Here is a 71,177-nt window from a genome sequence, read left to right as displayed (position 1 = left end):
TAATGAATACTATTAATAATGGTATTGACATGGATATGTGATTTTATTGGACTAATTTGCCGCTCTGGTCCCCATCACATGTCTGTGTTTCTGTGCTGTTCAGCTTCTCTTTCACTATCATTTCCATTCTGTGTTTGGAGAAAAAAGGAGGCCCACCTCTCCTTGCTCCTGATCTCTCTCTCTCTCTCTCTCTCTCTCTCTCTCTGTATCTCACTCTCTGTCTCACTCTCTGTCTCTCTTTCAAGCGCACCACACACACACACAAGCGCACATGTATCCATGATAACAACAGGATGTGGGTCTAGCCAAATGAGCATGCATGCTGTTCTCTGGGTTTCCTCCTTACCTTCTGTCTTTTCTAGTTGGGTCCTCTCCCACACTCAGACCTCACCATACAGCACTCAAATCAATAGGACAGTTTCAAAAATTCTGTGGTCCTCTGATTCCTACTGTAGTTTTACCTTCCTATTCATGTGCCAGCTAAGTTCAAATTCTCTGATGTGATCTGGCCTACTTACCTCTTTTCCTCCACCACATCCTCTGGCCTACTTGCTCTGATGAGAGTAACTATACATTCTACATATTCTGAACCAGAATTTTACTGTTCTTGTACATTATATAGAAAAAATACGTACTGCATGTTGTGTTTGTGTTAATGTATAATTTAATAGAACTGCTTATGATGCAAAACAAATTTCAAAGAAACCAGACAGCGATATTGTATTGTATCATATAGAATACTGTATGTGAATGTATGCAAATGCAAACGTCCTCATACTTTATGATAATGCCTGACATTAACATGGTCCTCATCTTCCATTGGTCCAGGTGAGAAGAAGAGGTCTTTAGGGCGGGACTACCATCCTCTGTGTCTGAAGTGTCAAAAGTGCAACAGACAGCTCACAGCTGGACAACATGCTGAGGTATATGATGAAAATGTATATATGACAAATCTATGAGAAAATGTGGAAAGAGTGACTGAGGAATGAATAGGACAAATAAATGATGAAGTAAATATCTTCTATTGTCTGTGTTTCAGTATGATGAGAAGCCATTTTGTTCAAACTGCTACCTGAAGATGTTTGGTCCAAGGGGTACTTCCTTCTCATTATAGTCTCACACACACACACACACACACACACACACACACACACACACACACACACACAACAAACACACACACACACACACATTTTCTGACTCTCCTTTTGTGTGAATTTCTCTTGACAGGTAACAGGTGACTGGTGTCACCATGGCACAGTGTAGTCTTGTCACAGAAACCAGTCTAAACCAAAACGGACAAACGCTGCCACACAAAAGAAACACAGGACCAGTTTTCAGTGGAACAACCCTAATCCAACCAAAGAAAAAACAACAGCTAAAGAGAATGACGAACATAAACCTAATGGGAACCACAACATACATTCACTCCAGTTTTGGTCAAAAAGACAGGCCTGTGATGACGACTCGATGCCATGTATACTATTTGTTCACTTTTGCAATGTAACTGAATTTTGCTTGTATAGTAAATTGTCAGTATTATTAAAAGATTTTGAACACTTAAATCTGGTGGTTGTCTCAATCTCTGTGTTGGACACTGCAAAGAACATGCAAACACGTATAGGTGCATGCAGAGAGGATGTATGCACCCACAAACCGACAAATACTCTGAACAGTGAACACACACACACACACACACACACACACAGACACACACACATGGTATGAGTTGAGCTGTGGGGTTCTCCCTCTCTCCCTCATCAACCAACCAGGGGAAAAAAGAAGGGAGGAAGGAGGGATGGATGGGGGTGGTTGCTGTTGGCAGGGTAAACCAGGTCTCATGCCAGCAGAATCTGCTGGAATGGGTGCTACAGTGAGGGAAAGACGGATCTCATGCACACACACACACACACACACACACACACACACACACACACACGCATTCATGCACAGTGTGTCTGCAGTGTGCCTTGAACTGCTGCAGGGGCTTGTCACCCTATGGTGGGCGAGGTACATGGATTTGACACACACACATACACACAGGAAGAGAGAGAGAGCGAGAGAGAGAGAGAGAGAGAGAGAGAGAGAGAGAGAGAGAACCTGTCACTGCTTTTGCTGATGTGCTCCCCTGTAAAGTGTCATGTGTCATACAAGTGACATTTCAGGTATTTGTCCTTGGAGGAGTGAGAGAGAGAGAGAGGGAGACAGAGAGGGGATGGAGGGATGCAGAAATGAAGAGTAAAGGGGGTTGAGCCAGAAACAGGATAGAGAAAGCAGAATTGATGGACAGAGGGAGAGAGGGAGAGAAGAATAGAGGATGATAGGATTATTCTAGCGAAGAGGTAGCGGAGGGATGCCCGTGCATCTCTGCTGCATGTCTTTGAACCTGTCCCTCTCCCTCTCATCCCTCAATCCCTCCTTCATCCTCCCCCCTCCCCTCTCCAGCACTCCCTCCCTCCCTCCCTCCCTCCCTCCCTCCCTGTCTCCTTCACCCTCTAACCCCCACCTTGACAGATCACATGACTGCTGTGATACCAGCTGGCTGACTGCTCATTTGCATGTGTTTTAGCTACAGTCCCTTATTAGAGAGACGGGTTGGGGGGGTGGGGGTTAAGGGAGAAAGAGGTGCTGCGGAGAGAGCTGGGAGATTGAGGTGAACGGTGGTGAGATAGAAGGAGGGTTGGAAGAATAGAGAGAGAGAGAGAGAGAGAGAGAGAGAGAGAGAGAGAGAGAGAGAAGGACTTCATGAATCCAGAGGAGAGACAGGAAAGGAGAAGGGAGAATAAAATGGAGGGTTGTAAAATTAACCATCCTAAGCCTCCTTAACGTCCAGTAAATTAAAACAAGCGTTCTTAAACCATTATTCATCCAGGGCCCAGACTGGAAAATGTAGCATCTTGCTCTTGGATGGGGCTTCATGTGAAACATATCATTCATCTTACCATGTGGCGGCTGCACCAGAAAGAGGCCCACAAACCCAGTTTTGGTCCCAACCTTAACTTCAAGCAACACTATCCATCGCAAGTAGGGGCAAGGGACAGGAGGGATTCCTATGCTGCCAGTTTAAAGCAAAAAGTTGGCCAAACTTGAGGCTGTCAAATCTTGACAAGTAACAAAAATATCAGCATTGACCTTTGGAGCATCCATATTTTCAGGGGAGAAAGAAAAAAGGAAAAAACGTAATTAAGCTAATATGATGTGAGAAGAAAAACAGCTTGGGTAGAAGTGGAATACAGTCTAGGCCTTCAGGCAGAGCAAATAAGTGGAAAGAAACCTTTTTTCGTAAGAAAAATGTCATTTTCTGTGGCATTCAGCTTTAGCCTTACTTTTTCATCTGTGAATCACTATCAGCATCTAGTGGCCATGAAGGCTACTGCCGCATCTCACAGGAAAGCCAGCAGCACTGGCATAAGTAATTAGGGCTATGGTCTCAGGGCTGTCACAGTCATACATAATGTCAACGTGTTCTGTATAAAATATCAAAATACCCGTGCAGTTTTGTAGAGGGGCATTTTGAAGGCATTGCAGAGAATGACAATTATTTGAAATGCTGCCTTTAAGTGCTGTCAGGAATATCGTACTTACGATTTGAATGTATGTGTGTGTGTGTGTGTGTGTGTGTGTGTGTGTGTGTGTGCGTGTGTGTGTGTGTGTGTGTGTGTGTGTGTGTGTGTGTGTGTGTGTATGTGTGTGTGTGTGTGTGTGTGTGTGTGTGTGTGTGTGTGTGTGTGTGTCTTGTCGCTCTCCAAGGTTCTAAACATTTTTCCACATCAGCCAAAGTGAATTCAAATGTCGACTACATCGGGAACGTCCGAGACTGAATGTTTTGATTATTAAAATAGGCTATGAATTTATGAAATCACTGTATGTTATATTTATTCTGCATAGATGAATACAAACATAGCCCACGTGACTAATACATAACTGATTAGTCCAAACGAGCAACTGAAATAGCCTACAGTTCCTAAATCCGAGGCTCAGTGCGTTGCAGTGGGAAATCGACCTCAGCCAAATGTTTATTCAACATAGTAAAATGTCACAATGTTTAGGCTATCAAAAGCTCAATGGAAACGTTAAATGCCTACATTTTTCAACATGAAATCAAAACGTTTGTAACGTTGTTTGTGAAAATGTTCGTCAGATAGATGCTTTATTAGCTAAACAGCAGCCAAACGAGCCAAAAAGTTTTGAATGATTATTTGTTGAACATTTATGGTTTGTTTTTTTTTGGTTTTCCTGTTAAGAAGTGAAGCTCCTCAGCAAAGGCAGTTTCACTGGAGTTGCCTCATTTTACGGTTCAAAACACTCCAGGCTGCTGGTATCATGTGGGAGGTGTCTCATCTTCATCACTCGGACCCGGCTGCGTGGGTTTATGAAATTAATAGGTCGATATCTAATGTTAAGAAAGGTTTCTAACTGTAGGCTACACAGCCTACACGCAAAGTGCTGTGAAAGGAATCCATCGCCCATGTGAATGTGGCGCGTAAAATGGAGTCGACCGTGCGTAAATGCGCACGGGCGCATATGAACTAAACCAGGAGTCCAGAGGCAATAAAATGGAGCCGCACTCCTACATCCAACGTCTACACTCACGATTGTGGAAAATGTCAATTTTATGGGTAAAATTCACTTCGTCATAATGTGGCTACGGCCATGGAAGTGATGTATTTTATTATTAGGCTATGTGTTTTTGTTTGCTGGTTTTGTTTCTATATTCACCCTTTTGTTTAACTTTTACTGGTCAGGCATGTTGTGTAGCCTATACAAGTTGCCCTGTTGGATATACAAATATACAACAACTTTTGGTTAATAAATTAATTAAAACGTCAACATGACTAATAGGCATTTTTCCTTATCATTCTGCCACGGCAACAAAAAGTAGGTCTGTGCCACTTGATTTCTTATATAAAACATCAGTTTTAATGAACTACTTTTACTATTATTTCCGACCGAAGGCATTTACATTTCCAACAAGTTCTATTTACGTCTTCCAATTTTCGAAGTAGAAGTTTACGAGGAGCACGCGAAGGCAGCATTAGCCAACAGTGCTCTTATCTTGAGCGCATGCGTGGTCATCCAGGAAGCAGACAAGCTTGACGGATTATGTGGACATTCAGTGGGCGAAAGCAGTCGCTTTCGAATAATTTATTTTGGGTTTATGTACCCGGGGAAAGGGTTAGGTCTTTGTAGAATGGAAGGCTGAAAGCTTCCAGATAAATATTTGTAATTTTATGTTATTCAAAACTAAGCGACAATGATGTCAGAATGCGACCCGAGCGAGACAGAGACCAGCGAGCCGGTGCTAGACACCGGAGCAACAGCGGTGTCTGCGTCGGAGTCCAACTTTCACTCGCCAGACCCCCCAACGGTTTTGTTTGACAGGAACCGGATCGGCCTGGGACTTGGGGCGAACCCCGGGGTCGCCGTTCGTATATCGGACTCTTGTGAAAGCGTCCTGACCGAGCTGGAGACGGACGGTTCCGGGGAAGAGGCGCTGTTGTTACCGTGCTTAGCAGGAAGCTCGTCGTCTCCGCGGGGCGGACGAGAGAAGCGGAGCAGGCGGAACAGACACAGCTCCTCCTCGGATAAAGACACCTTGGCCTCGCCAGGTAAATGTTGGATCACGGCCTTCCACACCTTTCTCATGCCAAGGATCCGCAAATAGATAGGTAATCAGGCCAGGGAACCCACACTGGATGAGATTTTGTCCAGATGAACCACATTTGAGAAGATGTTTGTTTTTGAATGTGGTTTAGTAAAGAAATATATTTAACATGTAGGCTACTGCAGGTGGAGAGGTAAAAGTAGAGTGAAACCTGTGGTCATACTCATCCTTACACATATTGCTATTGTACAAGCCTTCCAAGAGTGAAATAATAGTGAAATCAAACTGTTATTCATTTCACTATGGGGACCCATTGGAACCCCCTCAAAGACCCCTGGAGGTCCTTGGACCTCACGCCACTGTGTTGGACAAACCGCCTGCGATAGGAGTAGCCTAAATAAAAGAATACAATTAATAAAAGTAATACTACTACAATAACTAGTATTTGGCCGTTTACAACAGGAAATTCCCCTATTGGAAATAGACAGTTCTGTGGAAGTTTTAAAGGTGTGTGTGTGTTACAGTTAGGTGATGCAATAGCTCCATGTCATCCTCCATGTGGCTGACGTGAGCTGGGACTTTCACCTGGTGACCCAAGCACTGCATGTAGGGCAATTGGGTCCTACCACATGTGCAATCAACACTATTTGTACATGTTTGTACAGTGTTAATCACACCTTTGTTATGTGTAATTGTCCAGTATTTTCCTTAAGTTTCTTTTAATGTGGGAACTCAAGTGCCCATACAGTGTAAGCAGGTATCACATAAAACTTGGACTGCTACTCACATTAAACAGAATCTATTTTTGTCCATGTATTGCCCATCTGTTGTCACCCTTTGACATATTCATAACAATAGGTGTGTTTAGAGCTATAAAAAGATACAAGGTGGGGATGGAAAAAAAAAAGAAAAGATGATCTAGTCACCATGGAAACGGCACATGTTCTGATTTTACTGCTAATTGGATTTTACCACCACTCCTCCTCCTGCCGCCCACCTCATCCCCCGCAAGACCACTTTAACAGATTTGTGTTTTTCTTTCTGTATTCTGGTCTGTTTCTGTCCGTTGAGATCTAGCCTATTGTTCCAGCATATTCTATCAGGGCCAGTTATCTAGGCCACAGGTAGAGACGGGCTGAGGCTGAAATCACAGGTGTCAGTGTCCCATTTCCTCCATGGCTTTTTAGAATCACAGTGTCCTAGTGTAGCGTAGCAAGGCTGTTCTAGTTCAGTATATCATAAAGCCCTGATTAGCACTGTTGTCTCTGACTCTCTTTCTATGGGAGAATATCATGCCAATCTCCATTGCAGATTCTGCCAGTTAAATGTTACCTTGATTATCATGGGTTCACTGATAAAGTTGACATGCATCTCATCTACCAAGCAGCAGCATTTATTTCAGCAAAATGCCAGCTTTTATAACTGTCTCACCTGTTGTTCTTACATTCTCCTTCCACCAGAAAACACTGTGGCGGCGGGCGGCAGCGAGTAGTGTGAATCAATCTTATGTAAGGTTAAGCAAGCCAGGTAACATTAAACTGCCAGAATCCCCTATGGAGTTCCCTCCCATACAAAGACAATAAGAGACAATGTCATGTTTCAGGGCTAGGAGTCACCGTGCATTCATAGACTCAATGCTGTAGTACTTTAGTCAGTACATTAAAGCTTCAACAAGTAACTCTTCCTCAGGGTATCACTTACACTGATGATATAACTTGTCAAAACAACATTTTTTAAATGTATTGAATCAAGTACTACTGCATTAAAGCTATGAGCTTGCAGCAACTCCTTTTTTAATTTAGAGTTCTGCTTCACTGTGGCCAGGTGCCTTAGTAATAGAGGAGTACATTGTCTTTCTTCTTCCTAGTCCAGTGTTGCACCATCACACACACTATTTACACAGCAGGCATACATTTGCCTTTGTTTTTGTCTTTTTTAATGAGACCTGCAGGGAAATGTTCTTTTTGCTTGCCCGTCTTCCACAGGGAGGTCAAAGGTCAGGGTCTGCTACAGAACAGCACCCCTGGAGCTGGCAGGGATTCAGTGTCTTAAAGCAGCTCCAATTTGACTCAAATGTGGTTTTAACCCAAACTGTCTCTAGTTGATTCTTGTCCCCAGAATTTTATGATTTGATCAACACAGGCCTAGAGCTACATTACAATATAAGATGAACTCCTGCAGACTGATCAACAATATCCTACATGCTAGCTGGCTCTGAGTTCCAAAAAGATTTGTGTGTGTCAGGGCAGACCAGTCATGGTATATAATTTTATAGTAGATATTCATAATAATCTGATGGATAAAATGTAGTACAATGTGTTTATTCAGCTGTCTTTTCTGATAACGGGTGCATGCTTAGAGATTGGACTGTTGATGATCAAAGTCTATGATAATGCCATTGTGTAGTGTGACCGACAGGCAGGATCTCTGTCTGTCTCTCCCTCCCTCCCTCTCACCCTGCAAAAGGCCAGAATGTAAGTGAATACACATACTCTTCAACATCATTTGCACTATACAGGAGTATGGAGTGTGTGTGTGTGTGTGTGTGTGTGTGTGTGTGTGTGTGTGTGTGTGTGTGTGTGTGTCTGTGTGTGTGTGTGTGTGTGTGTGTGTGTGTGTTCGGTCGCATGGTGGCCTTTTGCATATTTAATGTCCATCTCTCAGAGCCGTTGGTCAGTTAATGGGCCCAGTAGAGCTCTCCCACAGTAGGAGGGCAGCTCACTCAGAGCACTAGACTGGCTGACTGCATAGGGGCCTAACACAGGGGAAAGGCATGCTGGGTAATGACTGGCCTTAAGTAAATGCTTGCTGTCCCATTGGGAAGATGTGCAAACTAGGAAATGGGGCAAAGATGGAGCGTCACGTGCGTGAAGCTGAGGGATCACACACTGCCCGGTTCTGTCTTTCAAGACATTTTCCCATTCGTCCAGAACAGTTCACTGTGAACAGTTACAATATAAGTATTCCATTGTTTCTTGTTTCATGGTAGAGAAGCTACAGTTTACATTACAAATGTATTTTGAAGTGACATTATTACAAGGAAAATAATGAGGAAGAATTTTGCATGAGATGTTAACTTTGTTATTGCAGACTTTTGTGTATTGATTGAGGCACATTGCCATTTTATACAAGGTTTATTTCTCCAAATAGAATTGTGTAACAATGTAAAAACAGTGGAGCAAGGGGAATTGGGAATGTCTACTGATGCAAACTATCTACTTGTATAGGAGTTGTTTAAACCAGCTTCTCTTCCGGTTCATTCTCTTTTTCTTCCTATTGGCTGTTGCCAGGATCGTTCTCTGATTTCAGTCTTGGCAAGTCTTGGACTGCTTCACACTACACAAACCCAACCAGACTGCACTACACAAAAAAAAACACATGCTAGAAAAAATATTTGTTGGGCTCCGACTGGTCTTGAGTCATTGGAAGGGCAAAAGTCTCCAGTCTTTGAGCGTGTTCACACTACAAGATAATCTGACCAACTGGGTAGGATGGTCCAGTTGGGCTTAGAATTGGCGTTAAAATCGTCTAGTGTGTCTAGCAGTCTTGTAGTGTGACCTAGGCTTATCAAGTACCAAATGGAGCACAAAGCACAAATGGAGCCTAGTCTAAAATGTCACTATTGTTCCTTGCCTCTAGCAGCAAAGCACGTAGAGTGTTTTCTTTAGCTTTTAGATAGTGGTTTCAGTGGTAACATTACCAGGGTGGTGGCTTTAGGTAAAGAGGATTGAACCATCCCTAAAGGCACACGTCAGCCGATTGGGAAACAAAAGCAATTCTATTGAAACTCCTTCAGAAGCCCTAAGCAAGTAAAGTGAGCACTTGAGCTTGTCCAAACACATTATGCTAGGAATAAATACAAAATATAGCTACTTCTCACATTTGCATGTATGTGGTCACAAGAAGCACATAGGTGGGCTATGGCTGGGAAAACCCTGACGAGTATCCACTGAAGTGCTCTCAAATAAACCGTAGCCTGGATCTAATTTCTAGATATCTCTCTTCCATTCTTCCATCCTCTTCTTCCTGCTTTCTTTTCATTTGCTTCTCTCTCCACCTCCCCTCGAGTGAATTAGTCTCAGAGCTGTCTCTGTTTCTCCTTATCTCTCTGTGACAAATGGCAAGTTGACTGTCCTTCCCTCCTTCTGTCCGTCCTCCCCTCCCTCGCCTCCCTCCTCCCAGCATCCATCCCTTCATCTCTCCCTCCATCCCTCTGTGACTTAGTGTGACTGATGATGAACATATGGAGCCATGCTGTCAGCTGACTGTTCTGCCCTCTGTGGGGAGGAGAAGGTAGAAGATGTGTCATGTCATATGATTGGGCCATACGCTCTGTGTGTTTGTGTGTGTGTGTGTCTTTATCAAAGCTGCAAGGAAGAGGTAGAATGCTTGTCTGTTACTGACTATTTCTCTGCTGCTTCTATTTCTGCTTCTTTCAAGTCTACCCTAAATAAAAAATCCTCTCTACTTCTCTCCTTAAATCTTACTTATTCTTATTTGTTTTTCTTGCATTTGTCTTTTATGTGATCATTGTTGATGATCTAGGAAGTGGAGCTTATTCTTCTGTGGCACACATTAAATGGTAGAGAAATGGCTTGCGACTCTCGTTGAATGCTCCCAACAATTTTATTTAGTTAAATTGACAACGTTTCGATCCCCAGTGCGATCTTTGTCTTCCCCTGATGAAGATCCCACTGGGGATCGAAACGTTGTCATTTTAACTAAATACAATTTTTGGGAGCATGTGCGCAAGGACTAGTAGAAACTTATATGTGCGTACATTAAATGGCCAAAATGTAAATATAAAAATGTCATCTCTTTTCTTCCTGTTCTCTCATCCCCTTCCCCTTCTAGGTACCAACAGTGGGGACTTCAACCATTTCCCTGAAGATCCCGAGTTTGCAGACATCATCCAAACGGCGGAACAGGCTATTGAGAACGGCGTCTTCCCAGAGAGGATTTCCCAGGGTTCCAGTGGGAGCTACTTTGTCAAAGACCCCAAAGGGGTGAGGAGAGGATAGAGGGATGGAGTGGAGCAAATGAAGGGTGGGAGAGGAGGAAGCAGCACAGAGTGAACTTGAGAGGAGACTATGATGACGGGATATTTTGAACCTTTTTTTACCAGGCTAGGTGACTAAGAATACATTCATATGTGTGGGAGTACTTGCAGGGGGAGGGGAGGGTATTACACATTCATATAGTCACATCTTGGAGCTGCCAATGACGACACCACTTCTAGACTGAGTGGCTTCGCTGTAGCAGTCGGGGGTTCAGTTCCTTGTTCAAAGAAACTCCCATAGTAGTTATGAGAGTGGCGAGAGCATTACTCATTCACTTCCCCCTTCCCAGGCAGTCCACGAATTCAAACCAGCGATTCAAGACACCAACGTTCCCGTCTCAAGCCTGCTCCTCTAATATTTAGGATACTCAAAGCCTACAAAGTGGTTCTGGAAGGAGTGAAGACAAGGTGGGGCGTTAGGTAGAGTACAGGAGGAAGGATCTGAGGTGGGAGGGCTGTCACTGAATAATGCAGCCAGTGATGCCCCCATTGATAACAGATAACCAGTGTATGCGATTAGCATCACATTAGCAAGCTCAGTGTACACTGCTGGGAAAGGACATTGATCTCTGTTTGGCTTGTTAGCAGCATGTCTCTCACTTGTCATTTCTTGCCTTATCTATCTATTCTAACTGTAAAATCTCTTCTCTTATCTTTCTTTTCTTCTTCTCACCCGTGGTTCTTTCATCATTCTCTTTTAATGCTTTCTTCATGCTATTCCATCTTTAATTCACTCATTCCATCCTTGCACCATCTTTTTTTCATCAGAAGCTGAATAGGTCTCGCTCCACTTGCTCATTGTAAGAGCTGGCACAGTTAAAACAGTTTCTACTTCCTTGTTCTCTAAATGGGTCATTTTTTTGTGTTAACTGGCCGTCTGTCCTTGTCCTCTCTCTCTATAGAAAATCATTGGCGTTTTCAAACCAAAGTCAGAGGAACCTTATGGTCACCTGAACCCCAAATGGACCAAATACTTTCACAAGGTACACTGCGTCACGTGTTGTATCCATCTGTAAACAGAATTAAGGAAACAGAGAAATATCACCAAGAATACAACCCAATGAAATAATTTAACTTTACCTGGTTTCCCTTTCTCTCTTCCCCTCTCTTTCTCCATTTCTCCATCTTGACTCATCTTAACACCCCCCCTCCCCCCCAAACTCCCTCCCTTCCCCGTTGTCTGTTCTCTCCCTCTGTATCCCCTCCATGTCCTTGCCTCCCTCATTAGCTGTGCTGTCCGTGTTGTTTTGGCCGAGGCTGCTTGTTGCCTAACCAGGGCTACCTCTCAGAGGCTGCTGCCTCACTGGTTGATACCAAGCTGGGCCTGGGAGTGGTGCCGAAAACCAAGGTGGGGCTCTGTGTGCGTGCACATGTCCTGTGTGTGTGGGTGTATGCGTGTGTGTGTATGTGGGTGTTGCAATATGAAGTATCTCAAATTACAACAGGCAATCAAACTGTGCTTGAAATCAAAGTGGTTTGAATTCTTTTAAATGTAATCAAATAGAATATTCATGTGATTCAGTGTGAAGGAATAAATTTATCTGGATCTAGATAATTCATTTTGGTTCTTAGATTCCATTTCACTCCTGGGTCCATTCCAGGATCAGTTGCAGTAGGAGTTTAAGAATGGCTCTTATTTGGATACTTCTATCATAATATATTGTCAATTTTGCTGTATTGACAATTATAATTGTTTTTTTGTTTTATGGGGGTAGTATCGGGGGGTGGCAGAGCAACAAGGCTATGGGGGAAAATTTCTAGCTGGGTTAGGGGGGCAACTAAATGAATTTAAAGGAAACACTGATTCAATCTGAGTGTTCTTCCCTCTGTATCAGGTAGTTTATCTGGCCAGTGAGACGTTTCACTACAGCGCTATTGACCGAGCCAAGTCCAGGGGGAAGAAGTACGCCTTAGAGAAGGTCCCCAAGGTGGGACGACGCTTCCACAGAGTGGGCCTGCCACCTAAGGTAACCGAGAATGGCACTCCTCCAGGATCAAATGCCACCACCTTTTGTTTGTTTTGTATAAGCCCTGCCTGAGTAGTGTAGGCAGGGAAAGTCAGTTTTGCATTTTAAATGACCACTTAAAACACACACAGGGTTTTGTATCATTTGTTTTTGCCTATTTTATTCTCATGGTATTTGCCTTTATTATTTTTCTCTTATGTTGTTTTCCATTCCAGTTTGACCTATTTATTTATCTTGTTGGCTTTTATTTACTTTATTGCTTACCATTTTGAGAAGTGCTATATAAATAGTTTGATAATAATAATAATTTCCTTCTGGCCCTGTGGCCTTTCTGTGCAACCGTCCATTTCTTGGGATGTTGAATTTGTAGCCTTTTCCCTGGCGTACATTTTTGTGCTCCCTAAAAAGACAGGTTTATTCAAACATGTAGGTCAGGAAGCGTAAATGCCACCTCTGCTTGAATTGATGTATCCTTTTTTCAGGGTCTTTCAAACAATTAATGGATATTCTTATCTTATTTCTAGTATAGCGCTCTATCCTCACTTCTGGCACCAGTCTCACTCTTCAAGCAGTTGTATAATGACATATGGTGCAGTTCCCTATCTCATCTGACATAATTTTAATGAAACCCTTTATCTGTGTAGATTTCGTTCCACGCTGTGAAAACACGGCTGTAAAAACGTTACGAGGAAGTAGTTTCAGGAAGTTAGCACCCATCCTGTTTGAACTGTCACACACTGTTGCCTTTGGGCCCATCAACATTAGGCCTGTACGATTTTTACATATCATATCACATCATTACCATATAAACAAATTACGTACATTCTGAAGGTGGAATACTGCAGTGCGATGCTTGCCTATGTCTAAGTGATGTATGCTTCAGGCGTGACATATCATGTCTGTCTGTTTCCAGGTGGGCTCGTTCCAGCTGTTCGTGGAGGGTTACCACGAAGCGGACTATTGGCTGAGACGCTTTGAAGCAGAACCTCTGCCAGAGAACATCAGGAAGCAGCTGCAGTCACAGTTTGAGAGGCTGGTGGTTTTGGACTATGTTATCAGAAACACAGGTGTGTGTGTGTGTGTGTGTGTGTGTGTGTGTGTGGTTGTGTGTGTTCATTCCCAGGGTGTGCCTTTGTGTTTATTATTTCAAGGCAGTGTATACTGCATTTAGACACAGCATTGTATAACAGTCCAAAAGCCCAACTTTGTAACTTTCATGTACAGTTTCAGAAATATTACTTATATTATTACTGTGTTATCATTATTGTGCTTAGAGGTAAAAATGCCTCTCAGGTGTATTAGGCACCTTTTACCTAAATCATTGCTGGTAACTTCTTATTTTGCTTGGTGGCCATTCACTGGTATTTTCACCAGTACTCTTTTCTTTTTTTTCTCTCTGTCATTTCATGGTGGCAGGTTGAGATTATGGACTTATTTCCTCTACACTCTTTCTCCACCTTCTCTTTCTCTTTCACTTCCTCAGACCGAGGGAATGACAACTGGTTGATCAAGTATGAGAAGCCGGGAGAAGGAGAGGGAGAAAAGGTGCGATTGAATCAACACACTCACACACTCTGCATGTTTGCCCTGTTTGCATTAGTTGTAGGCTACAGGTCATGTTAGTTTGGGTCTGCAAGGAGAGTTGACCACTATATAAATTTGGTACCCTGTGTGAGTCGTTACATGTTGAGTCTCTGCCAGTACCGAGTACAAAGTGCAGTGTAAAAAAAAAAAAAAACTTTGTAAGTAAAGCTCGAATCAATCTAGTGCGCACTCAGACTTAGCAGTGACATGTGAACTCCACATGTCTATAGCGAAACTAATCGCAGTCACATCTTTCAAGCAAACCACGAGGCGTTCACATACCTTGTTGTAGAGTAGCGTGTTGAGACGGCAAACTATAGCGTGGTTCCTAATGTTCCACTTAATGGCAAAGGCCCACATTTTCCACCATTGAGAGGGGCTGGTCATCCAGTGCAATAAACTTGATAATCCTGTCTGTTATTTATTTATTTATTTATTTATTTATTTATTTATTTTAGCTTTTTTGCTGTTGTGGGGTAATTATCTCATTTTTTTAAGCGCATCCTCTAATGTTTGGCTGCCCAGACCTCTTCTGAGCTACTATCTGTGAGAACTGATGGTGTTTCTTCGTTTCTTCTGGTTAAATTGGTAGTACTATAATTAGCTCTGCTGCTGTCACCCCTCCAAACACTTGCATTGCAAACATTACAATCAGCTGTGTGACTGCTTTTGCTCTCTATAAAGGTTTAAAATAATTCCAGACTGCAGACACGACTGCTAGCCAGCTGCTTTCAAACCATGCCCCGCACTGCTGTAAGTGGTGGATGATGTTTGTTTATCGCAAATACTTTTTTACATCAATTTGCATAAATGGATCAGAGGGGGAAATAAATACATAAAATGGAGCAGAGGTTGATCAAACAACCTGTAGCCAATACCGATGCATCAAAATTGGCTGGGATCGGATCCAACTGTGATGCTGGATATTGGATTGGTGCATCCCTATCTGTCTCCCATTATAGACACACACACACACACACTCTCATACACTTAATCCTCTCACTCACACACAGGACACAGGGGGGCCCACATTGGCAGACAATGCCTCTCTTGCATATTGCAGAACTGGAACAAACTAGTGCCCCAATGACCTTTCTACTGTAGTTACATAGCAACCAGAACACTATCTGACTACCTATCAACAATTTGTCATTTATTGATAAATGAGCAAAGGTTGTCATCTATCTGTCCAATTGATCAACCCTTTGGACAGTGATCAATAACTCTGTGGTCATTGGTCATCAATCTTTCAGTCAGTTATTGGTGATGACTAATTCAGATCCTCTCCCTCGCCTCGCTGTAGGACACGGAGTGGCCGGAGAACAGTCCAGACTCCTGCATCAAGATTGCAGCCATTGACAACGGCCTGGCCTTCCCCTTCAAACACCCTGATGAATGGAGAGCCTGTATGTTGGTGCTGATTCTGTAAAGACTAGCATGGGGAAATAGTTAATTCTCTCTTTCTCCTGCTCTGTTTCTTTTTCTCTTTCTCACTCTATTTTTCACATGTTTTCTCTCTTTCTGTCCCTTTCTCTCTCTCTCTTTCTCTCTCTCTCTATATATAAATATATATATATATATATTTGTTAACCTGTCTCTTTTTCTGTCTTTTGCTTGTGTGCTTGACTAGACTAGTGATTCTCAACCTTTTTCATATCAAGTCTCTCGGACCCAAACTGAGAATATTTTTGTTGTTAGATGTAATTTTGTCCAGAATTCCATGACTGTCTGTATTGTAGGTAGAGAGTTAACAGTGAAACTATGACCAAAATAGTATTTTTTCTACATTCCATAATTGTGTTAACTTCTTGTAAATAAAATAATGGTGAAGTTTAATAATTCATTAATTAGTGGTCTGGTGGTCCCCAGACCCCATGTTGAGAACCACTGGACTAGACTACTTGACTAGAGCCTGTACATATTGACTCCTCTCCCTCTGCACCTTTTCTCTCTCCGTCTCATCATGCTGTCATAATAAACAGGTGTGACAGAGCAAGGCTGTCACACCTGTTTACTGCAATGGCAAGAAAAGGCTGTTTATTGTAGTACAGTGCCATTACAGTGTGTTGTGAGCTCATGGAAAACTGCGCTGATGTGATCCGTCCTTCCATCAGACCCGTTCCACTGGGCGTGGCTCCCCCAGGCTAAGGTGGCCTTTTCCCAGGAGACCAGGGACCTGGTGCTGTCCCGCCTGTCTGATATGAACTTTGTCCAGGACCTTTGTGAGGATCTCTACGAGATGTTCAAGGTATAGGCCACCTCACAACTTTCCTGCTCTCTACCTTCTTTCTCTGTCCGCAGAGATTTTAATTAGATTCTTTAATAGCCAAGCCGACATGCTGTCTGGCACACGGTACTCAAGTTTCCAGTCGTGGGGATTTACCCGGCAGGAATGGGGCTTCTCAGCTGTTTGTCTGTTAGAGGTAGATAAGGGAGGTGTAATACAAGGGAAGTAGTGTTATTCTGTTTAGGTACAAGTCATTATATACTCCTAGGCTATCATTATTGGTTGTAAGTTTGCTATTATTTTTTGATTATTTGCCATTTTTTGTGTCACTGTCATTGAGTACTCTCTCTCTTGCTCTCTCTCTCTCTTGTGTTGGTCACTATATTTGCCAGCCAATCTTGCTCTTTTCTCCTTGTCTTTCTTTCTTTCTTGGACACTCTCTCCTTCCATCTGCTCTGTCTTGCATTCCTCCACCAAACATATCACATGTTTAAAGAATGTCGCAGTGGTGCTCTGCCACCCAGCAGGCCATAGCCATCTACCCCAACTACAGTGTGATTTCTCAGGCAAAATACCGTTTTACAGGGATGTGATCCGGGAACACAAAACAGCAGGAAAAAGGCAGATAGTCTAATCTTCCACTAGAAATGAATCGGCTGTTTTATGTCCAAAAACTGTTTCTGAAATAACCTACTTTTAACTGTAGTGAGTGACGTGGGACACCAGCTAAATAAAAGTGAGACACAAAAAAGTATTAATCTGTTTCTTTTTTTCTTCAGACGGATAAAGGCTTTGACAAAACCATGTTTGAGAGACAGATGTCGGTTATGAGGGGGCAGGTGAGTTGAAAGCCCGTTTTCTTTTAGACTCTAAATTGAGCATTTTGACTCTTTGTTATTCCTGCCAGTCTCTACCTTTTTTCTCTTTCTCCTTTATCTCCTATTTTGTTTTTTCTGACTCATGCTTTCCTTTTATATCCTCCTCTCTACCTCGCTCTCCCTTCTCTCTCTCTCTCTCTCTCTCTCTCTCTCTCTCTCTCTCTCTCTCTCTCTCTCTCTCTCTCTCTCTCTCTCTCTCTCCTGCGTGCCCCACTTTGTCATTTCTATTATTTGCTCTGTACCTGTTTTCTCCACACATCTCACCTCTCCTCACCCTGACTCCTACCCTACCGTGCTCTCCATTTACCTCTCCTTCCCTCTGGCTCTCTCCCCTCTTTGACCAAGATTATGCCTCGTTCATGCTTTCTGTTTGGCTTGACCTTTCATGACGAGTGCGTGCATGAAAACTCCCGTACTTCAACTATGACATGGATGCTCACGTTACAATGTTCAAAGGAAGACAACGGCAGACAATTTCTTCCATATTATAAGGTTCTGTTTTGACCTGGCTGCTATCCAGGGTTGTCCTCCTTTTAAACTTGTCATGTTCCATTTTACAAGATATTGCCCTTTAATGCCATGTGGATGTCTTTATAGTCCCTTGAGAAAGAATCAGGTATTTTCAGACCTCCTCTGATAGTCCCTCTTCAAATTCTCCAATTTGAAAATACCACACAGGTAAATATGGAACTAAAAACCCCTACATTCAGCAAATCCTGGATGGAGGCGTGTCGACATAGATGTGGTGCCGCCCATGTTGTTTCCAATTTCATATGGTGGACAACCTCGCACACAACTCTCAAATGCAGCCAATGCTCCCAGTTGTTTTGAATGAAGAATATTTTACTTCTCTTATACCCTGCAACGCTTATTCTGTCTCACCTTATCCCTGCTCACCCCCAGGTGTTGAACCTGAGCCAGGCGCTGAAAGACGGGAAGAGCCCCATCCAGCTGGTGCAGATGCCCCGGGTGGTGGTGGAGCGCAGCCGCTCAGGCGGCCAGGGCCGCGTCGTCACACTAGGCAACGCCTTCACACAAACCTTCCACTGCAAGCGCCCTTTCTTCTCCTCCTGGTAGACGGAGAAGGGGGAGGAGGGGAGTGGAGAAGAGGAGAAATCTTTCACCCATCACTTCTTCTGCAGCAGCTCCTTCTTGTCCTACTGTCAGGAAGCGAGCAGGAAAGAAGATGAGGGGGAAGATAAGAATATCACACTGGAAACTGCTCATATTTCAGCTTGCAAGAGAGGAAGGGGGAGGTAGTCATGGATGATGGAGAGTAAGACGGCATGGTAGAAGAATAAAGGTTCTGAGAAAATAATGGGCTTAAGATCTTTCCTCTTTTTGTGCAGAGCAGAGAGTGTAGAGAGGCATGATGGGAAGAGGGAGCTGGAGAGATTGGCATACCAGTGTCTTTTAGAGACCTTGGGGTTGTGTGTGTGGTTACCATGGTGACTTGATTGGAAGATCGGCTTTTCCACAGACGTGGGCTTTGTTTATTGTTAGGAGGCAGAAAAGGAGGGTTTTCTTTTACCCACCGAAGTACCTTCTAAAGCCTCTTGCAATGTCTCTTCATGAGGCCAACGGCCAAAGAACAAGCACTCCACCATCTATACTAACAGATCAGGGGTCTGAAAGTATTTGAGAGTCTTTGAGAAGTCTTAAGGACTGGTTTCACAGATCTCCCTAGAAACTGAAATTTTGTCTAGGATAAGGTTACTCCTGGGAGAGAGTCCTTAAATATTTGTTTTGCCTTGTCAGGATTGCTTGCTGAAATAGGTGTGCACTTGCACTGCTGGAAGTATTTTACTAGTTTCACACACCAGGCAAACTAAGTCAGCTCATTTGAAAGGATTCAAACTGTTCTTTGACCCAGTGTTAGTTTTCAAAACCACACCTGTCCATCAAACACAAACCCAGTGTCTTCAACTCTCACTACTGCCAAAATATTTTCAAGAAGAGAATATTGTTAAAACTTGAACACAAAATTGAGGGGGGGAGGAAAAAAAAACCAGATTTCACGTGTTGCTTGAATGTAACCTGTTTACGGTTTCTACACAGATTCTTGCTCCTTAACATTTCAATACGAGGGAATGCTGTCAAAAATGGGATTTTCTCGTAACGATGAATGTATTTGTTTGACATGTATTTAATTGCTGGCAAGCTGCTTGCTCTTGAACCTTGTGGCATGGGGGAAGGGAACTTGTCCTTCCCCTTTACAATGCAGTATATGAGGAAAAAAAGTAATTGAGGACAATATAGCACACTTGCTCAATGCCGTTTGGTTTTATGTATGCATCTTGAAATTTTTATTCCAACTTGATGATTGTATGAGTAAAGTTGTATATTTAACAGATGAAAAATAAAATTTGGGAAATATAAACTCTTTGTTTGGTCAAAGTTTAAAGTATGTCTCATGATAAGCATATGTTACAGCTCTAGAAATAAGAGACAGATAAAATTTGAGTAACTGCTGAGGGAAAGCACATGTGAGTGGATAGTGAGGATTACAACTGTGTACATTGTTCGGTCTTTAAACAGCCTCTGTAGATATTGATAATGGTGTGTTCAGCAGAGCAGAGCGACTTGATGAGACAGCACAGCTACAGCTGTGTGGGTTCTCATAGAGCTGTGGCAAGGCCATTCAACTTAGACCTAATGATTAACTAACTAATGACAGGTAGGCTGCAATGCCCCGGGCCAAGGTGAGCTATTTATAACTGTTGAAAAGAGAAAGCAGACTGAACAGCCTGTACCTTCCGCATAGTGTGGGAATTTAGAAAGCAACTCTGTGCATCTGTTTGTGTTGAGGGGGAAATAATAAATAAGACTGGAATCAATAGAGAATATGTGCAACTAAATCTGAATGTGTTCATCTGTATGGCATAAGAACATATACATCCTTTCACCTGAACACATTTTGGTTCTCATTTATTTACCACTGTGATTATATTAACAGACTTTAAAAACATTGTGGATAGAAGAGATCAAAACAGCAAAGCAATACAGACTACTAGTAAATGCTGGATTCCTGCTGCAGTGCCTGTTGTGTTTGATTTTGTATTCAAAAAGCCTTTTTGTGTAGGAGTACCACCCAGGGACCGCTTTTACCTATTTCCTTGAAGTTATAATGAAACCTTATCAGTGATTCTAGCTCAGCACTCCTATTTGGCGAGTCTCAGTAAATGCAGACTACGTATCGTGTATCTGCAGTGCGTCCTCGGTCTCCTGTGATGTAATGGTCCTTCTTGTCCTGAAGGGAGGAAACTCCTTGTTGTTTACCCAGGATTCAGTCTCATTCAGGCTGGCTTGGCTTGCCTAACTCTTATATCCTTTATGTGCAAAGAGGGGATTTGGGGAGCAATGCCAACACCCTTCAGCATCGTCCATAGAGCTGGGCATCGTTGCCATGGTGACATCATGGAAACACTATGGTAACCAAGGATCTTGTAGGCCTAATCCTGCAAAGAAAGTAGTAAGAGCATAGATTAGTAACAATACTTAACAAACCCTTCATTGATGGCCAGACAGTCAACATAATGCTTCTATCTTGGTTGCAATGGAGAGATTCACATCCATACAATTTATGGTGCTGTTAATACTGTTGCTGGTTTTAATGGGGGGCGTTGATGGGCAGAGGTTGTGGTGTACACTGGGGTAGTCACAGTCATATACATAAATTACCTCCCCTAATTAGGCTATCTCTCCTCATCTATATTCAAAAGAACGTGTATATACACACTCGCATCCATACACTACCAGTCAAAAGTTTGGACACACCACATTTTTCTTTATTTTTGCTATTTTCCATGTTTTAAAATAAGATACCACAACTATGAAATAACACAAATGGAATTGTGCAGTGACCACAAAAATCAAAACTATCTTAGATTTGAGATTCTTTAAAGTAGAAAGGCAAAGGCTTTGGAAAGAAATTCATACATAGGCATCAACTTCACTATTTATATTTGTCTAAGAAACAAATTTCAAGCATTTAAGCATAAGCCTTTAGATCAAAATGGCTTTAAGATAATGAAAAACGTAGTGCATTCAATCAGGTGTGTCCAAACATTTGACTGGTAGTGTACTTCTTTCGCAGTGTGCTCCTCCCCAGCCACGACAGCTGAAGCTGCGGAGCGTCAGCACACACACTTGGCTCCTCATCATCGTTATCATCAGTAACTAAGACAACAACCATATGAGGCCCAGGCCCTGACCCCGGGCGAACGCTGACACTGTGTTCCATGACGCAGTACAGTGCCTTGGCCAATCACACAGACTGAACACGGTATGTGGTTTGGCTCCGTAGATCACCATGGCAACCCGGGCGAGTCCTGCGTCAAGGTCAAAGTTTGGGATGGCAGATTTAACAAATTCTCTGGTGAGGTGGAAGTCACCGCGGGAAATTGCAGCAGAGGAGTCCAACACAAACACCGGCTCCAAAGACTTGCTGTAGGGTGGGGAGAGTGTGTGTGTGTGTGTGTGTGTGTGTGTGAGAGAGAGAGAGAGAGAGAGAGAGAGAGAGATAAGTGAGAGACACAAGACGGCAGGTGATGACGTCTTAGGACAGATGTTAACACAGCCAATTCAGCTTTTATTTATTAACACCTGTGTAGCTCCTTTAGTGCACACACACATACATATACTGTGTGAAGTATATAAGCCTGTTAAATGAAAGACAGGACAATATAAATAGCCCTTTTTCATGCTGTATAATTATCATTGGCAAAAAAAAGACTACAAAAGTGAAAAAGCTCTGTGGCATTTGTCAAATGAGTTTTCTGACTGTGCTGGGCAGGCAAATTAAAGATTTCTTTGTTCCCATCTGGTGAAGTGAAGCCACAGACCTGGGCTGCATTCAGATCCACATCACCATGTTATCTTTCCTTGATGTCTTCCCTTCACTGAGCCCCCTAGTGACGAGATGTCTGACGTACAACAAGTACACCCTTGTGATTCTCAGCAAGGGAAGAAAGGCAAGGGATCAACACAAGTCAAAACTGAACAGCCCCCTAAATTTATACACAGATTTCTACATTCAGTCCTTTCTCATCTCTTAATCTCTCTGTACTTTGTTGATGTGTGAAGCCGGTGGTACCACGGTGTTGGTTTGCCCTGAAGCCCAGTGGACAGAGACAGCTGTATTTGTCCACACTTTCTGTTATGCATGTCCTTCCATTTAGACAGGGGCTGGATTCATATGGGTCTGCAAGAAAGAAGGGAAGAGAGAGGTGGGAGGCAGATAGGAGTTTGAAAGTGTTATGATTGGTTCAATCAGGCGACCAATCAAAAAAGAGAGGAGGCGGGCCAATTTGAAACTCAAGCAGGACCTTGATGGGCAGAGCTGGCATTGTCAAAAACAGAGGTAAGTTAGCTAAGACAAATGTTTTTTATTTGTAGGTATTTCATTCACAATTGATTAACTTTCCTGTTAAATAGAAAGAGACAAGTGCTCAGGCGTAACAGTTTGCTGACTATGTAAACAAGATTTATTTAGAGTAGGCCATAAGATTCATGCCTGTTCTGGGGGCAGATTTATTTACAGTAGGTTATAAAACTCATGTTTGTTCTGAGGGCAGATTTATTATTTATTATGGTTGCCATGGTATTCCCATAGTGTGAACAGATTCTGGACTCCACTCACCACCCTGAGTTCAAAGTTCAAACACAGAGGAGGTTTCTCTTGTCCAATTTTGACATTTCATCCCAAGGCTGCCTTTTAACTTTTCCTGAAATCACAGATAGCAGCTTTCAAACAAAAACTCTGCCTGCCTCAATGCTGCCCCCCTCTGGGACAGGAGAAAGGAGAACACAGGCGGGACATTGGTAGGAAACTGGGCTGTATTTCAATGCTTCATTGAGAATTATCATGATTAACTAGGAAGTGGAGTTTTTTTTACTCATTTCAGAAAGCTTTTAGAGGAACTACAGTTTATATTGTTCACAATCCCAATAATGCATAACAATGCACTGTACTGGAAGCATTTAGAAGTTTTCAATGTCTTAAATATTTTGAAAGGATTCAACTATCAGTTTCCACTTTTAGTTGTAGAGCATACATTTTGAATTACAGCTATATAAGGTAACAGTGATGCAGTGAAGCTGGTAAGAGGTGTCCTTACCTAAAATAAATACTCTTCATCGCCTCTTTGGCCTCTGGAGCTGAACTGTGTCACACACACATACAACTGGGAATGAAAGCAGATCATGGTGTGACATAAAGCAACCTCTACAAGTAATTAATACCAACTAAAGAAATCATTTTACAATAGAATAATAATAACTACCAAGTACTCTATGGTCTGACAGTAGCTTTGCTGTGGGTGAGATGTGCACTTGGAAATGTGAAACCCCAGAGAAGCAAAGCACTATGCACTCTCTCTCTCTAAACAGACATTTCATCTCACTGAGACTAATCTCAGTAAATGACTGTGACATGAAACAGAAAATGCACCCTGTCACAACTGATATCCAGAACATCCCAGTTTGTTGGCAAAGTGTTTTGCACGCTCAAAGCTGCAGATAAAGATAAAACAGAAATGAGGAGTGAAGGAATAGCAGAGCAATGTCAGTAAATCTAGGCTTGTGTGCCTTAAACATGACTTCTGTGTACTTCCAAAACCTGTATCTTCAATGTTGCCTGTTTTCATGAAAAATGTTGGGATGAAATGAATGCAATATCCGGACAAATGCTAACATAAAGTAAAGAATCCATGGGTGTCAGTCAGGAAAATCAACCAGTTCTGAGTTAACTTTTTGGAGATACATTTTTTGATAGGCCATTTGAACACCTTAAATTACCATGAGTGCATGTTCAATTTCCACCTTGACCACCCATGCTTACAAATATTATTTGTAAGCATGGGTGGTCAAGGTGGAAATTGAACCCCCTAACTGTTCCAACTGGCCAACTTACAACAACAAATAATGAAAAATGTGTTTAGGTAACAGTCACCAAGTAATGAGCTGTGTTGATGAAACAGGACAAAGCCGAACCGCTGGACACTATTAATATACTGGGGAATGAAAACAAAGCCTATTAGCAGTCTCCAGACACTCAGTGACTAAATTCCTCACACTGTCTGCTCCTTCCATTGCTTGACATGGGCCTCATTCCAACTGGTAGGTTGTTTGGACTGATGTCCAGATTTATAAACACTTCTCAGATACATTCATACATACTCTATTCAACCACATTTTATGGCAAGGGAATTTTCACATGGCTTTGTTGAAAATAAAACATCAAGGCTTTAAACTGACCACAGCTGTCTGTGAAACTAAAGATGTAACAATAGCCATTTACTGGCTATTGGACTCTGATGTTGACACAATGGTTCAGGCAGAGGTTGAAAATAAAGTTGAAATGATCATAGCCTTTTTATGGCCATTGTTTTGATGTCTAACTGATGTCTAATTCACCAATTCAACATGATATATGTAATCTGCAGTGATACTGAGCACAAACATTGTGCTCTCTGCACAATGCATTTCGATGGAAATGCCAAAATTGTATGGATTTGGGAAACAGATGCAAGAGGAAAGTAAATCCAAAACTATTTAGTAGTTAGTTATTTATCTGATGTGTATTGTCTTTTCATCTTTAGGCTGCAGTTTGATATTTTGAACATTATTTTCCTTTCAAAATTGTTCTTTTCCACCTTTATTGTTAGCAAAAGTGATTATATTTCAGTGTACCTGAAATATAATATACCGGTATGGTCATATATAAATATGGCCTAGGATTGACTCTACTTTAGAATATGGCGAGAACACTGTGGAAGAGGCATACGTATTTCATTTTCATTTTTAAAAACCTCCTAAACTATAAAATTATTCTCCCTTCACTAGTAGCTACACAGCATGTTTCTAAATGTCTCCACTAGATGGTGTGCACTGATCACAGCAGCTTTCTCAGTGGAGCTGAGCGGCTGCATGGTGCGCTGGAGGCTCCGGGTTCATTTCGTCCACAGTCTCAGTGAACTGAGGAGCTGAATGATGCTCAGTCATCACTGAGGCTGTCAAACTCTGACTCGGCAATGCCCCGAGCTGTCAAACCCATGCAGAGCTTGGATATAGCCAGTTTCACTACAACATAGTATAATAGTGTAGTAGGGTATTAAGTAGTCAGTGTAGAGTGTAGGATTTCTACTTTAACAGGGTGTTAGTGCAGAGGAACAACCCGGCTGTTGGATATTTGGAGAGGAAGCATCTAATATGACTGATTGAGGAATAAATCACATTCATTCGAGCTGCCTGGCGCTGTCGAAATAATCACAATGCAGTTGTTTTTACTTGCTGCGGCGTTTCTCTTTGCGCACGACCTCACCGGATCCGTACCGGTGCGATCCAACAAGTGCTCCTCCCGGTGCGACGTGAGCAGGTGTCCGAGTCCCAGCTGTCTCGGCGGGTACGTCCCGGACCGGTGCAACTGCTGCCTCGTGTGTTCACCGGGCGAGGGAGACCCCTGCGGCCGCAAAAACGACCTGCCCTGCGGGGAGGGCTTGGAGTGCAAGTTGCACACTGCGGGGAAGCGGCGAGGCTCCAAGGGGGTCTGCCAGTGTAAGATGGGACACGAAGTGTGTGGCAGCGATGGGAAAACCTACGGCAATGTCTGCAAGATGAGAGCAGCCAGCCGTAAAGCTCAGCAGAAGGGAAGGCCCGCTGTTACCCAAGCGCACAAAAGAGCTTGTTCATCTGCAGGCGCAGGTAGGACTGCAGTGGTTGGTCATTACAGCCTGGACCATGGAAGAGATTATTCTCAACAGTGCTGGTGATTCAAAAAGTTGACGAGGATAGTGTTGGTAAAATGCAGTGTAAAAGGGTATGGCCCAAAAATGTATGAGTATTCCCTAAAAATCACTAGGCCTATAGGGACTTAAAAGTGTGTCTGTCATAATAGTTTATACATCTACTTTGTATGTTTTTTTTTATCTCCTATCGCGATTTATAGTTTTGTTGTGATATTTGTACAGTAGCCTATATTTTAAATTCGTTCTTTTTTCAAAGGGTTGACATCACTTTTTCTAGTGTTAATATGTGATCATATTTCAGTGACATCATTATTGAGGTGTAGCCTGTCTAGTCATAAAGCTGATATGGCTCTGTTCAAAACTATCTAAAAGTACTACATTAACTCTGATGGGTGTGGAACTATTGTTGATTTTTCCACTGTCAGTGTTTAATTATCATCGATTTTGCTGTGTACTGTCATTCGAGACTACACAATACTACATTTTCTCTTCACAAAGGGTCATCCTCCATATACCTTCTAAGCAGTCTCCATCCTGTTTCTAAAATGTAATTTATTGATGATTTACCTTCTTTAGGCTACTTAGAGATAGGATGTGAAGGATTATCATCAACTAAGATTTCTCTTCCTCAATGTATGGAGGGCCAGCACCTGATGGGGTTAGAAATTTAGGGTCCTTATGGTCCTATTTCCATTAGGCTACTCTGTGCACCCTTCTACACTTTCTCTCTCTCTCTCTCTCTCTCTCTCTCTCTCTCTCTCTCTCTCTCTCTTTGTGTGAGTATACATCTACCATACTGACCTCATGTCAGAGTACTGTAAACTGGTAGTCATTCAGGAAGCTGATTATTATTTTTGACATCCTCTCTATAATTACAATAGCTCCCTTTTTAATCATCTATGTACAGTAGCCTGTGAAACTGACTAACAAATAACTGGAACCAATTAATATCTGAGCATTAATTTTTCACATTTGGCATTGGAGGTGACATTTGGAGGAGATATTTCACTTTCTTTCAAGACTGTTTTGCTTATGCACTGAAAAGGTCAAAGATGAGACTCTAGAAGTGCTGCTGGTACCTGATATGATGCAGCGGTGGTGATTTGGCTGTTGAGTGGGAGAGAGTTTGTGTGTTTGTGTGTGTGTGTGTGTGTGTGTGTGTGCTAATGAAGTGGGTTCTTCATGTCAGTATAGGTCGTTCCCTGCTCCACCCCAACAGCCCGCGCTACAAGTTCAACTTCATCGCTGACGTAGTGGAGAAAATAGCACCTGCTGTCGTCCACATTGAACTCTTCTTAAGGTGTGTGTATGTGTGTGTTGTAGATTTGCCCTGTAAATGCTGTAGATTTGCCCTGTTTGCCCAAGCCATTATTGTTATTATTTGGGTGTTAGGGTTAGGGTTATCTTCTCACCGGAAGTGACGGATTTTGCATGAATACAAAAGTGATGGTTGACCCTGCTGCCAAAAGATTCTCTTCCACTTCCACTCCCAGTCTTTAGGAGGAAAAAATTTAGACATTTAGAAAGCTTACTGATGTCATGACTTCTAGGTATTGAAGTCTTAAAATTCAAACCTTTTTCTGCCACTTAGGGCTGCTAAAATGTGAAATTACCTCGTGCAGCTTTAAAATAAGTTTTCTATTATTTTTGCCTTTTTATCTGTTCCTGACTTTCTCTCTGTCTGTCTCTCTGTCTCCAGACATCCTCTCTTTGGCCGTCACATCCCTCTCTCCAGTGGTTCCGGCTTCATCGTGACCCACTCAGGTGTGATTGTAACCAACGCTCACGTAGTAACCACGGCTGCCGCGGTAACAGGGAGGCCCCAGCTGCGCGTCCAGCTCCACGATGGCAACGCGTATGAGGCCGTGGTTAGAGATGTAGACAGGAAGTCAGACATCGCCACTATTAAGGTCAATCCTCAGGTAGGAACACACACACGCAAGCACACACAAACGAGCATGCATACAAATTTACATCCTCCAGTCCCCATCAGAATAACTGGTTTCACTTAAATCTTTTTCCAACTCTGGAGCCATACTTGATGAAAATGATAACATACATGTTTTATAAAATTATGTTAAATTTGCAATACATATGGCATATAAAATGTCATTTTTCCATACTTTTTATACATCCTTGACCCTTAAATGCACTCACTCACTCACTCGACTGCACAAGAGCCCACGTCTTGACACGTTCCTATGCCAAGTTCTGACAGTGTTCTGCTAGAGAATCAGGTGTTCTACTAGAGCGCTACCGGGAATACTAACGTAAACACCAGCTCTGTGACTTGGAGAAAGAGACAGAGTGGTGATATGTGTTCTCACACCCATATCTGAAATACTTGGGACAGTTTTGTGTGTGTTAAACTTTCTTTCTTTCTCTCTCTCTCTCTCTCTCTCTCTCTCTCTCAATTCAATTCAATTCAATTCAATTCAATTCAATTCAATGAACTTTATTGGCATGACGTACATGTGCACATGTTGCCAAAGCATAGATTCAAACATAAATGAGATAGAAATAAAGTAAAATAAAATGAAATAAACTGCATATTAAATACATAGATTCATCACATAGAATATTTCTGGACAGTAACAACAATAACAGTGAGGATTACAAAAAAAGCAAAGTTAAAGAAGAGTTTACAGAGTTGATGTGTTTCTTAGATTATGGCATGACATCATCATGACATCATCATGACATCACATACTGAGCACAGACTTCTACTGTTTCAACATTTTCTCCGAGCAGGATACACATTTTTTCGTTGATACTGAGATTTTGGAAGTTCTCTATTCTTTCAGAGATTTTTGAAAAGTATGTGTTCCTGATGTGTTCATACTTGGTACAGGAGAGAAGGAAGTGTTCTTCACTTTCTATTTCTCCTGAGTCGCAGTGCACACACACTCTTTCTTCTCTTGGCAGCCAGGTTCTTCTGTGCCTGCCCGTCTCTACAGCTAGCTGGTGGTCACTGAGTCTGTACATCGTCAGCAGCTTCCTGTGTCTGGGCTGTTTGATTCTGATCAGATACTGGGCCAAATTGTAATTTGTTTTAAGGTTTTGGAAGCATTTAGTTTTGTTTATAAGTTTGATTTCTTTTTGCCAATAGTGATAATATTCTTCTTGTGTTGTTTTTTCTATTTGTTTGAATTTTGTCAATGGTGGTTGTGTGGTTAGGTTTAGTTGGTGTTTTTTGGTCAGGTATTCCAAGGGGTCTCTCTCTGGGTGTCTCCTCCAGTGTGTCAGTGCGGTACTGTGGTGATACTCTGGGCCGCTGTGTGCCAGGTGGCTCCAGAACTTAGCTGCTCTTTTCTCTATATGTACTAGCAGAGGGAATCTCCCCAGCTCCGCTCTACAAGCCAAGTTTGGACTCTTTCTGTGCACACCTAATATGTTTTTGCAGAATTCCAAATGCAGAATTTCAGTCAGGCTTTTGTCCCAGGCTTCATAGTTGCATTTGAAATGAGGGCCGCAGATTTCATCACCATATAGTGCTATTGGTTTAATAACTGAATCAAAAATTTTCAACCAGATTTTTATAGGAGGATTAAATCTATACAGTGATTTTCGTATTGTATGATATGCCTTGTCTGCCAAGTTTCTTATTGCTAAATCAAACTTCCCAGATGAAGTGATTGTCAGGCCCAGATAATTGTAGCTGGTTACATGATTGAGAGTTGTTCCACCCAGTTTGAATTGGTATTTATTTTCCTGAGAACGTGATTTTTTCTGAAAGATCATGATTTTAGTTTTTTCCAGATTGATCGATAGAACCCAGTTCCTACAGTGGTTCTCCAGAAGGGTCAGGCTGTGATGCAGTCCTTGTTGGTGTGGAGAAAGGATCAGCAGATTGTCTGCATACAGGAGACATTTAATTTCTCTGCCCTGCAGCATTACTCCAGGAGACGTTGACTGCTCTAGAGTTCTAGCTAATTCATTGATATAGATATTAAATAATGTTGGGCTAAGATTGCAACCTTGTCGTACTCCCCTAGCTTGTTTGAAGTGTTGTGTTCTCTTTTCGTTAACTTTGACACAACATTTGTTTTCGTTATACATCTCCTTAATGATGTCGTAGACCTTTCCCCCGACTCCACTCTGGAGCAGTTTCAGGAAAAGACCGTCATGCCACACAGAGTCAAAGGCTTTCTTAAAGTCAATGAAGCAGCCAAATATTTTGCCTTTGTTGGTTTGGTGGACATGATTTTGGATTAATGTGTGGAGTGTATAAACATAATCGGTTGTTCTGTGCTTGGGGAGGAATCCAATTTGACAATTTGATAGAATTTTGTTTTCTTTTAGGTGGGTAAGTATTCTGGCATTGATAATGCTGCAGAACAACTTCCCAAGGTTGCTGCTTACTTATTCCTCTGTAGTTATCTGGGTTGAATTTGTCTCCACTTTTAAAGATTGGAGTTACACGTCCTTCATTCCACGTCTCAGGAAAATGTCCAGCTTTCAGTACCAAGTTAAACAACTTCAAGATAACCTGTTTCAGCTTGAGATTGCTGTGTTTGAGCATCTCATTGTGTATGTTGTCTGGCCCACATGCCTTTTTATTTTTAAGTGTTTTTAGTTTTTCATTCAGTTCAAAGAGCGTTATAGGGGTGTCCAGTTGGTTTTGCTGATCTTTTGTTGTTGATTCTATATCTTTTAATTCGTCAATCAGAGACCTTTGGAAAGGGTTCAGTTCACTTTCTTGGCTCTTACACAAATTTTCAAAATGTTGTTTCCAAATGTCTCCATCATTGATGGGAAGATGTTTATCTTTCATGGAGGTATCCAGCTTTCCCCATAGTTCCCAGAAGGAATTTTGATCAATAGCCTCCTCAATCTTTTTCAGCTTCTGGGTCATATATTGAGCTCTCTTATTTCTTAATAAGGCTTTATATGTGCTGAGAGTCTGCTGATATATGAGGCGAGTGTTTTGGTTTGCTGGATCTCTGTGCTTTTTATTTGATAGTATCCTCAGGTTTGATTTTGATATTTGATACTCTTTGTCAAACCATTTGTTTTTTGATACTTTGTTCTTATTAGTTTTGTTGATTTTCACCGTTTTGAGATTTGATTTCTTAGCCAATTCAGTGAAAATTTGAGTTAATTTATCTGTTGCTTGATTGATACTGGCTTTATCTTCATCAAATTTGGTGAAGAGAAAGCTGTATATCATATTCTCAACGTAAATACTGTTGAGTGCCGCCTCATACTGAGCAAGACTCTCTACTTTCCAAATGGTTTTAGGTGGGAGAGGGTAAAGTTTAGGCACTTTCACAGGTGCAGTGAGGGTCATCGCCTTGTTCAGGTGGCATATAGTGTGGCAGTGGTCTGACAAAAACAGTTGTGGCATGACCATAAAAGAACTGATCTTATCTGGTTCTAGATCTGTTATAGCATAGTCCACTACACTGTTACCTAAGGATGAGCAGTATGTGAATCTACCCAGAGAGTCGCCCCTCTCTCTCTCACTCGTAAGGTTTCTCCCTCTGTCTGACAAACTCCTTTGTATTCATCTATTCTTTGTCTTTTTCTGTCTCTACAACTCACCCAATAATGTCTCTCATGTCTGTGTGCATGCCCATGTTTCCTTGTGTGTGTGTGTGTGTGTGTGAGTAGAAGAAGCTCCCGGTGCTGTCTCTTGGGCATTCAGCTGACCTGAGGCCGGGGGAGTTTGTGGTTGCTATTGGCAGCCCCTTCGCCCTGCAGAACACCGTCACCACAGGGATCGTCAGCACCGCCCAGAGAGACGGCAAGGAGCTGGGCATCAGGGACTCCGACATGGACTACATCCAGACTGACGCTATTATTAATGTGAGCTCACACACACACACAAACTCACTCACACACATGTACATTCATGAATACACTGAATACTCTTCTTATTACACGTACTATTCCTATTGTACAGGACAGAGGCACACAGAGATTTAGACGCTGTTGTGTTTGTGTATGGATTCTGGTCTTTGTTTATGCATTCTGTCTAATTCATCAATGTGATTGTGTTTCTCTCTTATTTTCCCTTATCTCTGGGAAGTACGGCAATTCTGGAGGACCTCTTGTTAACTTGGTGAGTAGAGTGCTATGACCCACGGACTACATGTTTATCAATGTCTCTAAAAATAACATACTGTAAAAGTTCCAACAAAAAAGAGGCCTTTATTAGAGACAGGCTATTATTAGAGGCATACCATCATTTCTTTAGGCAGGTCCACAGTACCTGGTATGCCTAAAAGTGGTAGAATTTACTGATATTTTGTAAAGAAATGTGCTGCTCAGATTTTGGCTCTTTAGGCCTAGATGCTGAAAATATTACTGTCAGATACTACTACTACTACTAATGAATATCTGGTTGATATAATCATGCAAAACAATTAACTACTGTAGGTAGGCTGTCACAACATACTGGTCATCAGTCTTGTAAACAAAGCATTGGTGCATCAACACAGAATGAAACAAAAACTGCCAAAGCCACAAAAGTGAATCAATAAACCTCTCTGTCATGTATTGACTTACAAACAGGTGCAATGCTGGATAGTGACGCAAGCAGTAAAGTTATGTTTGTGTAATGAATTTCAAGGCTTTTGTGCCAGTACCTGTATCCATGACAACGAGATAAACATGTTAGTGTTTTCCACTACATGCAATGTCACTTTTTGGTAATATATTTTGTGATATTTTAGTCATTTTAATAATGTTTTACACTATACATATCAAATTAATTTAGACTCCTTTCTGGTAATTCTGCCAAATTCTTTTACCACCTGGCCTTTATTTATGCATAAACACTACATTCCCTGGCTGTTGTTAGAGATCTGGACACTATTTGAGACCAAGGGCCAGATTCACAAAACCTTCCAGGAACTTTTATTATATTATTATTATTATATTATTTTCTTATTGGAAGTTTTACGGTATGCGCTCTGTGTGTGTGTTTGTTTTAGGATGGCGAGGTGATCGGCATCAACACTCTGAAGGTGACAGCAGGAATCTCCTTCGCCATTCCCTCTGACAGGATCAGCCTCTTCCTCACAGAGTCTCAGACCAAAAACAGCAAAGGTCAGGGGTCAAAGCTGAAACAGCACAAAGGCAAATAGAGTTTGTGTTTGAGATGTTAATGCAAGCTTATGTAGGAATATGTATTATGAGGTGGTTATTTGTCAGTAAGACTAAACTCAATTGTTGTTATGCTAGATAAGGTCAGGCTGCAAAGAGGACTTCACCGTCTATCAGAGGAACCGCAGTCCGATGCAGGTGAGAGCCACTGATACACAGACATGGTGTTGGTCATATTGGGGCTATCATGACTATTAAATGCTGTGTGTTATCTGCTGGATCTGCTGTGGTAGCTTTAACATTTCCTGGTGAATGTTGATGGTTATGTTTGTATTGATAACGTTTAATGTTGATCATGATCACAGTGAGAATCACCTTTATTCACCCAGTACCTTTATGTCTACAAGGAATTTGACTTGATGAGGTTTGATACATTTACTGACATACAGAGTACAAGAGCAAACAAGACTTATGACCTAAAGTGCATAAAAAGACAATGCAAGACATATGTTAATACAGTGCATACACTACACATATACACATTCAATATCAATATTAATGCAAACATCAAGTATTATTGAAGTACTGCAGTAGTCCAAGGTATAGTAGTCCAGGTCCATGGTATATAGATAATACTTTCAAATGACCATCAAAATGAATGAAATAACTGAGTAAAGCAGGTAGATCTATTTTCCTGACATAGTTTAGGTCCACTCAACCCTTCAGAGAACAAGGTCAACAACACTGAATACAAACCTTAATAAACAGTCAAGCCAGTCTGAGTTGTCATCTTCACTCTGTGGTGATGAATTTCTCTCCTGATGGGACTGGTCTATTAAAGGACATTGCTGGTCACTTGACTAATTTAAGGGCATAAAAACAATGGAAATCATATGCCATGGCTGTCAGATTCCACCAGCTTTCAATCCATTTGAGAGAAGTGCCTTAGACAGTATTTTCCAGCACCAAAACACCTTTCTCATTGAAGAATGGTGTCACATCCATCCAACAGAGTTTCAGACACTTGTAGAATCTATGGCAAGCTGCAATAAAGCTGTTCTGGTGGTGCCTGGCTGCCCAGTACTCTATTTCGACACCTTATCTTTGTATTAAGTGTATTTTGGTAATGACTTGTGGCTTTACTCATCGTTAAAGTTCACAGATACGAATTCCTTAGCTGTAAAGTGACAGTAGATTGGTGAAATGATAAATAAGCTCAAACATTCAGATTGCAGCAGAGTCCCTTTTCCTGAGGATAGTTTTTGGAGCAGGTGGTAGCCTGTGTGTGGGAAGACATGGTGATGATGATGATGATGATGATGATGATGACGACGACCAGATGTGTTGTTTTCAGAGGTGTCAGGAGTGAAGAGACGTTTCTTAGGCATCAGGATGCTCACGATCACTGAATCGTGAGTTTGTAACACACGCACACACATTCACACACAATAGATCGTTATTTTTACCATTTTGACCATTTTCAGCACAATTAAACATAATTAAACACTTATTTACTGTAAATGATGATAAATAAGTTATTCCAGGGCAACTGGTTTAATTATTAACATCTGAAGAGCAATAAATGTTATCTTTTTTATTTGTGTGTCTCAGTCTACTAGCAGAGTTGAAGCTTCAGAACTCAGACTTTCCCGATGTCAGCAGTGGAGTTCTGGTGCAACAGGTCATACCAGACTCTCCTGCAGAGAAGTACGTTCACACACAGGCACATCCATGCACACACTCATGCACACACAAACACATGCACAACCAAGCACACACACATACGCGACAATGAAAAAACCATAGGAACCAGTCCAGGACCGGCAACATAGGGCCCATCAGCCAGATTTGGCACTGCTTAAAATAGATTTTGGCCCATCAAAGGGTTCTACATGTGATATACTATTTGGGGACTACTGGGAAGATTTTAGGATTGAATTTGAGATAACTTTTTACAAGGAATATAAACAAAAACAATGATGACATAAGGCCTACAAAGCTAATTCCTACTTGTTACATTTCGAAATAATCATTCATTCAACCTTTATTTATTTCTCGAAGAAATCATTGAGGGTGGCCCTCATTTACAATGATGTTGAGATTACAAGGATAAAACAATCAATATTCAGTCATACTTTTTGGCCCATGGCCTACTTCAGTTGCATGTACTCATGTTACGTTACAGCTTGGCCCTTTATTTCAAACAGTTCAGGCACATCTGAACCACATCTTTTGACTAGTGTCCTTGCTCTCTATGTTAGGAGTGGGATTAAGGCAGGTGATGTCATCGTCAAGCTGAATGGCCGACCACTCCAGACCACTGAAGATCTGCAGGGGGCGTTGCTAGCTGACCAGCCTCTCCTCCTTGAGATTCGCCGTGGCAACGACGACTTGCTCTTCAACATCCACCCGCATGCCTTGATGCATTGAGGTTCTATGGAGAATGAGACACCTAGTTTGTTTTATGTGTGCACAACTGTTGGGCTGGACTCAATTAATAGTAGCGGCGTTAAAATTCCATTATGCCATGGGAAATGTACTGCAAGGCATTACGAGTAAGCCATTATGGAAATGTGAACTGATCATTTTATTCCTTTTTTTTTGAAGAATATAACTGCAGTTACCTTGCAAAATAGACAAAATTCAGTTTGTGTTCAGTTTCTGTCAGAAGAGAGAAAACTGAGCATTTTTTTCAATGTTTTCCTGACTGATGATGTGTATTTTAATGTGACACATTTTGCTAAATGACTTGCAAAATTTTATATAGTTGTATGAGTGCATTGTATAATACAGACTCTGTGTACTAAATACTGAAACTACTGCAGAGGAAAGCTTTGTGCACTGTATAAAGGCAACATTTTGTATGAGGTAATAGAATTTGTGAATAAAGGCTTTCAAGGAAGTTTCTATGTCATGAATGTGCACTTGTCTGTCTGTCTGTCTGTCTGTCTGTCTGTCTGTCTGTCCGTCTGTCTGTCTGCCTGTGAGACCAACAGCTGTTGTCCATCTGTACAGTAGGCAGGTTAGGCTCCTTTGTTTATGTTCTCTTCCCCTCCCTCCTCCTTGCCTTGGAAAGACATTCTCCTAATTTAAACAAACCTGAGATGGCACCTAGACACATACGCACACTGAGTAAGGCCCCGTTACTGGAAAAGTCATTTTTATCCTCTCCTGTTTTGGTAATGGAAATTCTCATGCATAACATTTTCTGAACCATGAAGTGGAAGACCTCGGCTTCACTTAAATTGACACAAATCTTGTAGGACCGCTTTGACCTGATTCATTATTCAAGGTAAACGGTTCAACAGAAAGATAATTACATTTTTTTTTAGATAATCCAAATGCAGCCACCATGACACAGAATAAGTGACAGCAACCAGAGTTAGTGGTTATCTAAGATGCAGTGTGGTGGTGAGCTTGTAAAGACTGAATCCAGGATCAAGAAATAACATCATGACTGTCCTGCCACTGCAGCAAGGGGTTGAACACATGACACTGAAACAAAGCTCAAAGCTGTGCAGCATTTGCACACTTTGAAATGAAGGGGAAAAGGTTCATATATACGTATTATGCAAACAAAATGACAATTCAAAAGTGGCAACAGAAAAAACAATATAAACTTTGCTGATATGTTAAACTTTGTTAGGGTAAGTAATGGAATCTGTCCCACCAGTATAGTAAGTTTACCAGAACAAATCCTCTTCTTTGTGGTTTGGCGTAGCGCTATTCTAGGACAGTGTTGGCTTGGTTTGTCACTACAGACATCCGCTCACATGTTGACTTTACCTCATGAATGACTTCGTAACCCCATTGGACCTTGTGTGTGCCTGTCTGTGTCTGTGTCTGTGTGTGTCTGTGTGTGTGTGTGTGTGTGTGTGTGTGTGTGTGTGTGTGTGTGAGTGGACAGTTTGTAAACAGGACCCAGACAGACAATCCTTCCTGCCTATTTGGCTAAAGACCATGCCATGTTGCTATTGGCACTGATACCCGCTGGCAGAGAGAGACAGAGAGAGAGTGAGGGTGATGGGGCAGAGAGCCGGAAAGGAGGAAAAAATGAGCGTGAGAGAATGATACAACAGAGATTTGACAGAGATTAGACTTCATTTGACAAATTGCTAGCCTTTCACTCAATAGGAGTCTTACTTCTATTTCTGTGAGTGCCAATTGCAAAGTGTGTGTGTGTGCGTGTGCGTGTGCGTGTGTCTGACCTAGTCGTTGGAGTGTGTGTGTGGTATTCTCTAGTCTTGCCAAGACACATTCTCATAGCTCTGCCCCAGACTACTTCAGTGGAACGGGCAGAGGACGGCAGCTGTATGTCCTTATAGAGACAAAGCTCCGCATTAAAACTGTGTCACCAAACCCACTCTGATGCTGAAACAAAACATGTCTCTCTTTTGTTAAAATAATTAGCTACATTCTCTGAAAATATTTCAAGATTTTACAGATTGCCTATTTTGATTGTAACGTGAGAGAGGAGATTTCGTCTGCAGCAAGAAATAAACTATAGTGGTATAAAAGCACTTAGCATTGAGTTCATTTGAAGAGTGAAACATATAGAAACATTCCCTTTTTTCCTAAGGCCTTAATGTCCATATTGTGGATAAGTTCAGCCCATGCTCAAGCCATGAACCACTACAGTTAACAGCAGTGGATTTATTGCCATCTAGAGGCCAAATAAAGTCACCTCCGGTTTAAATTAAATACAGGCTGTGATTCCAAAACAGGCCAGTAGATGGTGTGTTGGGTATAAATATTCTCTCCTGACGTGGCAACTGATGCTCAGTCCTGTGAGAAGCAGCCTAGCTTACTGCTGTTTCTGACTGGATAGTTTTGGAGTTGAAGAGAACACAATGACAAAGATGTAAACAAAGCTTGAGAGAAGATGCTTGGCTTGTAAATAAACATCCGTCACTGCATTTAAGAAAAACAAGAGTCTCCGAAAACTTTTTAAATACAATTTTGCTTACTATATTCACAAACTGTCTCCTCCAAAGATTTATTGTTAGTATCATGTCCCTAAAGAACATCTGCCTTTATTGACCTGTTATGTACAATGACAAAGATGGGTTGAATGCTGTCTTCAATTCAAATTCGTTTGTTTTTTTTCTTCTGCCCTTTATGCATATCCCTGCTTTCCTCTATCCACTTCTTATGTTTATTGATCCTCTTCTCCATCTCTCTTCTCCCCCTTCTCTCTCTTACTCTCCGCTCACCCCAGCCCTCTCCCCCTTCCTCCTCTGCCCGCCCCCGCATTGGCGTGTCGCACCCATCTGTCCCTCCCAGAGATAAGGGGTCCACCCACGCTTCTGGCCTCGCCCGGCATCACTCCATGGCTGGGAAGCGACAGGGGTAATAGAGACTGGGGACCTTAGACCTCCAGGATAGGCAGCCATAGGAAATAATGGACTATCAACCCAGCCACGTGACTTTTTATCACTCACTCATACTCAGAGAGAGAGAGAGAGAGAGAGAGAGAGACTGACAGACCAATAGACAGACAGGCACAATAATAATGTCCCTCATAATGTCACACTGTGAGTCATCGGTGACCTTTGAACCTACTGACATTCTGACTGTCATCAGTAGGGCTAAGTAGCATGACCTCTGCTTTTGGGAAAGAGATGAGCTCTCTCACGTGCGTGTACACACACACACACACACACACACACACATATACATGTTTTATGTGGCTCTGAGTCACTAAAATTACACTGTGTGTTGGAATGGAAGCATACATTATTAGAAGGTACAGCTATTAAGTCGGCGGCCTCTGACAAACACAACCTCCCTAATTTTGGACGTGACGTACACATGCATCCTCATGTGGTCAAGGGAGTGAATAACATCAGAATAGGAAGCAGTCCAAGAAGAAAAATACTGCAAAATACTACATTTACAGTCAGTTACTACAACCAAATCTCTGGCAGGCTGGAGAGAGTACGTTATTGTCTAAATGAGCTGAAAGAACATTGGAGGGACAGACTGCAGATTGGGGCATCTGGCACGGCAGCAGAGCAAGACAGACTGGGCTCAATTATAAAGCCTTGTTAAACTATGGCATTACAGTAGTACAGGCCCTAACTACTTCCATCTGTCTGGAATCCAACTCTCACTCTGTGACTTATCCTGCCTTGCTGACCAGAACTACTGTGGGCTATGTACTGTATGAACAAGTAGACTAGAAGAGAAGAGAAGAGAAGAGAAGAGAAGAGAAGAGAAGAGAAGAGAAGAGAAGAGAAGAGAAGAGAAGAGAAGAGAAGAATGTTTTGAAATTGTGGACCAAATCTTATTCAAAATGTGAAATGTCTTCTCATGCATTCTTATTTGCATAGGTCAACATGGACATTTCAACTGTAAGGTCCTCCTAAAATCACAATGTAATTTCCACATAGTTCCAATTGTAGATTCTAATCTAGAATAGAATAGAATAGAATAGAATAGAATAGAATAGAATAGAATCATGTTTTGAAATTGTGGACCAACAGAGTTTTGGAGAGAGAATGAGAAAGTGAAAGTAAGGGAAACTGGTCTTTTGCAATTTCAAACCTCAGTCCACCCACCATCCCCCACCTCCACCCCCACCCCCACCAACGCAGACACACACACACACACACACACACACACACACACACAGACACACACACACACACACACAACCTTAGCATACAGTAAACTACAACCAAAGGCAACATTTCTCTAACAATGTGGTTCTACAACTGGACAATTACACTTAGAAGAGCTAAGTAGATCCATGTGTTGTTAGAGCGTTCTACCTCCCTAACATGAGTCCATACTGTGACTCAACCCCCCGGTTCCTCCGAAAAACCACAGCGTCCCTGAAGCATGACTCTGGGGGTAGAAGGGAAAAATTTTAATGTAATAAATAAGTTTATGGTGCATTCAAGTGTACACTGTCAACTGATATTTAAGCATACTGTTTTACTGGTGTATATTTTTACACTTTAAATATGTATATTCCAAAGCCAACATAGTTTTTGAAGATTTAATGACGGCTGGGATTCCAGACATTCCTGGGAAAGTTTGATCTGTTTTTATTGAGTTTTCTTGTGGAAAGACTCCTCCATCCACAGCCATTCTAAAGTTGTTATTGAACTGAAGTGAGACCGTGGAGGTCTCCCCCTCGTTCTCTGTCTCTCTGTCTCTCTCTTTGTCCCTCTGTCTCTCTTGTCCATTCAAAGCACCTCTATAGTGTATCAGTCATTTTCTGTTAAAAAAAGAGAGGGCCAATAATGGGAGATATAAAAAAGGAGTATTAAAGTGGGGAGGGAAGCAAGAGAGTAGCCTGTGGGACTCTCTCTCCCTTTGACTCTCACTTTCACTCTTTTTTTCTCTCTTTCTCACATACACACACTAACACACACACACACACACACACACACACGCACGCACGCACGCCCGCACACAGGTGCTGCTGAGAGATAAGAATTTTTCTCACTTTTTTCATCCCTTCTCCCCAGTAGTAGCTCAGCTTTCTTGGCTATTTTCACTCTTTTACTTCCTCACCTTGTCTCTTCTCTTTCACACCTCTCATCCCTCTTTTTCTCCAGAAGAAGAAGAGTCTCCAGCAGGTCTCTTTGAGGTCTCTGGCCTTCCTTCGTTTGCCAGCGCTGGAAGAGGAAAACAGAATCAGCAACAGCCAACTGCGTAGAGGACACTCTGCCCTTTCTCCCTAAAGTCTCATTTGTCATTGCCGGGTGTGAAGAAGAGAAATCCCTTGCTAGGAAAACTCTTGTAAAATTTCAGCATTCCTATCTCCTAGCTCAGATGTGTTTACAAAAGTAATCTCTTGGCTGGAGTCGTGACGTCAGGCAGGCGGGTCACCAGATGAAGTTTGTCAGTTCACTTTGGTTCATTGCATTAGATAGAGATTTTCAATGCAAAACAATGAACCCATTCCTAGACATTCAGAGGATCATAACTGTAGCACCAGACTACTGTAAGTCCAGCTCTATTATCTTTTAGTATGAGGAAAAGATTAAGGCATTTTTGTCATGCTCTGAGCTAAACTGTTGGGCTAAACTCTTTGAAAACAGAGAGATTGAGGCCAGCGCTTTGCTGTGGTTTTACACTGAATTCCTCAGCACTGGATGGCCTCATGTACACTCTCAGAGGAGATGAGACAAACACATGCATGCACGTGCACACACACACAAACACACACACACACGCACATGTGCACACACATACACAGTCACACGGTAAAGTGAGACCACAAATTATTTTGTCAGGTCTCCAGTAATAGCTGAAATCCTGCGAGTCTTTTCTCTGACTGTCCCTCAACTCTTCTTTTTCCCTCTCTCTCTGGCAGACTGCTGACTCCTGCTTTCTACTCCTGTCTCTCTCACTCTATAAATCCTGTCTCTAGCCTTCTCCCTCCCTCAGCTCCCCCTCTTACTTACTCAGGCATTTCTTGGGATTTTGAATAATTCAGCATCCAACACTGTTGTATTTCATCATCTTGTGACCTGTGTGTGTGTGTGTGTGTGTGTGTGTGTGTGTGTGTGTGTGCATGCCTGCCCATAGGCTGTATTACATGCACATGTGTGTGTGTTCTTTGAGTGCATGGGTGTGTGTTTGTGTGTGCGTGTGTGTTTATGCATATAGCCAGTCTGAATCACCACTCCTGCCTGTGTATTTGAGAAGTCAGAGTTTATTTAGTGTTTGAGGAAACAGAATAGTTGCCTCATACTAAGTCCCTTAATGAGAACAACATATGTTGTGTCCAAGCAAGAGGCCCGGCATACACTGGACAGCCAGCATTTCACTTGCCCCCATTTAGCATTACTGTAGAAGCCTAATTACTCTTTTGTACAGTATTTAGATGTGGGTGAAATTAGAAATTCTGGATCAACAAACTAGTAGAGGTCAGAGAGGGATTGAGAGAGAGAGGGAGAGAGAGAGAGAGAGAGAGGGAGAGAGAGAGAAAGAGAGAGAGAATAAACAGCTTTGTTTTTTGCTCGATGACAATGCATTTCTGACATTATCCAATGGCTTCTGAAATGGTTTAATGAGCCCAATGGACTAACTGCTCTCTCCTTGCAAGTTGCTCTAGATGAGACTGCCAGCCAAGTGTCTAAAATGAAAATGTAAATAAAATGCAAATGTGATGAGGAACAGTGGGAGGACATTTCATGATGTTTCAAGATGTTCATGCACATTGGCAGTAGAAAAGCCAGTGGAGAAGTAGGAAGGCAAGAAAGACAGAGTGGTAGGATCATGTACAGATCAAATAAGACCTTATTCTGAGACACTCCACTGATTTCACTCCAATTAGGAACGGCTTCCAAAAATGATTCTCTGATAGGAAGTGCTGCCACTGGAAAATTACTAAATTGACATTTCAGTAGTTGTGCTATCTGTTATTAGCACAGCTGTAAAAAAAAAAAAAAAGTCTCTCACCTTTGTCTTAATCTAGATGCTTGATGTGATGGCATCACACATTCACACTCCGTTCTCAGTCAGGCTCCCATATTATCATCATGTGACAAACCGTGAGAAAAGAGAGAGAGAGAGAGAGAGAGAGAGAGAGAGAGAGAGAGAGAGGGAGGAGAGAGAGAGAGGGAGAGAGAGAGAGAGAGAGAGAGAGAGAGAGAGAGGGAGAGAGAGAGAGAGAGAGAGAGAGGGAGAGAGAGAGAAAGAGGGAGAGAGAGAGAGAGCAAGAGAGAGAGGGAGAGAGAAAGAGAGAGAGAGAGAGAGAGAGAGAGAGAGAGAGAGTCTGTGCAAGTGTGTCTGGACATGTGAGTGTCTGTGTGAGTTAGCATTGCTGTGCAGAGCATTTGCTCCCTTGCTCACAGGGCAAAGGACCTATTTATACATCCAGACTCCCACGCTCCACACACACTCACTCATGACATTTTTGGTTCCATTCTCTCTCTCTCTCTGTCTCTCTCTCTCTTTACAAATCATCTCCTCGCATCCCCATCTTTCATCACAATTCCAATTCTTCTCTCATCTTCATCATCTTTGTGCAGAGATTACAGTCCAGGGGTTTGCACCAACACCTTTACAAAATGCCTTCCTCTCAGGCCTTTAAAGCGTTGGATTAAATGGAGTAGACCTGACAGATCAGGGTCACTGAGAAGCAAATGAAGCCCTTAAGCACTGCGCCAAGCTGGTGAGATTCACAGAAAGACACAAACAAGGTTTAGAAATCAAATTTGTTCAAATGTGGATCTCCATTGAAAATGCACACCCTCTTGACTAAATGTACCCACAGGAAAGTGACCCTAAAATATGGATAGGCTATGAATAACAGCATGCTATTCTGTAACACTCACACGCTTTCAACCTGTCACATTCACTTATGACGGCTGAGGTTAATTCGCCTATGGTCAAAACGCAGTAGCGAGGATGGATGGATGGATGGATGGATGGAAGAAGGGATGGATGGATGGATGGATGGATGGATGGATGGATGGATGCATGAACAGACAGAAATAGGATGCTACACAAAAAATAATATTTTTTTGGCTTAGATTAAGAAGGGGAAAGAATGGAAAGGAATGATGGGTAAGTTAAGAAGAGGAGGCGGCTCCATACTGTATTTCCGACCGTGGGAATTGTGATGTTATGTAATCTCACACACACACACACACACATACATCATGCACATATAAACAGTGTCACGCAGCCAGCGGCGGCTGCTTAGGGGACGTCGGACCCCTTCGCCTGCTAACGGGAGTTCTTAAGTGCTTCTGCCATCAGCATTCTGTTGCTTGCGTAACACCCTCTCCAGCGCTGGGAACCCATAGGAGACACGTGAACACTAAGAGGGTTCCTTCTGGCTGAGAGGTGATTTCTCATTCTCTCTCATCCCCTCTTTGCTCTCTCTCTCTCTTTCTCAGCAACAAAGGGGCTGTTCCTTTATGGCAATGGAGCCATCTGGGGCAGCACTTACACTGTGGAGTTTAGTGGATGACAAAAAGGCAGCATATTGGGCATATATGTATAGTGTAAATGTGAGCTTCTAAGAACCCGTTAATGATTGAATATAAATGGAGCCGTTGGGGACAGCGGGAATAAACAACATCTGGGGAACTGAGGGAGAAAAAAACAGCAACACAGCCCACCTTCATGCCCACAAGATGCACATAGACAAACACATATATATGATGTACTGCACAAAACACCTATACCCACGCTTTCACACACACATGCTCGCACACACAAACACACACACACACACACACAAATGTACAGAGAATTACTTCAAGATCAGTTCTACTGGCTCTTGTTTAAGTGAAACAGCAGAACGAGTCAGCCAAGATAGATAGATAGATAGATAGATAGAACCTTAAATGATGGAATTATCATAGAACAAAGTTTCTACCAATGTGCACTGAAGCTGTTCTGGCAGCTTGTGGTAGCCCACCGCCCTGTTAATACACTTAATGTTGTGTTTTCCCCTCACATGAGTCGTTACCCACAGGGAGAAACAGCAGAAGGTTGTCTCCTTCTGGTATAATGGTATTAGCTGTGCTGCCACAGACAACCAGATACATCTCATCAAGCTTAATAGTAAAAGAAGAATTTGCCAAAAATAATCTTGTGGAATCAAAACCTCTCCACTGTTCCACTGTGTTTCATGTACAATCAATCCATGTAGGTTATTTTTTAAACTATTATTAAAAAAATGTTAACATTATAGTTTAGGCAGGGCATGTATGGGAATTACCAGCACCTGAATTTGATTTTGGCTCCCTGTAAAAAAGTCTGGAAAGAGAATGTAGAGGATAACAGCATCAGACTGTCTGACCGTCCCTCACATCCCCTTCCATCCCCTCACTCCATTCCACCCTCTTTTTTTCCTTCCTTTCTTCCCTGCTTTCCTCCATCTTTCATTCTTCCCTGCCTTCCATCCTTCCTGTTATCCTTCCCTCCTTCTCCCCCCCCCCCTTATTTTCTTTCTGTCTTTGACAGCCTCCCTAACTATAACCACCTGCATTTTTAATGTAGATTATGCCACACACAGTCTGTGATATTTTGAAGAACTGATTTCAAATGAATGCATTAGTGGCAACAGCAAAATATTTCCTACGGGCATTTATAACGCTGGTGAGAAGAGATCAACACAAATCAGTGTTAGAGGAACTGAAGTTCAAAGAACGGTAAAACCACCAGAGATTTGGTGTTGCTATGGAGATGACTAATTCCCTCTCTGTGCTTCACCTGATGTTTAGGGAGGGGGTTTAGATCAAATCTGTCACTGTGATCAGAGCTAAACTGTGACATGTACTCAATAGTGTTGATTCACTGGCAGATTTTTAAAAGCAATGTGTTATGTATGTCAGAAAGGGTAACAAAAGGGTAACTCTTTTTCACAGACACATACATGCACATGCACATACTCATATGCACAGAGAGACACATGGAGACCACACACACACACACACACACACGCAAACACACACACACACACACACGCACGCACGCACATGCACACCACAAATCCATAATATTCCTCAAATGGTAAGGAAAATAGAAATATTTTCACATCCATCAGGGCCCCTATATGCAAAAACCAAAAGTAATCTTTTGGGAGAAACACTGGAATTTATGTGCAAATACCATGACATCCCTATCTTTGATGTTGCTGCTTGCATGAATATTGTTCAAACGTCACATGAGCCAGCTACCGACTGCACGTGCAGTGTACACGGAATTACCAGTGCGAGAAGAGGCGCTGCATAGTGCGCATGACCGACAGTAAACGCAGCGCGCTTGGTAACCTAGAGTCACCATTCCCACAGCTTCTCACTTTGGACTATACAACACTAATCATATGCTGGAGAAAAAACCGTGACATCAACACTGATTTACTTACTCGATAGCTCAATCAACATATGATGGGGTTTAAAATAGCTCATGCCACTGACAAGAAGGCAAGCTGGTTTGGCCATTTCAGCACACTGGACAGCTCTCTCTGCGTCTCTCCTGCTTACAAATCCACTTCTTCTGACATGTGAGTGGGAAAATGACCATCCGTGAAAGCTGGTGGAAGCTCCCCCGTGGCGCGCGACCGGAGACCATGGCGCACTCTCCACACCTACCTCCCCAAAACTGTTGTTAACTTCGAGCTTCGAGAGATGAACATACCGGAGATCCTGCTAGAAGTGTTCCTTGTGGTGATTGCTGTCGTCTCGTTGTTGTCAAACTTGTCGGTGCTGCTATGTTTCACCCAGAGCGCCGAGATAAGATCCCATGTGCCCGGAATCTTCATCCTAAACCTCTCCTTCTCCAATATTCTCCTCACTATCATCAATATGCCTGCCACTTTCCTCGGAGTGGCCAAAAGCGCAAAACCCTTCGGGGACTTTTTCTGTCAAGCCGTGAGTTTTGCAGAGACTTTTCTCACCACGAATTCCATGTTGAGCATGGCCGCGCTGAGCATCGACAGGTGGATAGCGGTCGTGTTTCCCCTGCGCTACTCCAGCAAGATGCGCTACAGGGACGCCTTTCTTATCGTGGCTTACTCCTGGCTGCACTCCCTCACTTTTTCACTGTCCGAGCTGTTGATGGCCTGGGGGGGCTACAGCCACACCTATGCCTCCTGCACCGTTCACCTGGATGGAGGGGAGAGGTCACAGTTGGCCGCCTTTGCGACCTTCACGGCGCTGCTCCACTGCAGCAGCTTCGCGCTCTGCCTCCTCATCCTGTGCTTCGCTTACCTGAAAGTTTTGAGAGTGGCCAGGTCGCACTGCAAGAGGATAGATGTCATCACGGTGCAGACACTGCTTCTGCTGGTTGATATCCACCCGAGGTAGGCTACAGTACTGGAGACACTTACCCTAACCTAAGTCATTCGATGCTGTTGGCTATTCAAAAGAAAATTAACAATTTGTCTGAGATAATTCTAGACTTCTTTAGTGCAGTTTGGCTGTTTCAGCGATTTTCTAGAATCGAGTAACACCTAAACAAGGCAGATCGCTTCACTGCAATGTCACCTGATTCAAGAAAATTATTGAAACAAGTTTATTTGCATTGGAATAAAGTGAAATGATCTCATGCATTACCAGATTTTAACATGTTTTCAATCGGATTTTAAGACTCCAAGGTTAAATGACTTGTTAATGTGAACATTTTACAGTGTAATTTGTCATGTTTAGGCTTGAATCTTGAATTAATTTCTCTCTCTCTCTCTCTCTCTCTCTCTCTCTCTCTCTCTCTCTCTCTCTCTCTCTCTCTCTCTCTACCTCCCTTAGTGTGAAAGAGAGATGCTTAGTGGAACAGAGGAAGAGGAGGCAGCGCGCCACTAAAAAGATCTGCATCTTCATCGGCTCCTTCATCCTCTGCTTTTTACCCTATGTCATAACAAGGTGACATCTTGCTCTTAATAGCCCATTGCCTATTGATTAATAACCTATGCCTATAGATTACATTTTGTACACTTTCAAAATATAATTGCCTTAACAGAAATCACTATTCCCGTGGGGACTTAGAGAGAGAGAGAGAGAGAGAGAGAGAGAGAGAGAGAGAGAGAGAGAGCGTGTGTGTGTGTGTGTGTGTGGGGGGGGGGGGGGGGGGGGGGGGGGGTACTCAAATTCTAGAAGTCTATTTTTTTTAACCTCCTAGCGTATTAGTGTAGTATAAAATCTGACCTGTAACAGGTGCATGAAATGTTCAAGTTGTATTATGATATTCATAACCTAATAAAAATATTTAGATTTAATTATTTATTAAGGTGTGTAATAGAAGAGCAGCTAAAAGAGGGAGAGAGAGAAAAGTATAACCCCATGAAAGAGATTATAGCAGCTTCTCATAGATAAATTATCTACATATTTCAACAGGACTATAACTTATTACTATTTATTCCGCAGGTTGGTGGAGCTGCTGCCCTCCGTGCGCATCCACCGGTACTGGGGCATCTCCACCAAATGTCTGTCCTATGCCAAGGCCGCCAGCGACCCGTTCGTCTACTCTCTACTGCGGCAGCAATACCGCAAGGTCCTCGTTGGCGTCACCAAGCGGGTTTTGAGAAGGGACCGATACTCGTTGTCCGGCCACAGCACGAGCAGCACGTTTGACACCACGGACGACAACAGCATTCCCAGAACTGCATGAGCTCAATGAACTTTATTTGCTCCCTGTCTTGTGCAGGGAGGTCGCAGCACTGGGTCAGATACTGAACAGCTCACACATTCAGTGCCTTGCTCAAGGACACTTCGGCAGAGGGCTTGACCCCGGGTCTTCGGGTTACAAGACCCGGGCCTCTCTAACCAGTAGGCCACGATGTAGTCCACTGGTAGAAACGAGCAGGACATTAAACAATGTTATTATGACCCATGGCCTTAATGTTACAGGAGCCACTGGCCCCTGATCTGTGCCAAAGGCCACTTCAAGTTTCTTGTAAGAGATTGTTGTTGCCAGAGGACTGACTGGTTTATTAGTTTGACTGTTGAGGCACTGCCGGGGACACACCACATAAATACACCATGGGGAGGGAAGGCAGTGGGTGGGTGGGCACATTATTACCTTGTGAATTTGACTGAAGAAATATCATTGAATTTGTGAAGAAGTTGTCTTGATGTTTTTTTAATGAAAATATTAAATCTTATTGTATTAATGAATGTCTCTCATTTTCAGCACATAAAGTGTAACCATTAACATCCCTCATGTAAAAGAACCATAATAATTCTGTATTAAATCTTAGAAACATGCAGCAAAAAGATCCTATAGTAATGCGACAAGATATTAAAATTAAGTACGATAAGGTCACTATAAACTCTCCAGTACCATATACACACTATGAGTCCTTATAAAAATATTATTAGATTATTATATGAATAGCTACTGTAATACCACAGGAGATGAAAATACCACGACAAAGCCATCATACTGAGTACCGTAGACACACTATAAATCCCTATGATATTACAGGATTATTATAGGAATATGGTGATACCATAGGAGATAATATATATGGGCTACCATCAAGTAGCATTAAGTCACTACGCATTGAGTATCACAGGCACACTATCAGTCCCTATCGGAATACTGAAGGAATGTTGTAGTTATTTTGGGGGATGGTACAGAGATCTATTCTTGCATTTAATTGGCGAAGAGACTCAACAGACCTATTATATCAAACAATACAGACATGAATTTCTCTCACTCCCACCCCCATAAGCCACGTTTTTTCCTCATGTTCCCCTCCACACACACACACACACACACACACACACACACACACACCGCTCTCTGCAGTGAAATATGATCGGTGCTCGCTCGTAATGCACAGCAACCCATAATCCTGTCAGGCTGCACTTTTTTTTCGGGTCAGGGATGCTCCGCGCAGACAAAGGAAGGAGGTTTCCATGTCGTGGGTGGTAATTATCATCTAGAGGACGGAAAACTTGCAGCTTCATACACACACACTGCCACATCACAACGCTGTTTTCAAGTACTACAACATGCATTTAGGACTTTTGGTGCTTTTTCTTGCCTTGACGAAAAGCTGGTGTGCACCGCCGCAATCTTGTCAACCAGGAGACGAGTTTTTAGGTAAGATCACTTAAACTTTAAGGAATTAGGCCATAAGTGTGTCTGCTTTGCGAAGTCAAAGTTATTGCAAACCGCTGTCCACTGTGGTTGACTCATAATGTACCGGTAGGTAGCCTATTGCAAACAGGCCTTAACGTATTTGAAACATTGGGTTTAAAACACATTATTAAACGGATAGTTCCGCTCCTCCGTTTTGACTGGCAGAGTTACGCTCGAAGTAACGAAAAATCACCGATAAATGCACACCTGTGACCGCATAATACTTATTAGGCTACATACACAACACTCAATGTAAATATGAATGCGTTAACTAAATATCACCACTCGTACCGCTACTTAGGCTATGTGTCGCTTAGCAACCACGCTGTAGGCTACTTTTCAAGAATTGTTAAGCGGAAAAGTAACATGTAGGCCTAATTATCACAGATTAAAATGAAAAGATTTAGGCTATTGAACATTTCTTATTAAAATACAGTGGTGTGTTTTATAAAAGTGCTGTTTCGAGTCGTGCCTAACATCGACTCTTAGGCTGTTTCTAATATCTCTATAAACCACGGCCTCTCGTGGCTTATTCCTTAATTCCTACAATTACACTCTGTAAAAGCATATGGCGTCGCTATCATGCAAAGTGGATTTATATGCATGCATCGACTACATGTTGCAGACAGTTACCGTTGTCACCTGTTTTTTGCACCACCTCAACCTTGTCTTAAACTCTGATTATGTCCTGTCCCTGTCCCTGTGTCCTACTACTGTTTTGGCTTTCTCCTCTCATTGCATGTCATACATTCATAGCTGTCGCCACCTAGCGTTTCATTTGTGTTTTATTTGTCATGTTTCCTGATGTTTGTTGTTTGTCTTATTTTGTCTTTCACAGGAAGATGCAGCAACAACGCATTTGAAGAAAAACGTAGGTGGCAGATTGTTTATTGAAGCTTAAATTGTAAATATGATGCCTCAAGTACCCTACAAAATCCACAGTGTGTTTTGTATAGGGCAAAATAATGTTGAACATTTTTTTTTAGTAGGCTATAAGGGCCTGCAGTAAATCATATTTATGAGGGCAGAGTGACAGACTTTATATTCATGTACAGAAAAGGATCACAGCTGTCTAAAATTCTATCTCACAGCAACAGAGGCACTCATACTGTAGGTATCAGTGGACGGACATGGCGTTGCCTGTCCAGCTACTGAGTTTGTCCGCAGATAAACTATCAAGCTCTGACCTGACTTTAAGGGCTGGGACACCAAACTGTTTCAAATACCAAGTGCCGCTGCAAGATGCAACAGGCCTCCTCTCCACATAACTATAGTCTCTCAGTGGGAAGGCAGCTTCAGCCCTCTAGGTCTAGCTATCATTCTGCCGAAGAGGATTTATGAAGCGTCAAGAACGTCTCAATATTTACATCTTGAAACACCAGGTGCTAGTCAAGGCTCTCAGTAGAAGTAGCGATCTACAGTGAGATATGCTTTTCCTGCTAGATCATAATGAATGAGGTGGTGAAGGGAACAAGTTTCTTTACTCTTAAAGATGTGATAGATACAGACATTTGAATGCAGGCCTATCTGAGATGCTATTTATTGAGAACTGAGATACAGAATAATCTACATAGATCAAGAAATAAACTTTACTGAATTGATTAAACCAACAGTTTAAAAGTTTTGTTTTCCTAACTAAACTATAACACATCCTCTTTCAAAATGAAACTATCATGTAACAGCTCTTCTCTGCCTCCACCTCTCCTCCTCTGTCTCCATAGCGACCTGTACAGAACTGAACCTGGGCTACTGTAATGACATGGATTACTCTAGGTGGGTCACAGAAGTTAATGTGGGTGAGGTGATCACTGCCACCTAAAAGGGTTGTCACAGCCCAATAAGGCTGCTAGCTTGGTTTGTTGGAAGAAATACCTCTCAGTGCCTATTCACCATGAAGTTCCTTTAAGTCATTTTCTTCTAGACTTATTTTTCTTTGGACTTGAATTGAAATACCTCTGTAAGCTACTGCCAACTGATTGCAGGCATCATTTTTAAATTATCATATCATGTCAATAAATCTTGTTCTCAATATTGCTGCTCCAGAACCATATACCCGAACATCCTTGGCCACCGGAGCCGCTTGGAGGCGGAGTCAGGGGCAGAGTACCTCCTCCTGAGCGTCATCCATGGCCTGCTCAACGGGGAGTGCACCCCTGATATACGCCTAGTGGGCTGCTCCGTGCTCGCCCCGCGCTGCCAGGACAACAAGACGATCAAGCCGTGCCGCAGGACATGCGAGGCGCTGAGGAAGGACTGCGGCCACGCCTTCGAGGCCATCGGAATGGCCTGGCCCTACTTCCTGGATTGCGACCGCTTCTTTGCCAGCGAGCGCGAGGGCTGCTACGACCCGCTGGCAGGGCTGAGAGGTAAAGGTCGGGCTGGTGTGGTTTACTGTTTGGATCAATGCGTACCTGGTGCTGTGTGAAAGAAGTCTACTGTCAAAGTAAAGGTGATTTTGTGTCATATTCTGCTGTGGTTTGAAGGGAGGTATTCTGTCAAACTCATCATCTTTCTCACTTTTTATCTCTCTACATTTCCATTTTCATTTCTTCTTCCCTCCCTTACCCCTATTTATTCTCTCTCTACCTCTCCCCACGTTTCCCTTATTTTCTTCCGTCCTCCTCCTCTCCTTCCTTTCTATCCCGGTATCCCTCCTCCAGTCAGACAGGAGACAGCATTGTCCAGTCTCTCTCCAGATGAACCAAGCACCATCATCCAGTTCACCTACACCTCCAATACCCAGATGTACAGCCTGCTGAAGAGAACGGCAGCCAAGTGCTCCAGCATCTCCCATGTCTACAGCATTGGACGCAGCACCGAAGGCAGAGATCTGCTGGTTATGGAGTTCACCAACAACCCCGGACAGCATGAGCTCCGTGAGTAGGGAAGTGTAGTGTGAATAAATTGTGTGGTAAGGATAGTATTGTGGTGTGCGTAGCCATATGATTACATTTTGAACGTTTATTGATATTTTAATAGTCTCTGTTCCATTCCCTCTACTTCCATTGTACAACATCTCCTATCTACTATTTTTCCCCTTAATTGTCTGTATTTCTCCATCCTGTTCTCCTTCCTCGTCCCTCCCGTTTCCTACTATCATCTCTTCCTTTTCCATTCTCTGCCCTTAATTGTCTTTCCCCTTCAAACTCCATATCACCCCCTTGGGACATGCATACTTCTGCCTCATCTCTGATTTCTTCTTTCTGTTTTGATCCTTGTCTCTCCCCCAGTTATTTGCTTTCATCATACCCTTAATTCTACCTCTCCCTCGCAATCCTCTCCACCTTAAAAGTGCTGCGTGTAACATTTTAACATTAACGAATCATTACCACTACCACTACCACATTAATTTTGAGATGTTGGTATAAATACAGTAAAGAAACAAGACCATCACCTAGAAGATTGGCAGCCTGTACCAGCTTCTGCACTGCATTTGACATTGTGTGCCACTGGGTTGGATTAGAAGGTGAATGGTAAAAGCTACGGTATTGCTTTATGGTACAAAGGGGATACTGCTTTATGATGCAAAGGGACGTTGCTTTATGGCACAAAACAGGTAGAGGGCTGCTGTTCTTCAAGCACAAACAGAGCTAAAGCTTTCAGAGTTTCTTGCAATGGTAAATGGTGGAATGAGTGAAAGGTCTATGTAAATATCAACAACATGTTTATCCTCTTCAGCAAAGCAAAAGACAAAACAAATGCACTGGGAGTGATGGCAGGGGGTGGGAACAAGTAGGAACATCCTCTTTGTGACTGGAAGCAACAGTGAGAACACTACCACTAACAATACCACTGGCGTGGGATAAAGGTTACCAATCGTTTCGACCATGGTCTCATTTGTTTACAGTAATTATGCCAACGTATCACAATTATATATATATTGATATGTAAAAATGCTACTCATAGAATCTTTAACCACGCTCCCCTCTCTCCCCAACCGCCAGTGAAGCCAGAGATCAAGCTGGTTGGCAACATGCACGGCAACGAGGTGCTGGGCCGCCAGCTGCTCCTCTACCTGGCCCAGTACCTGTGCTCAGAATACATGCTGGGGAACCATCGAGTTCAGACCCTCATCAACACCACCCGCATCCACATCCTGGCCTCCATGAACCCGGATGGCTATGAGCTAGCCGCTTCAGAGGTAGAGGATAGCAATGACCCGGAGCTCAGCAACCAGGAAGTAAATATTGTTAACAGTAAAAAAGACAAACCGCCATTATCCGTTCCCGATTGGCTGTCCGGCTGTCTATCCCACTTGAAGTATGGAGGTGGAGGAAAGCGGGACCTTGCTGAGGGGGTCCCGGTTTGAGCTTGAGGCGGCCAATAGGGTTTTTACAACATTGTTTTTAGGTTGTGCGATGGTACACCATGGAGCAACCTTATGACAATGTTGTAGCAATGAGTTTTGTGAATATGGAGGTTCTCCATTTGAAACTGCCTATCTAGAATAAGATCACTCAAATTTTATTATGATATACTGAAGGATGAAGATCTGATTTAGAACATATGATTCAGGGACAGCCTCTGCTCTGCTCTGTGTTGGTGCTTAATGTTCTTAGTAACTGATACGGGACTGTTTGTAATGATACTCTTGATCATGGTGTAATTATGTCATTGGTTTGCATAATTTTGGTGTTAAAATGGTAATGTACTTCAGTAGTCAAGCATTACTAAAACAGACATTCATGAAAGCTGCTTGAAATTGAACCATGTTGTGCCAACCAAATTCACCCATGGTGAGATTTTATGTCTTGATCCTGGTTCAGTTACTAAGGGCAGGAGGTAAACAATCAGAGCTCTCTTTTGAACCTGCCACCTCCTAACTGTTATCTATCTACATTCTCTTACTGGTCCAGGACAGGTACTCCCACTACCAGGCAGGGATATCAGTCAGTGAGTGGTCTCAAAAGTTTGTAGAAATAAAAGGTGAAAAGGTTCTACTAATTACAGTCTACGAGAGTCGTCGAAAACATCTTTGGACATCTTAAAAGGACTTACATCCAAAAGAAGCTGTTAAAAATGGAAGGAAGTTTACATGCCATAGCTGGCAGTGGGAAAACTGTTGCCACTCTATTTTTGACTAACCAGGGAATTCCACACTAATCATCACTTTAGTAGTGTAGCCATTGTAGAAATCCCCCCCGCTCTGTGTTTATCCTGCTTTAGTACTGCAGGATTTTCCAAACAATTGGGAACAGCTCTCCAGCCACAATGTGACAAGCCTGAGAAAGTGGGATTTCTGCAACGGCATTTGTAGCTAACCCAAATACTAGTTGAGCCTTTTAACACTGGTACACCCCTCTATCGAAATGTTGCATACATTCACTAATGCCTCAGATCTTACCACTTTGTCTCTGCAAAGCTCTGCATACAGATAAGTTGGGGACTGATCATGTGTATGCACAAATGTCTATAGGAGTCACTAACACAGGACTATTACAGTAGGTCACAGGACACTTAGGCCCCATTAGGTCACACTATAAGGTTCACTCTGAAGATCACTATTGTTCAGGTGTGCACTGTGCAATGTAAAATGTATTAAATGTATTAAGTAGCCTAATTTCTTAATTCTAAGCACATTACACACAAAAACTCTCCTGATAGGCATTATATATGCATGGGCTTCAGTCTGACTGGCTTTCTGAATACACTGTTCTGTGGGATTTAGAAAACAAGGTCGAGGCATTAATGAAACTCCACGTTATTACGTCTATTAGCAGCATGAAAATTCAGTATGTAAGTCAAATTACAGGATATTTACAATTTGAATTTATTACTCTACATTGCATTTCTTTTAATTATTGAAAAACTATACTTGTTAGAGAAGAAAATGTAACCTCAAATTTTTGCCATATTTTCATTATTGGAAAACAAACAAAAATTCCTTCTTAATATAACTTAATTGGTTTGATTGAGTGGATAACTATCATTAAGTTAGTGATGTTGTGCTCACTTCTAACCTTAATAGCTGATGATTTCCTGTCCTCAGTCCTCATTTCCTTCTTTTCATGACGGATATATGGTCTTGTCTACATATTAATGATAGAATTAACAGAGAGGCTAACATATTCTTCCTTTTTTATTACTGCCTAATACTCATACAAATTTCTCAGTAGTTGCTTCACATAATCACTGCTTCCCACTAATATCTACCACCACCAACAACGTCATCATCACCATCATCATCATCATCAACATCAAACCAATCAGTTTTACAATTCCGCCACAATTCCTCACTTGTAACACTTCTAGCTGTTTGAACCCAAATGTTTCAGGGTCACCTGTTGAACGGTTGGACCAATGGCCGGACCAATGCCCAGAACCTAGACCTGAACCGTAATTTCCCAGACCTCACCTCAGTCCTCTACCGCAACCGCCGTAGCAGGCACTACCGCACCGACCACGTTCCAATCCCCGACTCCTATTGGTTTGGAAAGGTAAGGGGACATTTCTGCTATTATATGGGAGTTTATGGACTTTTCATAATTGTCAGCAACACAGACGATTTATGGAGAATATTTTGCATTAGATTTTTATTATTCTGGATTCCAGGACAATCCAATAAAAACTATGAATTGGTTCTTAACAAAAACTAAGGAACTTCTTATCAGGAGCAATAGTAGCCAGCCTAAGTAGCCAACAAAGTCAAGCACCTTTTCTGGATCACAAGCTGAGTTTCCCACCAAATACAGAATGCGTCTTTAAAAAGGTTATGCAGCATTTGCATCTTGGGAGGAGGCAAAATAGTTTTGCTGTAAACAAAGATATTTTCTATTCTATTCTATTCTTTGCTTTTGAGTAATCATAGTTAACTGCACGCCTCTCCTTTGGGCTGTAGGTGGCACCAGAGACCTATGCAGTGATGAAGTGGATCAGGTCGCTGCCCTTCGTTCAGTCTGCCAGCCTCCACGGCGGGGAGCTGGTGGTCTCCTACCCCTTTGACTTCTCTCGTCACCCCCATGAGGAGAGGATGTTCTCACCCACACCAGACGAACAGGTAGGGAGGGAGGATGAGGAGGAAGCATGGATACGTTTATGTATGGATAGATTGAAGATGGATAGTGGGACATGTAAAAAAAAATATCAGATGGGCAGAGAAACAGACAAACGGGTAGATATAGCACATTGATCCCTTCCTCACCATCCAACTATCCTGTTAATCTCCCCATGTTTAGGCCTTCAAGCAGCTGGCTCGTACCTACGCAGACGCCCATGCCACCATGTCAAACAACGACACAGAGAGGTGTGGAGCCTCCTTTTACAGAACTGGGGGCATCATCAATGGGGCGCTGTGGTACAGCTTCGCAGGCGGTGAGATACTAACGCAACACTTTTCAAACTACAGAGGAAACCGCTAATCCATTGAGGGAATTTACAGCCATAAACAGAGATGTTTAGCATAGTTATGTGGATTACAGATTATTTGATTTAATGTGTTCTGTGTGCATGCGGCCCCATAGCTGTCAGCAACCTAACTAGCTCAATAGAATGTGTTGTCTCTCTGATGTATGTATGTATGTATGTATGTATGTATGTATGTATATGTTTCTATGTATACATTCCCTGTTTCTCTCCTGCAGGTATGTCAGACTTCAACTACTTGCACACTAATTGTCTGGAGATAACTGTGGAGCTCGGCTGTGACAAATTCCCCTCTGAGGCTGAGCTTTACCCAGAATGGAAGAGGAATAAAGAAGCCCTGCTCAGTTTTATGGAGTCTGTGAGTGTTTGTTATGCAGGCTAAGTAACTGGAAAGAGGACCAGTTTGTGTCAAACTGTAGATATTTTGACAGTGCATAATGTGTTTCGATTGCTATCAGAACTTGGAGTAACTGACAATCAAAGAAAACTTTTCAAGTCAAGGTTATTAATAGAGCAGTTTTATCAAGCAGGTTTGCCACAAAGTGCTTCAGAGAAAACAAAGGACACACAAAAGATAAAAATATATATATATATATATTTATCAGACAGACAGGGAAATAATTTGACTTACCATTGTGCTCCTTCTCCCTGTACAGGTCCACCGAGGGATAAAGGGAGTAGTTAAGGATATGGATGGCTATGGGATCAAAGGTGCCACCATCTCTGTCAGGGGCATTAGGAAAGACGTCACCACAGGTAAATATGATCGTTTCATGGATAGGTTGGGTTTTTTTCCCAGTAGGGATAACTATTAGGAATGTTCTATGTCTAGCACTAGACTTAATGTCTCCATGTCTGTGATACAGTATGTCCATATTGCTTTTTCCGGCATTTCGTTTTCATCGTACAGCTTTGAGACATATAGCTGGCAAAATTAAACTTGGATATGGACATTTTGTTGATATATTTCACGCTTTGTCCCATGTTGTTTCACCCCTTTTATCACACTCTTCCCTTTCACTATCTCCCTATTTTCATTTGTTTTATCCCCTCTCTGGCATGTTTACATCACCATCTAATTCTCTTTCTACACCTTTCTCTCCTTATCTCATTTCCTCTCTCTGTCCATCCATCCTCTTATCTCTCCCTCCCTCCTTCCCCTCCCTCCCCTCTCTCCAGCGGAAGACGGAGACTACTGGCGGCTGCTGAACCCTGGGACTCACATCCTGACAGCCACAGCCAAGGGCTACTCCAGGGTCAGCAAGAGGATTTATCTGCCTCACAACATGGACAAGGCCGGGCGGGTCGACTTTGTCTTGAAGAAGGTATAGATCCTGTAGCTGTTGATTGCTTTTTATAATCCGGTTCCATGAACGCTATTCATGAATGCACTTGTCTCTTTCACTTCCTAGCCCTGCATCATCATCACCAGCACTGCTGTGATATCATTAATAATAATGATAATATTTATTCCCTCATTCTCTCTACTCTCCTCTTCACCGCCTTCCCCATACTGTATCCAGGTTCCTGTGGAGCCTGATATTGATGACCACCTCTTCCCCACAATAGACACATGGGAACGCTTTGACCCCTACAACCAGTTTGAGCGCTACAGCCAGGCGGAGTTAGGTGAGGGAGGGCTAGAGCGCCAGGAGAAACCCTGGTGGTGGAACTACTTCTCCCAGTCTGGCATCTCACCTCCAACCTGGCTGCTGCGAAGTGTCTAGACACATTGTAGGATGAAAAAGAGTCCGATGTACCAGCGCAGAACGAGACTGGTAAAGGAAGTTCTGACATCCAATCCCACTGAGTCGGCGCTCTCAGAGACATCTATTTAGGAAGAGCTATGACAATGAAATCAGCAGGGCCCAAACACTTTCCAGTGCTTCCTGGAATAATGTGAATAGGCATTTCTTTCGCCAGGTAGCAAATATAATTCCAGACAGTAAGCACAGTTTTGGCCAATATTGCTTTGCAACCAAAGTTTGCGGTTTTAAATAAGAACTGAATCACTGGACTAGTTACAGACCCCTGAATAGTCCACCTTTTTCAGATGAGAAGGTGCAGCTGTTCTAAAATCAAAGCCAAGATGGCATATTGGATTACAGTGGGAACAGGCTGGCAAATTTATAGCAACATTGTATGATGACTCAGAAAATGAGAAGAATGGTCTCTTACATGAGGCTAAATCCCAAGGTTACCTACAGCAAAGTGGACAATCCAAACCAAAGAATACCCTGTTTGTTCTCATCATTCCTATTTTGAATGTGTGATCCTCTTAAGTGATATCATATTCTGTGCCTTTTCAGATGGTCTACACTTCTCAAAATATTGTGATTTAAGATTACAGTTTCAAATTTGAAGGCAGCTGCATTTGAATCTTGTCTTTGTGCACATTTTGTTTTTTGGAGTTGGGTTAAATTCAATACAGAAACACAGCTTTTGCTGTTTTTCTTACCGCATTCCCTGAGAACAAACATGCCACAAGAAAGGCACATAGTGTGGTTTTCAAGTAAGTGCTATCCACATTTTCTTCATTATACTAGGCGTACTTGATAAGGTCAAAACCTTTTGAACCTGTACAATAGCTATATAATTAGCATTTGATATTGAGTACCACTTTTAGGCCTGGTTTAACAGTAGTATCGTGCTAACAGTATAGCAATTTTTTGCTCACAGAAATTAGAGGAGAAGCTCTCTAAACCTTGCTTTCTTTATATTTTTCACTAGCGCAAAAACATCATTAGTAAATATTAAATATTTCTGGTGTGTATTTTTCCATTTCTGGTTTGTTTAAAAATGTTTATTTAGATCTGGATCTGTTTTCTAGAGTTCAAAATAGGTCTTACTGCAGTCTTACCACTTTTGGTGGCTAACTAAAATGTGAGGCTGTTGTACCCTTTCATCGCCAGAGGGTGCCAGAGAATAGACAATGACTCTCATATGGCTCATATGGTCATATGGTCTTCATAAAGACAACAATGAGTAATGAATAATGAGTAATGGATGATTGAGGGCATTTGTAGCCTACTGTTAAAATATCGCAGCATTGATTCATTTATTTATGCATTTAGGCCTATTCATTTATTCATACACACGCACGCACACACACACACACACACCTATTATAGTCTCAGATGATCATCCGTTGGGGTCAAAATGCTGATGATCGTTGGGTTGTGTTCAAAATAATAATAATAATAAAAAATTAGAAGGAAATTTAAAAAATGTACATAATTAAAATTTCTAAATTATTTAACGAAACAATCAAATAGGCTACATTTCACCGAAAAAGCACAAGTCCTTCGCCTAAAAGAGCGTTAAATGATGCACAGGTGGATCGATTCTTGTTTATCCTAGGCAGCGTGAAGTAGCCTTGTGCCAGCACGGAATGACAGGTAAAGCGGCCTGCCTGTGTACCACGCTGTGATTGTGACGTATTTGTCTCCTTTTCCTTATGACGAACAAACTGCAGAACTTTTTAGGTGCAGGCCAGAATTAGGCAACAGGGGAAAATATACAAGTGACTGAAAACTAGCTAGGATAACGGCGCACTGCATCATCCTTTAACGTTAAGTAGCCTAGTCTACAGGAGCTACAGGACCTAATGCTAGGTTGAAGAAAAAGGTAGGCGAACCATGCTGAATTTAGCTTCTGTGTGAAAAACCAAACGCACTGTGCAAGTTTCTGGTAGGCCTACAGCTTCATGGACAGGCGACCATGCGCCGTGGAGGGCTGAGAGTCCAAATGCTACAAGCTAATTTTACTGATAGCACACCTGCAACCAGGAGGAACTAATAAGTGAAATCACCTGGTGTAGTTTTTGGTTGGAATGAAAACCTGAAGACTGTAGTTACCTCCATGGTATGGTCGCCTATGGTATGGTATGGTACCCTTTGGTACTCTTACAAAACTACATTTGAGAGTGGGCAGCCCACCAAACTTTAGTATTTTTTTTATGTTTTTATATATATTTTTTTAACTTTTATTTAGACCAGTGGTTTTCAATACTGGTCCTCGGGCCTAAGGTATTACTGCTGGTTTTCTATCCTACCAGCTAGCTAATTGCAGTTAATTACATTCACCTGTAATCCCAGGTGTAAAATAGTCCCTGATTAGATAGCTAGAATGAAAACAAGCAGGGCTCTAGGTCCCGAGGGGCAGGATTGAAAACCACTGGTTTAGACAGAAAGCAGAAAGGCAGACATGGGAGGGGAGACACAGGCGTTGGATTTATCTCTGGGTACTTCCCAATACTAGAGAATAAAAAGCCAATACTAATCAGTCTTACCAGTGCGTGGCCTGGAGCCGGTAATTTCACAATTAATGACTTTTTGAATTTGGGCAACGCTCCCAGTGAGTCACACACAGAATCAAATGTATATTTTTAAGTGTTTCCTGGCAACAAAGTGTCTCTGTGTGTTTGTGCAACAATGCTGAAGCAAGTCCTTCTTGTCCATCAGAGTTGCCCGAAAAGTTGTCCTGTGTATCACCACTTCTGGATAAGGTTATAAACTTTGCTGCCCTGTTTCTTGCCAATAATTGGGAATAATTTTGGGAAATTAAATAAGTGGCCTATCACCACATTGTTTTCCCAAATCTTCCCAAATCCTGTAATAGGCCTACCTGAGCCAACAAATCATGAGAAAGAATAAATGCATTCACATCAGGCATTAGATTAGGCAGACATTTAGCTCACTTTTCATCCAGAACTATTTACAAAGGCAGACAAGTGAACATTCCTATATCACCATCACGATAAGTAGCTTAATAATGAATAACAGAATAAATCCATGGTTGCACTATTGTCTGTAGCGCTGGTCTATCTAGGTCTATCCAGCATAATCCATCTGCGCCACCCGCATAGTACAGCTTGTCCAATTGTCACAGCTGGAGCAAAGGATGCAGAGCAGCACATCAATAATATCTGCTTGGGACAGGATTGCGTGCAACCTCGTTCTCACCCCCATGTCCATCTGCTATCCGTTTCTAAAGCACACTGACCTGTGGTTGAACTAATGCAAGTAAGTGTATTAAGCCACTGCACGGTTCATATGCATAATCTATCCCATAATTAGCTGCAGTAGATGGAGGCCCTGGAATCTGGATAATCATCTAAAGTTATGTAATGTGAAATGTATGCAGTTAAACAACAAGACTAAAGTAGGTGTAGATGCGACTGGTGAAGTATATAAGCCATGTTTTAAAAATGACAGGCCTAATGCAGGCCTATAGAAAGTGGGGAAGCATCCAAATTTCATTTATCAGATGATTTATAAATTAACCCTTTCATACAGTGCTTGACCCATGGTAATGTCTATGTAAGTGCTGTATTGCTAGATTAAATGTGCATGCGAACACACTCTAAGCCTGGATTGGTAGCAATAGCATGAGAATGATATTACCATATCATGAAAGCCACACTATGAGGGCGTTTACCATTCGAGCCCCAAGGCTTTGGAATGCCATTTTCAGGTGGAACGCCAAAATTCGTGTGGCAAAATCAGTGTCATCTTTTAAAAAAATACTTCATAAACCACACATACAGGCATTTGTAGAGTTTGTTACTTATTTGATTCTTGTTGAATTTGCCTGTTTATGTCTGCCATTTTAATTTCTTATCTTATTGGCATTTATTTAGTATTTTTTTAACTGTAAACCATTGTGTGATACATTTGGTTGCATTCCTAATTCCTGAAATTCCAGAATACTGGATTGCGTCGAGGTACCAGTGGGTGACGCAAGTACATCCTTCCGATCAACTAGAGTTACATCAGTTCAATTTCACTGCTTGGAGCTAGAACTATTCCACACCCTCTCAGTTCATGTTTTCACTTTGAATGGAATGGCTTGACCGCATCTGCGCACTTTAACATGGGTCAACATTAAAACCCTGTTTCAGAATTTCAGCAATCAATGGAAGAATGTCAGTCTGAAAGATGTTGCAATAGCTTAAACTTTGAACTGAAAGTAACCGCGATCTGTCAGTGAGTTTTTATGAAAAGGCTGTTTGTCATACTTAAAATACAGTGGTCACTCCACAGATAAGGAAGAACAGATCCTCCTCCTTCCTGTAAGCAACAGATATCACAAGAACTTCCCTTGCTTGAGGGCTTGATCTCGATCCTAGATAGATCTCTTGTTACCACCGTCATTCACCCCTGCAGAAGTTATGAATGGAAAGGTTTCTCTAGTGTCTCCCCAAAACATGGCATGATGCTGAAGAAGCACGGATGTATTTTCTCATTAAACATATTGTAATACAGCAAGAAGGCTGTTTGTAAGGCTTTCAAGTAGAGTCTCATAAATGACCCCTACTGCTAATGTTACAGTGAGAGCAAAAACAACAGTTTAGTTACATTCTTAGGTTTTCTTTTTGAAAGGCCGTTTTTGAATCATGCTATAATTATCTTCTTTCCAAGGCAACGTGTTCCCAGATGCCTCCTCCTTATGTTCCTGGAGTGAGTTTCCATCTGGCAGTCTTCCACCCTGTTCTCTCCCTCTCTCTCTCTCTGGCCTCCCCAATGTACCATGTAGTCACTTTCAATCTGACTGCATCAGTTTCTCTAACATAACACTTTTTAACACTCTGCATATATAATGCAAATGCCAAACCACTTTGCTCTGAACTTACTGTACTCTTTCTTTCTCCCCTTCCCCTCTTTCTCTCTCTGTCTCTATCTCCCTCTCTCTCGCTCTCTGTCTGTCCGTCTCTCATTCCTGTAGCTATCTAGCTGCTATGCCCCAGGAGTAGAGGCCTGCTCAATGTGGCAGAGATGATTTGTTTGCTTTGCAATTATTTTCCGTCAGTGGAGACAAATGGATTCATACGGCATAGAAAAACCCACACAGACAGGGCCAGAGCGATGAATGCAGCGGAACAGACTAATATGTACTGCCCAAAGATGAAGATAGAGATGGGGAATATAGAGCGCCCTGGGTATCTCTCCCTGAACGGAAAGCTTTATAAAGACGGAACCATATGGCTGCCCTGCATTTTGAAATCTGTGGCTGTTAATTGCTGCTTTAGAGACCAGGTTCATGTTTTGAGCCTAATGACAGCCTGTATTTACTGTATGTCATGGTCCCTACATACCATGGACTGTAGTGTGTTATTATGTTGTTGATGTACTGCATCTTTTTCTTACTCATCCAACAATGCAAATGTCAACATTGCTACTGCCAGTCCAGAAAGGTGTGAATTGTCCCTCCACTTTTACTCATTTGCTTGAATGTGTAACACTCCCAATTTCTATTACATTATGTGATACAAATTGGGGTGGTGGCATCACATCTTGTCTTGAAGAACTCAAGCATATTTTTCTTTTTAAACATAAAATGGTTCTTGTGCTTGTAATGATAGGCTAAATGATTTGGGGAATGTCAATTTCAGTTTCTGAATCATAGTTTTGAGTTGCTTTATTTTCAAAATCGACTTACTAATAGACTATCACTCAGTGTTAAAATTAATTCATGACAATGAATGTGAGAAAAAGAGACCTATAGACTGAAGTTGGAGAAAAAGAGAAATGGAGGGAGGACAGAGGGGGCTCCCCCATTTGCTTCCAAAGTGTGACTGACACAGCTACGCTGCAGCGGCAGCTGTCTCTTCAACTTTCAAACAATCTAGAAGAGATTAATCTCTCTCTCTCTCTCTCTCTCTCTCTCTCTCTCTCTCTCTCTCTCTCTCTCTCTCTCTCTCTTGCCTTCTCTCTTTCTCTACTCCTACTGCCCCTTTCTCCCCTCTTTCAGTGTCTCTGCTGTATATCCCTTGTCCTACCCCCCCCTCCCGCCCCCTCCTCCCCCCCTCTGTCTCCCCTCCCTTCCCCTTCCCTCCCCTCATACGAAGGGCAGGTTCAGGGGTCACCAATTACTCAGGGAGGGCTGAGAAAGTTGTATGGGCTCTGCCCTCGGGGCTGCCATGTTGCATTATCGTCATGGAGATTGCAGGTACACAGCAGCCACTGGCTGCCGGCGCAACCACAACCTCAGCCCTAGCACTAGGCCGTATAGACTCAGCTCGGCTCGAACTCTCCTCATGCCTGAGTGGCTGGCTGGCTCCTAGTCAGCCCCCCTCTCTTACTGACCTGCTGGGCAGAACTAATATGTATGTCTAGCCCAGACTTCCCGGGAACTCCTCTACCTGAGCCTACACATCCCAGTTGTGTTGATTGTTTAACTATTTCTCTGCTGATAGATTTGTGTTACTGTGGCTTGCATGCTTTTCTGCAATACACTGGAGAGATTGTTTTGACATGAAGAAGTTGGACAGATTTCATTTAAGGTGCCCAAATAGATTAAACAAATAATCTGGACTTTTTTCAGCCATTAAAAATGTAGGTATATGTTCTTGAAAAGTTTGACTTGAAGATGGACAATAACCTTTTTGGAAATGTCTAAAGATGGCTTAAGAGTTCATCAAGTAAATGTTTGTTCACTTGGATATACGTCACACACAACATCTTGGACGTCATTGATCAGATTTTTCATGAAACTTAATGCGTCTCATGGCTCCATTCTGGTATTTTTTAAATTCCAATGATTGGCTGAAGGGGGGTGCTACAATGTTTGTTTACTTGTTGGATTTTGCTGAAATTTGGAGGAATAATGTACCTCACCACTGCGTTCTCACATTTTTAAAATTACACTGATCAGCCCAAGGGGCGGACACTGCATCATTTGTTTGTTCATCATCACGCACAATATCTCCGACACTACTGATCCGATGTTGACAAAACTTGGGGAAATGATGCATCTCACTGCTGCATTCCCGCATTCAAAAGTACACTGATTGGCCCAAGGGGGAACTATAATTACAGCTCAAAACAAGGTGATGTATTTGTTACTGATTGGCCCAGTTGTGGACTTCATCATTTGTGGGGGACCACATGTTTGCTGTTGCCTTGTTTGTATAGGCAGTGCAGGCGCCCTGCTTCACCAGAGGCTTGGGCAGGAAGCTTTGTAAAGTGCGATGGCTGTTGGCACAAAAGAGCGCCTAAAGCACTTTATGTTGCACCTTGGAGAGATGAGGCGGAGGCTGAAGATGCTCCGTAGCTGCATCAGCTCACCTTAGAGGGAGAGGGAGGTGTTTTCTAGGATGGAGTTCAGTTTAGTCCTCATCCTCCCCTCTGCTACTGCCTCCAGGCTGTCCAGGCTCAGCCCTACAACAGCCTTTTTTCACCAGTTTGTTTATCCTACCTGCCTCCCCCCACTTCGGTGCAGGCCTCCCCAGCACACCATTTGAATCGTAGGAGGTCTGTTGAATCAAACATTACAGCAAGTGAAGACCTGACTCATTTATCTATTTCAAACACCATCTGAACCGGCAGGCAGAGAGGCCCAGCCCAGCACTGTTTAGGCCAGGGCCAACAGAAGCTGTGCAGCCAGTTGGAGTTGAAATGGCTCCTGAATAGAGAATCCCAGAGTCTGATTCAGTGTGCTCAGCCAAACCCTGGGTAATTGCAAAAACAGCACTTGGTCCACTAATAATGGGTGCGTGTCATCTCCAATCCCCAGCCCGCCTGTCTGTCCACGCCACAGAGGCGGCAATTACAGACCCGGGCCTGCCACTGGACATGTGCACACAGTGAGGGGAGAGGAACAGCAGTGTGTGTGTGTGTAGGGGGTGCATGAGCAAGTGCAAGAGGTGTGTGTGTGTGTGTGTGTGTGTGTGTGTGTGTGTGTGTGTGTGCGGGGACACTGAAAAGGGCAAATGCAGACTTGGGTCTCGGCTCATGACTTAAACAGACATTCCTATTTTCCTGGGCAGTCAAAACAGTATTGTAAATATGAACATAAACTCTATCCCAAACTTTGAAACCAGATAAGACTTTAATCTTCAATGCCATCAATGTGTACAGCCTGCAGCTGCTCCATTGACAATGAACAGCTACACAGTAGTGGGACTTTGTATCATCCATTAAATATACCCATATCCCATGAAAAAGATCCTTGTCACTGTCATTTCCCCCTGTTTTTCCAGTTCATTCTCTAGGGAGCTGTGCACTGAGGTAAAAATGAGGTAGCAAGACAAACTCTCATTTCTAGCTATGACAGACAGTGGTGAATGTTTTACCACTACAAACTGAAATATCCTTTGGCTTAGAAATAATGTATTAATGCTTGAATTTAGTGGCATTCTCCTTAAAGTTGTAACCTCTCTTTTTTTTTTCATTTTAATTGAGCATTATTATTACTGTCCAAGTAAGTGCAATGACCAAGAGCTTCTGTGAGCAGCACACAGCTGGACATCTCTCTCAGAGTCACTTCCTTTACAAAACATACTCATGGTTACCCATCCATGCCTCCTACAATGGCCATCACGAGGATTTACTAAACGTCTGCTGATCTTTCCTGTTACGCTGCTATTGTTTTATTTGATTTGCTCTGCAGAGGCATGACGAACTGGTGTCACGGCAGACAATAGAAGGTAGTCAAGGCCTGACCCCAAAACTAATTTGCCATCTTAAGCTCTTTTAACAAGTGGCAATTTCGATAGCGCAGAGTTTGTTTACCCTTCGTTCTGCTTTCCCTTTATTTGTTGTGATTTTTTTGCAGAGAGCTGTATGAGGGAAAGGGAGCATATAAAAATAGTTCTAGGAATTTCCCTTTGTCTGCTTCCCTCTCTCCATCTCCATCTCTGTCTCTCTCTCTCTCTCTTGCTGTCTCCTGTTGGGGAGCTTAAGTTTGAGCCTTAACTTACAGTTTCCAGTCATATGAAAGAATTAAATTTATGAAAGATTGCAGAACAATTCAGATGCACTACTGTCACCGTACCTTGTTTTGCGTAATGAGTTCTTAAATGGATAACTCTTGTATTCCTTGCAAATAGCTCATTCTGTGTTTCTCACCGACTTCCAACCCAATTGCTTATGATTTCTTAAAAGAGAATCTCTGTGTTTGATTTTCTTCGGGCCCAGCAGTTGTTGAGTGTTGATGCTGTTGTTGCCATAGAATTTTGCAACAACGACCAGTCTCTGGTTGCTGCAGGGGTCAGAGGTCAGGGCAGACTAGCCCTAAGCAACGACGGTGTGTGTGAAATTGGACACAGCTCTGCACCATTTGTGTGTGATTACGTCAATTTCCTAGGGCAACTCCTGTCGCCACCTTCTCACAGAGAGATAGCATGCACAGCTCTGGATTCTATGATATGAAGGAGGGCTGACATATTGGTTTCATACTTACGGAGTTGAAAATTGACGTTACATGGGTGTTGCTAACAGTGAATGTTATTGTTTTGGAAGTAATGTGAATAAAAACTGACTTTAAGAAGATTGTAGGCTTATAGAACATAGGCGACTCTGGCCTTTAACTGCCCATGGAGTGGTGGGCACACACACACACACACACACAAACACGCACACTGAGCTTTCCAAAACTGTACAGACCCTAGCTGTTTCTATAACAGTGAAAATACCCCAAAGCTGTCTGACCAATGAAACAAATATATGGAGTTATGGAGAGCTGTATTTTTAGAATTGGTAGTCATGATTCAGGGGAGAAGTGAGTGAAGTTAATGAAGGGAAGAAAAGAGTTTGAAAGGGTAATGTGATTATTATTTGCTTCAGTGGACAGTGAATCTACATCTAATTTCAGTTTCAGAGATTGGAAAAAGGCATATTGTAGTAAAATTATTTGGGGAATATTTACTCGCTTTGCTAATGAGATTAGTTTAGTTTAGAATCATACTTGTAGATGTCTCTGGGAAATTTCCTTTTGGATGATAAGTCAGTTAATTTTACGTCAGGTATATTGTTGTCTGACAAATAGTAAATCAGTCTGATAAGAAGTAAAATGCTGATCTTTAAATATCATATCCAATGTTAATATCAGGGTTTAAATGATTATTTTTGAACTTTGTCAACTTATAAAAACTTTTAGTTCCTCAAGCATAATAGCCCTGACCTATATATACATAACTCAGAATAATTGTATCTTTTGCAGTTGTCTTCATACAGAGTGCTCGGAAATGGCCTATGTACCATTCAGCTAAAATTGTTTTTATTCATTTTTTATTTCTCCCATCTTTTCCTGAGCCTACAATCCTTTTAGTCTTTGTGGAAAGTAGTGAAGTAAAATGCAATTCAATTAGGTGGCTGTTACCCCCAGGCCTCTGATGTTCCTTCCTTCCTACCGCTACTGCAGCTTGAGTCCGTCTCCTCCTCTGTTCCTTATGCAATGTTGAGAAGTAGACCATGCAATATTGTTATTATTACACACGGCTACCGGACATTAGGCCCAAGTGGGCTCAGTGGGGAAGAAGAAAAGGGAAAATGTAAAAAATAGAAAAAACAGTTGAATTTGAGACCCAAGAGAACTAAGTTATGTGCATGCACGTTGGAGGCACAAGAGTACTTAACATGTAACTTAATATGCACAATAATGCAGCAGAATATCTTTATTTGAATCATAGACTTCTGAGCCGACCGGTTTACTAAATTGGCATAATGAGCAAAAATGTTGCAATTTGAACCAATAATTTGGCTAAATTGTCTGAATTTCCTCCTAGAAACATACAATGAATAACATTAAAACTGCAACTTATACTGCGCAGAGCATTTCACAACCTATGTGCATGCATGTTTCATATTCCAAACAAACTTTAGTCGGGAATATCAGTACATTTCAGCATTCAAAACCATATTCCAAACTCCTGAACAACATCTAGTGCTGAGGGGTTTGGATAAATGAGCGTCAACAATGTGTCTTTCCATTTTCACTGATAATTTGTGAAATTATTGGAAGGATTCATGTAGGCATATGTAGGAAGCAGACTTTCAGACAATTCACTGGAATCCAAAAGGTTATAAAAATGTATAAGCTGCAACTTAAATGTCCATTCATTTGAACTTAAATTTCGTCTTCTTCCTACATGACTCATTTCGACAACACTGACCACAAGAATACGCAGGCAGATTAATTTTCTCTACCCCCTTAATGCTTTTCAGCATTGCAGAGGGCTGCAACCTATCCAAGCATACATTGGCCGAAGGAATCGAACCCAGGTCCCTCTTGCTGTGAGGTGATGGTGCTAATCACTGAGCCCCTGTACCACCAAACAACCAGGCAGATGCCATTATATATTCACATATTACCTGGGCTGATGTGTAATGTTCATGGTTTAAGTACGAAAGGTTGCTAGTGATCCGTAATACCTAGGAATATGTGCTTCTTCATTGACCCTGATGGCTATGTAGCTTCTGGCCCTTGGAGAAAGACTGTGACATCAACATCGACCAGACAATTGGGTGTTTTTTTTTTATTTTGATAACATAGTGGGTCTATGCGTAAGTTATCTGTGCTAGAGAACTACAGTTTTCAGCAAAGCTCAAATCTAGCAAAAGTTAGTCTACTTTCTGTAATTTTTGTTAGTCTATTGTTTAGTCCCATTTGAAGGTGGTTCTGTTTTGCTTGTAATGTGAAAACTGTATAATGTTGAAAGTTTACTATGAAAGTACATCAAGAGGCTGTTACTGTGGCTGAGGGCACTTAATATACAGGTATGTTTGTATATTATTGTATATATATAATATATAATGTATATTATTTATGAGCCATGTGCCACTGTGGATTAAAAAACGGATTCCAAATCCAAGCGAACCAAATTGGGTCATAGGTGAAGTCGAGGGTAAGAGGTTAAGCCATAACCACTACTTAAATGGAACTGGGGGTTTCTCTGTGTCCCACAAGCTACTTTTTCCGTTACACAAGTTGTTCAGTAATCCCTCCTTTCTTTGGGTAACATCTGATGTGATCTCACATTGCAGTATTTTATAGCAGGTATTCTAAAAGAGGCAACATTTGAAAGCCCCCCCCCGCCCCCCCACCCTTTCTTCACTCTGTATTTTGTTGAATGACGTATAGACCGGCGTAATACTTTGGCAAAGCCACGATAACTCACTAAACAGACATTAAGATCAGTGGCCATGCTCTCTGTAAAGCCAATCTTTCTTGGTCATATTTCTGCAGGGAATGAAAAAACCAGAAGAACACTTAAAAAGTCAGCAAGGAAGAGAGGGAGAGAGAATGAGGAAAAGCCCTGAAGGCAAATGGCAGGGAACATCAGTGCCGTTAGACGGAGCTACTTTAGCTGTCATGCAAGAGTATGTGAACGCACCACTGAACGCACACAGTCAGCA

At 42.2% G+C, this 71,177-nt stretch overlaps 5 protein-coding genes across 5 annotated transcripts in view; all 5 read left to right on the top strand.

Moving 5' to 3' along the window:
- Positions 1–1,557, top strand: part of LOC139915893 (cysteine-rich protein 1) — a 2,329-nt gene extending 772 nt beyond the window's left edge. Inside the window, exons 2-4 of the mRNA XM_071904680.2 lie at positions 829–923; positions 1,040–1,094; positions 1,231–1,557. Of these exons, the coding sequence (XP_071760781.1) occupies positions 829–923; positions 1,040–1,094; positions 1,231–1,241 (161 nt within the window). The 3' untranslated portion in view covers positions 1,242–1,557. The remainder of the gene's footprint in view (positions 1–828; positions 924–1,039; positions 1,095–1,230) is intronic.
- A 3,534-nt stretch (positions 1,558–5,091) lies between these two features.
- pi4k2b (phosphatidylinositol 4-kinase type 2 beta) lies at positions 5,092–19,703 on the top strand. The gene is made up of 11 exons (XM_071904645.2): positions 5,092–5,609; positions 10,460–10,611; positions 11,567–11,647; positions 11,893–12,012; positions 12,500–12,631; positions 13,545–13,698; positions 14,115–14,176; positions 15,519–15,621; positions 16,330–16,463; positions 17,222–17,281; positions 18,224–19,703. The coding sequence occupies exons 1-11, from the start codon at positions 5,255–5,257 to the stop codon at positions 18,395–18,397; spliced, it is 1,527 nt and encodes a 508-aa protein (XP_071760746.1). The 5' UTR covers positions 5,092–5,254; the 3' UTR covers positions 18,398–19,703.
- A 5,890-nt stretch (positions 19,704–25,593) lies between these two features.
- Positions 25,594–35,547, top strand: htra3a (HtrA serine peptidase 3a). Its single transcript, XM_071904670.2, has 9 exons — positions 25,594–26,023; positions 27,262–27,367; positions 27,767–27,989; positions 31,681–31,875; positions 32,099–32,131; positions 33,006–33,120; positions 34,472–34,529; positions 34,729–34,824; positions 35,379–35,547. The coding sequence occupies exons 1-9, from the start codon at positions 25,594–25,596 to the stop codon at positions 35,545–35,547; spliced, it is 1,425 nt and encodes a 474-aa protein (XP_071760771.2).
- A 10,625-nt stretch (positions 35,548–46,172) lies between these two features.
- On the top strand, positions 46,173–48,198 carry gpr78a (G protein-coupled receptor 78a). Its single transcript, XM_071904692.1, has 3 exons — positions 46,173–46,897; positions 47,340–47,453; positions 47,955–48,198. Exons 1-3 carry the CDS (start codon positions 46,224–46,226, stop codon positions 48,196–48,198), a joined length of 1,032 nt encoding a protein of 343 aa, XP_071760793.1. The 5' UTR covers positions 46,173–46,223.
- Positions 48,199–49,431: 1,233 nt separating this feature from the next.
- On the top strand, positions 49,432–59,816 carry cpz (carboxypeptidase Z). Its single transcript, XM_071904657.2, has 13 exons — positions 49,432–49,638; positions 50,516–50,548; positions 51,399–51,450; positions 51,721–52,043; positions 52,338–52,553; positions 53,622–53,857; positions 55,953–56,114; positions 56,516–56,674; positions 56,853–56,988; positions 57,258–57,397; positions 57,696–57,795; positions 58,219–58,364; positions 58,563–59,816. Exons 1-13 carry the CDS (start codon positions 49,548–49,550, stop codon positions 58,764–58,766), a joined length of 1,998 nt encoding a protein of 665 aa, XP_071760758.1. The 5' UTR covers positions 49,432–49,547; the 3' UTR covers positions 58,767–59,816.
- The last annotated feature ends 11,361 nt before the right edge of the window (positions 59,817–71,177 follow it).

Source organism: Centroberyx gerrardi, chromosome 3 (assembly GCF_048128805.1).
Source record: "Centroberyx gerrardi isolate f3 chromosome 3, fCenGer3.hap1.cur.20231027, whole genome shotgun sequence".
Classification (NCBI taxonomy): Eukaryota; Metazoa; Chordata; class Actinopteri; order Beryciformes; family Berycidae; genus Centroberyx; species Centroberyx gerrardi.
The sequence above is the reverse complement of the archived record's forward strand: the minus strand, read 5'-3'. Positions and strand labels throughout refer to the sequence as shown.

Coding starts and splice junctions, on each gene's coding strand:
- gpr78a (XM_071904692.1), top strand. CDS start 46,224: ATGAACATACCGGAGATCCTGCTAGAAGTGTTCCTTGTGGTGATTGCT. Junction 46,898..47,339: donor CTGGTTGATATCCACCCGAG/GTAGGCTACAGT, acceptor TACCTCCCTTAG/TGTGAAAGAGAGATGCTTAG. Junction 47,454..47,954: donor TTACCCTATGTCATAACAAG/GTGACATCTTGC, acceptor TTTATTCCGCAG/GTTGGTGGAGCTGCTGCCCT.
- cpz (XM_071904657.2), top strand. CDS start 49,548: ATGCATTTAGGACTTTTGGTGCTTTTTCTTGCCTTGACGAAAAGCTGG. Junction 52,044..52,337: donor CCCGCTGGCAGGGCTGAGAG/GTAAAGGTCGGG, acceptor TCCCTCCTCCAG/TCAGACAGGAGACAGCATTG. Junction 52,554..53,621: donor CCCCGGACAGCATGAGCTCC/GTGAGTAGGGAA, acceptor CCCAACCGCCAG/TGAAGCCAGAGATCAAGCTG.
- htra3a (XM_071904670.2), top strand. CDS start 25,594: ATGCAGTTGTTTTTACTTGCTGCGGCGTTTCTCTTTGCGCACGACCTC. Junction 27,368..27,766: donor CACATTGAACTCTTCTTAAG/GTGTGTGTATGT, acceptor CTCTGTCTCCAG/ACATCCTCTCTTTGGCCGTC. Junction 32,132..33,005: donor GAGGACCTCTTGTTAACTTG/GTGAGTAGAGTG, acceptor TGTTTGTTTTAG/GATGGCGAGGTGATCGGCAT.
- pi4k2b (XM_071904645.2), top strand. CDS start 5,255: ATGATGTCAGAATGCGACCCGAGCGAGACAGAGACCAGCGAGCCGGTG. Junction 15,622..16,329: donor CCCTGATGAATGGAGAGCCT/GTATGTTGGTGC, acceptor TCCTTCCATCAG/ACCCGTTCCACTGGGCGTGG. Junction 16,464..17,221: donor ATCTCTACGAGATGTTCAAG/GTATAGGCCACC, acceptor TTTTTTCTTCAG/ACGGATAAAGGCTTTGACAA.